This window comes from Canis aureus, chromosome 19 (genome assembly GCF_053574225.1).
Source record: "Canis aureus isolate CA01 chromosome 19, VMU_Caureus_v.1.0, whole genome shotgun sequence".
In the NCBI taxonomy this organism is placed as follows: Eukaryota; Metazoa; Chordata; class Mammalia; order Carnivora; family Canidae; genus Canis; species Canis aureus.
The window spans coordinates 43522676-43593891 of record NC_135629.1 but is presented as its reverse complement, the minus strand read 5'-3'; the positions used below and the strand labels follow the sequence as shown (position 1 = coordinate 43593891).

Sequence of the window (71216 nt, the reverse complement as noted above, 5' to 3'; positions counted from 1 at the left end):
ACCATCATATGGTCCAGCAATTCCACTTTTCAGAATATATCCAAAGGAAATGAAAAAACTAGCTTGAAAATATATCTGCATCCTCATGTTCATAGCAGCATTATTTATAATGGGCAAGGCTTGGAAACAACCTAAGTAAGTGTCCATCAGTGGATGAATAGATCAAGAATTGTGAGATATATAGATAGATAGATAGATAGATAGATAGATATAGATATATATAATTCAAAAACATTAAACCAACTTTCACATGAGAAATTATATTAAAATATTTTATATATATATATTACATATATATAATTCAACCATTAAAAACAAGGAAATCCAAAAAAAATAAAAATAAAAATAAAAACAAGGAAATCCCACCACGTGTGACAACATGGATAGACCTTGAAGGCACGACACTAAATGAAATAAGTCAGACAGAGAAAGACAAATATTGCATGATCTCACCTATATGTGGAATCTAAAAACAACAGCAACAACAAACTCATGGAAAAAGAGCTGAGACTTGTGGTCATTAGAGGCAGAGGGTGGAAGAGAAGGAATCAGAGGAAGGGGGTCAAAGGGTACAAACTTGCAGTTAAAGGATTAGTGAGTCCTAGGGATGTGATGTGTGACATAATGACCACAGATAACACTGCTATAGGATATACAGCAAAGGTGTTAAGAGAGTAGATCCCAAGAGTTCTCATCACAAGGAGAAGATTTTTTCCTCTTTTTGTCTCCTTTTAAAAAACTGTATCTGTATGAGAAGGTAAGTGTTGGCTAAACCTATTGTAGTCATCATGTCACAATATATGTAAATGAAACCATCATGCTATATGCTTTACACATGCATAGTGATTATATATCAATTATTTCTCAATAAAACTGGGAGAAAAAAAACCTTAGAATGGGGCTTCCACTTTGGGTTGTCCGCTTTCTTCAATCATCTGTTGATGGAGACCTCTGTTGTTTCCATGCCTTGACTATTGTGAATAATGCTGCAGCAAACAGGGGAATACAGATGCCTCTTTGAGATAAATATTTTGTTTCCTTTGGGTAAATACACAGAATTGGAATTGCTGGATCATATGATAGTTCTACTTTTAATTTCTTGAGGAACCCTCCATACTGTTTTATAGTGATTGTACCACCTGACATTCCCACCAACAGTGTACAGAGTTCCGTTTTTCCCCACATCCTCACCAATACTTGTTATCTCTTATCTTTTTGGTAATAGATATTCTAATGGGTGTGAGATGGTTTCAACTTGCATTTCCTTGGTGATGATGTTTCCTGAGTGATGTTGAGCACCTTTTCATGTATTTGTTGGTTATTTGTATGTCTTCTTTGAAAAAATGTCTATTGAATAGGTTCTTTGCTTATTTTTAAATTGGGTTATTTGGTTTTTTTTACTTTTGAGTTATATGAGTTCCTTGTATATGTTGCATATTAACTCCTTACTGATATGTGGTTTGCAAATATTTTCTTCTACTCCATAGGTGGCCTTTTTATTTTGTTGATGCTTACTTGTGCTGTGCAGAACCTAACACCATATATGCCAAAAAGTAAGAAAGCTCAAAAACTGATAGAAAAAATAGCAACAGCGTGTAGGATCCTACTCGAAGGGCTCCCATTAGATAAATCTGGGACAATTTGTACATCAAAACAATAAAAATAATATCATATTCTATCCCATTGATATAAAGGGAACCTGTGAGGTCATGATGTTATAAGCAAATAAATGAATAAACACATAAGTGGAGGAGAAAAGATGCTTTTACTATATGGTGAAATGCCCACTAATGGGCACTTATTAATTAATCAGTACAATATACTTGACAGTGGAGAAACCTAGTGGAGACTTTCTGAAGCAAGTGATAAAGTTCAACATCTTTAGTCAGGGGGCAGGTTGGCACCAAACGCCTCCAAATATGATGCACTGAGAACAACCCACTATCAACTTCTGTGATGCTCTAGTTGGTTCCTGCTCTAGTTGTATAACCGGAATCTAATCATCAGGAAACATCAGGAAACCCACAACAAGGAATCATCTGCCAGATGACTGTGGCGTTCAAGATGTTGAGGTCAGGAAGGACCAGAAAAGTCTGAAGAATTGCTCCTGATTGCAGGAAACTAGGAAGGCATCATGACTAAGTAAACGATGATTCTAGATCCTGGGACTACGAAGGACATTATTTGCAAAGTGGGCAAAATTGGAAAGAAGGCTACATATTCCATGATGATATTGTGTCAGTTAGTTTCTGCTTTGATTATGTGGGAGAGCATCCTTGTTGCTAGTAAAATCATTCTGAAGCACAAAAGGCTGACACGGCATCATCTTTGCACCCTGCTCTCAGATGGTCCTGGAGAAAAATAGTACACTTATATCTATCTATCTGCCTGCCTGTCTTTTGAGAGAGAGAGAGAGAGAGAGTGAGTGATGAATTAGAGCAAATGTGGTAAAATGCTGACAGCTGGGAAATCTGGATGAGAGTTACGGAAGTTCTTTGGGCTCCTCTGGCAACCTTTCTGAAGATGAAATGCTAGAAACAACCATAAATGCCCTGAGTGAATGAGGAGGGGCACTGGCAGGGAGAGTCAGATGTCTTATCTGACAGACTTGGAAGAAATATCACCCAAGAAACAGACTCAACTACAGAGAATACACTGCTGGTTACCAGAGGGGAGAGGGGTGGGGGAAACAGGTGATGGGGATGAGGGAGGGCACTTGTGATGCGGGGATGTATGGAAGTGCTGAATCACTCTGTTGTACCCTTGAAACCAATGTTATGCCATATGTTAACTGACCTGAATTAAAATAAAATCTTAAAAAAAAAAAAAGAGATCACCTACTTGCCTTGCTTGGCTTCATTTAATCCTCAGGTTAAATCTGCCCCACAGGGGTAGATATTAGTCTTAGCCTCACTTTATAAAGAAACTGGGGACTCAGAGATCGATCCATTCCACCAGCATTTAAAAGCGCTCACTATGGTCCAATGTGACCACGGCTACACACAAAAAAATGTAAAGTGTGATTGCAGATGTGTGTGTGTACATTTGGAAAGAAAGCAACCCAGGGGACACACCGTGACTTTAATGGGCTAAGAGAGACCGCCCTGTGTGGGTTGTGGGTAGTGACTACATGTGCTTCCGGTTTCTTCTTTGGCTTCTTTATCTGTTTCTGGTTTTCTACAATGAACATTGTCACCTTTATGACCAGTTAAAACATAAGCATTATTTCATAAATGGACCTGGAGGAGGTTATCACGACAACCTTTCTCATTAGGATAGTTTTGTGGGTCAAATGCTGTTTCATGATGCAGTCTTAATTTACCAAAATGGTAGACAAATGTTTCTTCATTCTGTCATGACTTCTTCTCTCCACCCTACAGAGACTGGCAGGTTTACAAGTAGAAAGCTGACTCCCCACCCCCCTTGACTCTCAAGGCATGGGCTTGTTCACATTTTGTATGTGGAAACATAAGCCCAGTGCAGTGTGACCACCTCCTCTCCAGACAAAAATTTCCCAAACCATCATGGTACCGGCCTCTTCATACAAAAAAAAAAAAAAAAAAAAGCCTGGGCACATAGTAGGTCTCTGACTGAAGGGGAGGGTGGCTTGATAAAAGCATAACTCTAAGACCCAAAAAAAGAGCAGCCAGCCCAATGATGTCACTGTGTTATAAGATGGGACAGCCACTCACTAAGGGTACTTCCTGACCGATGGATCCCTTCCTCCCCTTTGCTACCCAGCACCACAGGCTCCAGGGCAGCCCCACCCATCCTGCCTGGGGTCTCCCAACATCCCTATGCCTGTGTGCCTCTCAGGGCTCAAAGAACTCGCTTTGAAGGAAGCAGATCCTCAGTCAGTCAACACTGGTCACTTCCAGATGGAATCGATTTGTGCAAGCAATAGTGGGGAAATGGGTGGGATAAATTAGGATATAGCCCTGCTGTGGAATTCAGCGCAGCCTTCAGAAACAACGTTTTAACATGATTTATTCACCTAGGAAAGTGACCCCAACATACTTCTACTTAAAAACAACAAGAGTACAGTTGAAGTCCATCTTTGTCGCCATCGTAAATACACACAGGAAAGACACCAAGCTAAAAGAAAAAACATCCAAGAGTGCACAGTAGTTGTCTTTGGGTAGTGAGAATTGGGTGATTTTGGTGTTTTCTTTTTCCCTTTGTGTTTTTAAGCTGCTTTTGTTATTGGGAAAATTTTTTTTAAAGAAATACACATCCTAGGGAAAAGGGAAGAAATTTGTGATGACCAGAAGGTCCCTGGTGAGAGATCAAGTGTTAAGGACATTTAGGGGAAATATGTTCCTTTGAGTTTAGGATCCTCTCAACCTTCCACATCAACGTGAGTCCCCTCCTCACCCTCCTCCCTTTCAGCCTCAAACACTGTTAGCTGCACACCAGGTCATTTTATTGTGGATGTGTCCCAGGTGGCAGCTAGAACTCTGACCTGTAAAACCAGAAGGCTTGGGTGGGGAAGCAGAGCCTGATATTAATTTCTGCAATAAAGCCATCAGAATGTACTCCCACATCATCCAACTTACAAGGAAGGGAGATTCTGGAAAATATTCAGAAAGAAGAAACTGGAAATAATGAGTCCCTCCCCTCTGTGGCGATTTCAAGAAGTAAAACATAGTATGCATGTGATCCGTGACTAGTCCACTGCCTGAATTGTTTGATTTTTGCAAATGTAACAATTCTCGCCAAGGGCTTTCTCAGTTCCACTGCCAAGGACAGTTCCCCAATCCTATTTCCCACTGGGGCTTGAGTTATTTCTCAGGGTTTCCAAGGGTCTAAATCCTGCAGTGGGGGCGGAGTGGGGGTAGGTGAGGGTGGGGAGGAGGCTGCTGGTTCCTGTTTGGCTCCTTGCTCAGAGTAGAGTCAGTAGGAAATCACTGACTCCAAGTTCACTGATAGTAGGGACAGGGACGTGGGCAGGGATGCTCAGTGGCTTTGTTTACAAATGTTAATGATCACAAATCTGAAATCCTGTTGGGGCCCAAGCTTTTCCTCTGCACCCACCCTCCTAGTCTTCTGGAATGTTCCATTTTGCTCACTCCCCTCCTTCCTACCAGGGAGGAGTTCTTGGAGAGGATGCAAACTCCGGAGGTGATTTCGTCTAGACTGCCCTTAAACTCCCTCACCCCCACATGGCTGCAATTCCATGCTGTGCCAGGTGTCTGAACCTGGTGGGGAGACCCAACCTGCCTCGGCTTGGGTCAGAGTGACTGGCGGGTCACCTTTGTTGGGCCTGAGTCAGAACCCAGCAGAAAGCTCATGCTCCGCCGTGGAGGGAGACATGGAGCTGGCCCTCTCGAGTCTGTCCGTGGAGAGGAAGGGGAACCTTTTAGCCAGATGCCTGGCCACCAGCCTGTGGAACAGCTGGCGCAGGTACCTGCGGAACCTCTCCCCGACGAAGGCATAGATGACAGGGTTAACGCAGCAGTGCGTGTAGGCGATCACTTCGGTCACCTGCATCGCCAGGTCCAGCTGTTTGCTCTGCCTACACTCATCGGTGAACAGGCTGTCTTGGAAAGCAGAGACCAACACGGTCAGGTTGTAGGGAGTCCAAAAGAGAAAGAAGACGATCATGATGACAAAAATGAGCCGGACGGCTTTGGCCTTCTTCTCATTGGGTCGCTTGAGCAGAATCTGTATGATCGCTGTGTAGCAGACAATCATGACCGACAGAGGCAAAACCAGCCCCAGTAAGTTCAGTTTCAGAGCCTGGAACTGTTTCCAGGCTTTTAGGTCTTCATAAGGGAAGTGGAGGCTGCAGGTAGTGTGGGAGAGTTCTCGCTGGGTCTTGGAAAAGTAGAAGCCTGGGATGGAGGCCAAGAGGGCCAGGACCCAGGCACCAATGCTGCTGATAATACCAAAGATGACAGTCCGAACCCGCAGGGCAAACACAGCGTGGACGATGGCCAGGTACCTGTCGACGGTCAGCAGGATGATGAAAAGGATCTCGCTGTATAAGCCTGTGTAATAAAGCCCCGAGAGCAACTTACAGGTGCCATCACGGAAAATCCAGTCATCCTTTAGCTTGTAGTCGATCCAGAAGGGCAGCGTGAAGAGGAAGAGCAGGTCCGATATGGCCAGGTTGAGAAGGTAGATGCTGGTCATGCTCTTGAGCCTCCTGTATTGCATGAGGACCAGGAGCACCAGGATGTTGCCGACCAGGCCAATGATGAACACCAGGGAATACAAGGGGGGCAGCAGCTGAGCTCCAAAGGTCCGTACCTCTCCCTTCTGGCATGGGGTTATGCCCTCATAGTCATACATTGTCGACTGGTCATAGTCCCTGCTGGGCGCTGTGGTTTCCATCCTGGCTTCTTGCACGAGTCAAGGCAAACGGTGTCTGTTTACTCTGCTGGGAAAGGCAGTGGGCTGTGGACAACAATGTTACTGATTATAGGTCTTCGACCACCTGACAACTGATTACTGAGTACCTACTGTGTATCAGGCCCTAGAGCAAGGGGGATCCAAGTCCTCTCCGCCTTTCGGGGAACCTGGAATCTAACAGAGGGCATAGGCGGTAAACGGAGGAGCCCACCCATTGTTAATCCAATTACTTGGGCACTCAGGGTCGTGAAGGACAAGTCCATGGCTGGAGAGCACAGACAGAGGGAGATCTCACCACACTTCTCTGAAGCAGTGCTGCCCGAGGTCTTGGCATTGGACTTAGTGCAAGACAACTCTCCCCCACCCCCACAGAGGGGGTGCCACTGTTCCTCAGTTTTGAGGTGATGATGGAGGAGTTTGAAGTGGTAAGGTATCTATGAGAATGAGAGCTGGAGTTGCTTTCATGGAGCAATGGATTTGCATTGGGGGGTCCCCAGGAAGAAGCTCTCAAGCCCCAAACATACAAATGGGTCTTCATGGCTACGGAGACTAAAAAGATTCTCAGGCAGTAATGATGTAGCATGGTGGGGGCACAGGAAAATATGCGGGATTTGTTTGTTTGTTTTAGTTGCCACAGAGACTAGGGGATGCTACTGTCTGGTCATTGAGTAGGCAGGGCCAAGGATGTCCTGTAATACAAACATTATCCTACCCCAAAGACCCATAGTGCTGCCACAGTGAAATTCTAAAGGCCAGCCCCATTCCTTTTTTTTTTTTTTAATTTTTATTTATTTATGATAGTCACAGAGAGAGAGAGAGAGGCAGAGACACAGGCAGAGGGAGAAGCAGGCTCCATGCACCGGGAGCCTGACGTGGGATTCGATCCCGGGTCTCCAGGATCGCGCCCTGGGCCAAAGGCAGGCGCTAAACCACTGCGCCACCCAGGGATCCCCCCATTCCTTAGTAGATGAGGACCCTGAGGGCACCAGACTGGGTCAGCTTGGATATCTTAGATATTTTTACCCAAGGTTGTCTTGAAACAAAGAAAAACAAAAAAGAACCACTAGATATCTTGCCTTTGTAGGACTCCCCCAGCCCCCGATTTTCAGTGCTCCTTTCCACTTCTAAAGACACCTCCCCAAAGGGACCATGGGTTTTTGTGTAACCTACCAGCTGTGTGACTTTGAGTAAGTTAATCTACTTCTCTGAGCCTCATTTCCTCATCTGTCATGTAGGAAAGTAACATCTTGCATGGCTACTATCGTGTATGAGAAAAGCCACCCCCTTGTACTTAGCGGATCCTCAGTAAATATTAGGGCTCCTCCTTCCTTGCACTGACCCTTCCCTGAGGCCAGTCCCAGGCTCCAGTCCTATTCTGGTTGATGTACCCTTCTCCCCAAGTCCCCCACCATTTTTCTTCGTAGTTAATCTGGCAGATGAATTCTGCTTGACAGTGGGGGACGGTGACAGTCCCTTCCACGTGAAGCGCACTTTGAAATTTTCAGTAGCCACCAGTTTGAGTTGATTTTACATAAAGACCGATCAGTAAGGTAGCTGGTTCCTACATTATCATTCCCATCCAGAATCTGGAGTCTCTAGCACTCTTTCTTCTCAATTGCTTAATGAATGTTTCCTTCGTACACAATTCACATTTCTGCAGTGGCCATTAGAACATTAAGCACATTGGTGGTGGTGGGGGCTGGTCAGTGTCATACACCCTGCCTGGGGGACTGTTGTTTCCAGTCAAATCCATCCCTGTGTCTGATGCCTCCAGCTCTGAACTTGTCTGTTCCTCACCAGCCCTCCAGGGCTGACAGGTCAGTTTGGGAGACAGCCCTTTTGGGTGGGCTGGCAGGTCTACTGCAGAAGCTACAAGCAGCTTGGAAGCACAGAGAGCACCTGGTGCAAGACCCACGAGCTCATGAGCCCAGTTTCTGGGGAATTCTGGCAAAGGCGAAGGCAAACTGAGTCAGCATTGCTCATGCCATTTGAACAGAGGATCGCCTTCACCAGCCCCCTCCCCGCCCCCCACCTCCAACTCCATTTACTGTTTTCCCAACTTGCCAGGCACCCCACAACAGCTCTAGGAGAGGGATGACCTGGTGTGGGGCAGTGGAGGAAGACACAAGGACCCTCTTGCCATCTAGCCCCGCTGGAGTCTGCTGCAAAGTCTGCCCCAAGGCCTTTGGGAGCCTGGAGCCCGGAACCTTGCAGTGCCAGCATCCTCCAAACCGGGAGTTGGTGAAGTCTTTGAGCCAAGAAAGGGCAGTCTGATGATAAGACACCTACGCCTGGTGGTGTGCAGGGGCTGATTTATACTGGTTCATAAAAACCAATCGTGTGCATCTTTCCCCAACTCTGCATTCTGGGGGTCGGTAGCTTGAAATCAATCATAGTGGGGATGTTTACACCATAGAAATCCACAAACACTAGAAATCAGGTGTGTGTGTGTGTTTGTGTGTAGAGCCAGTTGTTAAACATTTACTGGCACTTCCCTCCCCACAGCTGAATAGCCCAGATTGTTCCGTTAGAGTGGAGACTCAAGGGTCAGTGAGTTGGTACACAGCCTGCTGACAAGCTACGCAAACTTCTGAGAGTTTCTAACTCTGAGAATCTGGGGCACTCCACATTTTATGGAGGAACAGTTGAAGTAGATACCTCCAAGTAGCCCCCACGCCCCTCCATCCTCAGAACAAATTCTGACCTGCCTCTTTGTTAGAACAGAATGGATGCATCCCAAGAAGACCTCGCCTGCCTTCAGGAGGGTAAAATCCTACCTTCTCCAAGGACAGATCAGCAGTCCTGATTGTGAGGCTCCTTGGCTCTAGCCTTCTCAAGAGATTGGTCCACCATCAAATCATCCTTGCATCTGCAATGTTTTTTTTTTTTTTTTTTTCCTAATTCATATTTCCCTTTTGCTACAATTTCTTCATACACCATGTTTGGTTTTTGTTTTTGTAGGGCAATTTGGCAAGTGATTTCCTCTTGAATCCTTTTTCACAGAGAGCCTCTTGTTTCTTAACTGACTTTAGAAAGGCTGATTTTTCTCAATCACTTGCCAACAACCAATCTTTCAGGAAAGCTTCCCTTTTTTTAGCAAAAAAAAAAACCACCCCACCCTATTTTACTATCTGAGCACCTAGTCTTATAAATTCACCCATTGTCAGCATTGCTATACAATTAATCGCCTTATAGATGCATCGATGGGCTACTTAGACATTTGCTTGGCCCTCAAAGAATTCTTCACCTTTGAGGAGACAAGTAAATAATGCCCTCAACATGAGGCCCACAGTTCCGCCTGGCGACACACATGTCTTCAAACGAGATTGCCCTCAGCTGTCACTGACAAGACAGGAAAGACAAGTGACACTTACTCTGATCTCTAAGGATTTTGTCCACGAAGTCTCTATTTCTGGAGCTTGTAGAATCTTCATGAAATCAAGTTTCAACGTCCTGATTGAGCAGGAAGTCCTCAGCTTCCTGTATGATGATTTAGGACTCCAGGGTTCACAGTCTCAGAATGACAAGAAAGGGACAAAGTTCTTCTTTTTCGTATGGTTGGGTGTCCGTGAATGGCCACGATACCCGCCAGCGGCAGTTCCTCGAGGCTGGGTTCGCTCTCAGCTGTGCTCCTCCCTGGGGAGCTCTGCCTTAAGGGGACTGGGGAGGGTGGGGTTGGGTGGAGTTGAGTGGGGGAGAGATGGTGTGAGGTGTTCCCAGAATTTGTGAAGCAATCAAAGGCTGAGCTTACGTGTGTTTTGGGGGTTGAGGGAGGGCAGGGCATAGAGGTCTTGTGGTCAGTGAGTGGCCCTTTTTTTTTTTCTTAAAGCTCGCAAATGGAAGGATTTAAACCAGAACCTGGATCCTGTTCCTCAAAATGAACTGGCAGAGAGCCCGAGAGAGGCAGCGGCTTCTCTCTGGTGCCCCCTATGTCCTTCACCTCTGACCACTTGCTGTCCCTCTCTGTTCCCCATTCTCTACCTCATCAGACCCCACTGAACAGTTTCACCTCAAGGAACCTCGGCCTGGAGTGAATCCAGGTCTCTGCGTTGGATTTTAGCCATTCCTTTCTGATCTCACGTTCCTGTTTTCTGCAAGAGTACAACTTGGCCATGGCCAAGTCTCAGCTCTCTCCTTGAGACAAGGGCAGACAACTGTGCCTTGAGAAGTCTTGGCTTCTCACTCCATCAGATGAGATGACTGAACACTCGCTCGGAGCAGGTGTACACGGTCAGCTCGTAGGTGAAGAGTGTCACGGAACACCAGGCCCAAGGGAAAGTGTCTGGTGAAGGATGCTTCCTGCAAGTCTCCCCACAGTCAACACCTACTCTGCTCCTGTGCTTTCATCCCCCTCAGGTTCTACTCCTTTTCCTTAACACAGGACCCCACTAGCCTTCCTCACAGATGGTACAAAGCACCATTTCAGAAAGGAATGCCAGGGTGCTTTGAAAATGTCACTTGCCCTTTCAAGGCTGTTTCCTCATCTGTATAGTGAAGACTTGAGGCAAGATCTTCAAAGGAACATTCCGTGAGTCTTCTGGGGTCGGGTCTCCCCTCTTTGGCAGCCTGTCCAGAGAGATGGGGGTGGAGGGATGCAAAAGGCGACAGACTGACGAAGAGGGATACAGGCCTAAGAACTTGCTGCCTTTGTGTGGAGAGCAGGGCATGCGGGAGCACTGTGATGGGCCTGGCAAATCAGACAGTCCTGTATCACATCCTGGGGTCTACCTCTTGGTAACTTCGGCTGCAATCTTTATGCTTTGATCGTCTCTTTCCTCTTCTGTAAAAACGAGGCTAATTAGGTTGACTTTATAAAGGATTGAATGAAGATATATACAGGCATCTGAATAAATGATTTGGTGGAGTGCTTGGGATTGCTTTGGATATTATTGATGCTCTGTTTTTTGTTTTTGTTTTTGTTTTTTTTAGATTTTTATTTATTTATTCATGAAAGACAGAGAGAGAGAGAGAGAGAGAAGCAGAGACACAGGCAGAGGGAGAAGCAGGCTCCATGCAGGGAGCCCGACATGGGACTCAATCCCGGGTCTCCAGGATCACACCCTGGACTGAAGGCAGTGCTAAACCACTGTACCCCATTGATGCTCTGTTTTAACTTAGGGTTCCCTTTTAGGTGCAAACCCTGGAACGGAATGCAGATACAAGTAGTGCATTTGCAGGGGAATCCCAGGAAGCCCTGCAGGGGTGGGGAAAATGGGCCAGGGAAAGGAACGTGACCATGAGGGGAGCATTATAGAAGGGCCTCCTGGGGAGCTCAGGGAGCCTCCCACTGGGGGGGCCAGGGGTGAGGAGACCTCGCGTGTATCTAGCAAATCGCTACCTGCCCAGCACTGAGTGAGGGCTGCTTCTCGATGGCTTGTGTCACTGACTATCCTCCCCAGGACTTTCTTCTCCACCAGTGCGCAGGGCTGGGCATTCCAGGCAGTGGCTATAGCCATAGACGTAGTGGAGATGGATGGAAGAATCAGCAAGGTGCACACCACAAGATTCTAACCTTGACTTTGCCCTGAGCTCTGATTCCTTCATTCGGCACCCCCTTAATTTGTGTCAACCCCTCACCTAGCCTGCCGAACCTCTTTCATCTTGCACACTTCCATTTTGTGTTTCACCCATGACATCTAATATTGACTCAGCCATTTCTGCTGCTCCTTTCCTGTCTCAACCTCAACATCCCAGAAATCTTATGCTCTGTTTGGCCAAGACAGGGCAAGGCCAGACTCCTTGACTGCGTGGAGCCTGGTTCTCACTGAGGCTCACCCTTCGGGTTCAAGTGCTATACTGTAAATACATTTCCAGGAGGATGGCAGTGCCATCACCAAGGAGCTCTCTCTGCTGCCCATTCCAGGCCACAATGTCTGGCTACTTGACAAAAGAGGTTGCTTCTGACCCTAGGCCACTTTCGGGACACCAAAGCTGGACTGATGAGTAGCCCACAGATGGACAAAAGGGTCTTTGGGAGACATGGGTGGCTCCTAGGCAGCAGCCTACCCTTGCCTCTTCCACACCACTGCATTTCATCCCCACCTGACCTTTCCACCTTGTCTCATTTCCTTTCCTAGCCTCTCTTTCTACCACCCTCCCCCGCCACATTTCTTCTTCCCAGGTGGTCAGTTCTCCTCCTTAGTCTCCATCTGTCTCTCACATTCCAGCATGCTACAAACCCAGCCTGGCAAACCAGAGGAAATAAGTCCAGCATCTTTTCTCCCCTCTGGTCTGCTTGGCTGCCCTATTGTGCTGGGTCATGTACTGGTGTCACTGAGGTGGTTGAGCACATCCATGACCCTTCTCAAACTGCCTAGACTATTCAAGAGGCCACTTCCTCCTTGAAGCCTTCTCTTTCTGCAGCAGGAAGTCATCTAAGAGGGGCAGATGCCGGAGCTCTGAGAGTTTTAAGTTTTTCCTGGGGGTGGGCAAGGGGGTGGAGGTCCCTTTATTTACACTTAATTGTGTATGTTGGATACTTTTGGCAATGAACAGCAAGGCAGTCCACTCAAAGTAGCTCAAAAAAAATTAAAAAGAATAGAAACTATTCTTTTCTCACAAACCTAGATCTTATCTCTGGTTTGTTATTAGTCTCTAATATTCTCTTGTAATCATTCTAAATGATTTCACAATCTACACGTCTCTGTCTACAGCCTGACACCCTCACACTTAGGGGCTAAATATCACAATGACATCATGGTATAACTCTGTGGGTTGCATGGGTGTCCCCATCTGGCAAAGGGGCTGGGGCTTGACTGGGGTGCCCCAGTATTCCACGTGGCCTCCTGTCCTCGAGCTGGCCCCACCAGCTTCATTGCCTTTGGGGTGGGGAGGGGTGGAGGGAGTCCTGGACATAAGCAGAGATCGCAGTGTCTTCAGGCATCGTGTCAGAGGTTGCCTAATGTCGCCTCAGCTGCATTCGGTCAGTGAAAGCAAGTCACAGAGCCCAGCTGCAACCAAGGAGTCAGGAGATGGGATGCATCATTTTAGCTAGAGCCGTCGGGTCACACTATAGGAGGCTGAGGGCTCCAGGACAGGAGGGCCTGGAAACCATATGTTATCCTCCACCAAAGTGCAGGTTTCCTGCAGCCCTCTGGCCATCCCCCACAGCTATGTCTTCCATGTCCCTCAGCTGCTCACCCCGGGATCCTAAATCCTGGATCTCACTATCACACAGTCCGCTGCCTTCATACCTCGGTTCCTGGCACCCCAGCTTCTGACACCACTTCCATCTTTCCTCCCTCCTGCCACTCAGCACCACTGGTTCCCCAGCCCCAGCGGGACTGTGGGTATGTGCTTTCCCCAGACCGTCAGCCTCCTCCTGCCCTTGCTGGCCATCATCTTAAATCCATGGGCCATTGTCATAGTCCCACACACACACCCACAAAGTTGAAGGCGGTAGGAGGGAACCATGCCAGCATCCAGCCTGGGACCCTCCTGCAGGAATGATGGCCCTGCGGGAGGGGCCACAGTAACCCGTGGCCAGTGTGGGGTGCTACGGTGCCACGCCACCCATCTTTCTGACATGCTCAGACCAGCCTCTGCTCCCCGCCCAGTGAGGGCTGCTGGTGTCACCTCCAGGCACTGTGACATCTAACAGAAGACAGGGCTGCTTCTTCTTTTTTGTCAGTTTATAGGAAGAAGGAAGCTCTGACGAGTACTTTGAAAAAAAAAAAAAAAGACCGTCCCCAGAGAAGTGGCTTCTCTCCAGTGAGACCAGGGCAACCCCTCCCTGGCCGTCTAGGGCAGTGCCTGGGTGACAGCCCCTTGAGGGAGAGCTCCTTCTTGCTCTTCTTCTGCCACAGGGCGATGCTTAGCAGGAAGCAGACGCTGGAGGGCAGGGTTTGAGAGCTTAGAACAAACCAGCAATGGGAGGTACATAAGCTGCTGAGCAGACCACAGCAGGTCGCAGAGCTAAGCACCCGCAAGAACTGAGCGGTACCTCACTGTCAGGAGGCAGGGAGGAATGAAGAAGGTGACAATACCCTCCATCCCTCAGATCTAAGCTGGAGGCAGTGAGGTGTGTGAACGTGTCCCCTCTTGCTGAACCCCGTGGTGGGCTCCGGCTGGCCCTGGATTCCCTCCCACCTCATTCATCACACACCCATTACAGTGCCCTCCGCCTCTCTCGGATCCTGGGCAGCTGTGGGCCCCAGGTGAGTTAGGCAGGGCCTGGGACTAGTGCTAACTTAGCATCGGCACCATGTGGGAGCTGGTTGAGAAGAAAGATTGTCAGGCCCCATCCCAGACCTGCTGAATCAGAGTTTTCAGGAGCCGGGTTTCGACCCAGGAAGTTGTAAGCCCTCTGGTGCGTCTCATTTATGCTGCAGTTTGAGACTCGTTGCTGTTTGAGACTCGACTAATCAGACACTCGCTGATTAGGGTGTGATGGCAAGACCTGAACACACATCCAGAAATGCAGACTAGAGGCCCACTGAAGGAGAAACTGCGTTTTCACCAGATCCCCCCCAGGGATTTGTTTGCATATTACGGTGTGAAGACACCCTGGTCTAGAATGTCACGGTCGAGCAGGATATCTGTGTAGGGTTCAAGAGATGCACAGGAAGGTGAGTGGAGTCCAAACATCCTGCAGAGACATTCACACCTCATCTGGGCTACAGAGATGAGCTGGAGTCTGTCAGGTGGCCAGGGGCAGGAGATGGGTGAAGGATGCCTCTCAGGGTGTAGACGCTCGGTCAACACTGGGTGACTGCTTGTCGCACAGGAGCTCACTAGCTGGGCTGCCAGATAGACTCGACTTCCGGGACCCAGCCTGAGGCTTAGTGGGGACGCCCTGGGTCCTGACCTCGCCTCTGGTCCTTACGCTGTGTTGGTGGGGTTGAGGAGGAAAGTCATGCCTATCATGCCTACCTATTGCTGGCGGGAGTAGAAATCGGGTCCTCCTCCATGGAGGGCTGTTTGGCCACGTCTATCAGAATTGGAGCGTGGGCATCTTTTGTTCTAATTCCACTTGTAGGAATTTATCTTCCAAAGATTTACACGTGTGGCAGGAGATAAGGTTACAAGAATGTCCCCTGTGTTGTGGGGACTAGTTAAGGCATATTGTGCAAATTTCTGTGTTGGTACAAAACACACCCCAGGCTGGAGGGACTGCCAGCGGGGAGGTGTGGATGCTGCAGGTGCCATGTCTCTGGAGGGAAGCACAGTGAACTGCTAATATTCCTGGTCTCTGGTGAGGGAAACAGGTGGCCAGGGGAGAGATGAGGCCTTAGTTTTCACTGTATGTTATTTTGTACCACGTGGCTTGTGTACCAAGTACAACTGCCATCTATCTGCCTGGCAGTCCTCAAAATGTGGCCCAAGGACCCCTAGGGATCTCCCAAACCCACCCGACCTGAGGCGTCCCTAATGTCTCCCCTTTTCAGGATATGTATCTGTGGGTGGCTGGGTTTCCCCCTTAAACTTCATTCAGCGACAGCAATCACAACCGACCCGGGCAGAAGCAGCTGTGGGGATCTGGCCACTCTTCCCAATGACATTTTTTTTCATCTGGGAAAATATAATTATTTTCCTAAAAGTATGGTTTATGTTGCTAGGTAACAGTTTCATCACTGCTACTTTAAGTGAATCACTGAAAATGTTTTTAAGTTCTCAGTTTTGATTTCTGCGACAGTAGGTAGTAATAATCCACGTACATGAAAGCTCTTTGGTGTGGCATCACACTGTGCGGCGCACGCATTCCTGAGGCCCAACCGCTGGTGCGGGGCACACCGACAGAGTGAAGTCCTTCCAAGTTCCTGGCTCCGCTCATTAGTGGTCAGTGAACCTGGGCAAGTTAACTATTTTTCTGAGCCGCACACGGGGCGTGTGAATAAAACGGTGCACATTCAGCATTGAGCACATGGCATATACTCAGTAAACACGGTCATGACGGGTCCCTGAAGCCCACAGCCGACTCTGGCTACCCTGCTGCACTTTCAGTGGCGTTCAGTTGGCAGCTTGAACTGGGCCACGGGGAGGGTCCTCACACCAGGGAACCTACATCGGTGGCTTTTCCATTGTTCCCTGCAGGAGAGCTGATGTGGAACGTTGGCCGGCTCCCCACCGCAGGGCAACGATGGCCCTGAATGTACCAGGGGAGGTGTTTGCCCCCCTTTAGTCTTCCATTTGTGAAGGCAGAGGGACCTGATAAGAAATTCTGCATCTGAGTGCATACAGACCTTCAGTCTGGGCAGAATTGAGCTTTTATTTGAACGTCTGCCCTTTGCACATGGAGCTGGGGCCCAGTTCCCTAATTGCAGGGGGGTTCCTTCACATTCCAGATGCACCCACCCACCACTCAGCAGCCCAGACCCATGTTGCTGAGCAGGCTCTCTGACCTTTAGGGGGGTGAGGAATGCCATGTCTGGCCCATGTCTCTCTCTGTCTCTCTGTCTCTCTGTCTCTGTCTCTCTCTCTCTCTCTCTCTCACACACACACACACACACACACACACACACACACACTCACACATGCTCAAGGAAGTTCTATGGCCCGGAGCTTGTGCCTTGGGGCCAGGCTTCTTGTACCCACTTCATACTTCCCTTTTCTGGACTTCTGGTCTCCCTCCCATCTTCCTTTCCAACTTCTGTGGGTTTTTGCAGGGGAGGGGATGGTGGTATTTTGTTCTGTTTTCTGGTCTTCATTTTTGGTGTTTGCTTCTCTCCCCGCAACCCCCCCCCCCCCACCGCCCAAGCACCAGCTGGCAGTTTCCCTGTCATTGAAGATCATGTTCAAGTTTTTTCTTTGAGAATCTTTGGTTCTTTCAGCCCTTGTGGACCAGGCCTCCTCAAGGTCACTGAGGGTGGCCAAGGGGAAGATCCATGAAGGGAAGCAACTTCCTGCCTCCTTTGTCCTGTAACAGCACTTCCTTCCCAAAGTGCCACCAGAGTGCCCCCCACCTCTTGATCAGGGGACTGCCCCTCACCCCGGCATGGCCTCCACATCCAGCTCTGGGGCCTCCCCTCCCATCTTCACTGCTGTCCAGACAGTGCTACTTTCTCATCTTTAATTCTCATTTTGAGCCTCTTGTCCTCTTTCTTTTTCTTTTTTTTTTTTTTTTAAGATTTTATTTATTTATTCATGAAAGACACACACAGAGAGAAAAGCATAGACACAGGCAGAGGAAGAAGCAGGCTCCATGCAGGGAGCCCAGTGTGGGACTCGATCCATGGATCCAGTCTCCAGGATCACGCCCTGGGCTGAAGGCGGCACTAAACCGCTGAGCCACTCGGTCTGCCCTCTTGTCCTCTTTCTGATGCTTCCAGGTGTGCCTGTTTCATGAGATCTCTGCAAAGAGGACTCAGAGCCCCTTCAAAGGCCTTTACAAAGATGGCTGTTGGGGACCCTTCCAGGTTGGATGAATTTGAGGCCAGTTACACCTCTCTACCCTGGGCTTCCATTTCTCATGAGTTTTAGTGACAGAGAGTACTGGGGAGGGACTGTCCTGGGAGAAGGGACAAAGACCTCTAATCCTCGAAGCTCAAGGAGGGACGTCTGTCAGTATGGCCTACTTGGGGGTCTAAAGAAATTACCAGGGGGAGACAGAGATAGAGCCAAGGGACTGCCCTCCCCAGAGTTATACAGGAGTAGAGAGGAGGGTGCCTGGGTGGCTCAGTGGTTGAGTGTCTGCCTTTGGCTCAGGTCATGATCCTGGGGTCCTGGGATTGAGTACCCCATTGGGCTCCCCACAGGGAGCCTGCTTCTCCCTCTGCCTGTGTCTCTGCTTCTTTCTATGTGTCTCTCATGAATAAATAAAATCTTAAAAAAAAAAAAAACTGAAATGTAGAGAGGACAATGGCTCTGGCTAGAAGGGCCTGCCATGACCCAGTCCTTTGGAGGGTAAGTCAGACCCTGGCACAGGCTTCCTCCAGGGCCTGACATTGAACATCTTCCTGAGGTCCAGGCAGTAGAATGCCTATTTCAGAAGGGTGAGGTCAGAAGAAGCAGGATCCCATGCCACACCACTACCATGGATCCCCATCAACGCGGCCACCCTGCTCCCTAGCCATGGCCCTAAAGTGTGGTCTCTGGAATTCCTGGGTGGGCAGGGTAGAGGAAAAGAAATGGAGGCGTTACAGGGACAGATGTATTTCCAGCCCAGTTGGGCACGTGAGGCAGCACTCCAGTCTGGGTTGTGACAGGGAAAGGGGCTGCCCACCTGGCTGTGTAGCTGTCTCTTATCTCATTTGTCTCTCTCTTGCTGCTGCCCAGCCACCCAGACAGCCTTAGGCTGTCTCCTTGAAGGGTGCCACCAGGCCGGCAGAGAGCCAGGGTGCCCCTTTGCTTTCTGGGGCTGCATCAGAGAACTGGCTCTGCAGGGCTTGGGTTCTACTTTCCTACTGTACACTGCCCCTGCCTTGCCTCACTGTCTAAGCATCTCCCAGCAAGCAATGAGCACCCCAGCATGCCAGCCTTTGGTTCGAATTATGGCTCTATCAGATGCCAGTCATATGATCTTGGGTGATATTCTTTACCACTTGTCTGAACCTCAGTCTCTCCATCTATAAAATGGGCATGTTGATATCTCTTCCTTCAGAATATTGCAAGAATTAAGTGTGATTTACTACATGCCTGGCACTTGGTTCAGCTGGTGGGAATTATGTGGCTCTCTATTTCTTCAACACAAGCTTTAATCAAAGCAGCAAACATGGGTGGAGTACCTCCTGAGTGTAAAAAAACTATCCAAGAACTCCCTTCCCCCCCACCTCCATGCCAAAAAGGGGAAGGAGAGAGTATCTCAAGGAAGTGCCCGAAAAACTTCCCCTCCAGCCTCAGCCCAAATTAGCACTTATGGTTGTGCACGCGTTGTTTTAAAACTTGGATTCTGAGCCTATTTATGTATTGACTAACACACACTATCTTATTATTTCATGGAGCCTGTGTTACATCTTTTTTTTACAACTAGATTGAAAGCTTCTCAGTACCTGGCCCCATGCCCTGTCCTTTTGCGTGGGTTTTCCATGGTGCCTAGCACTAAATTGCAGCACAAGAGGTGCCAAGATCCAGACCTGCACATTAAGGTTGAAGCTTTTATGTGTGCATGACCACAGGTGAGGGTGGAGTTTGACATCTTTGGTCCAGAGTAACATTGTCAGGCATCTGCTTAAATAAATTCCTTGTCCCATTTTATTTGGCCCCAGTTCTGGGAGTGAGAAATCTTCTTGCTCCTGAGGAAGAATTGAGGGGAGAAGCAACAAGTGGGAGAGACTTGTGTCCTGTGGCTGGTCCAGAATCTGGCCAGGCAGGGGCTGGCCCAAGGCTGAGACCCTGGTAGAAGTATGGGAGAATGGCTGGTGTCTCTAGCAGGGTCCAGAAGCTTCAACCTGGGCATTGTTGCAACTGGAATGAGCGTCAGGGGGTTGCCAGGAGCTGGGTAGAAAGGGCAGGAGTGCCCATAGCCAGAAACAGGCCGAGGTACCCCCCTTGGATGAGGGACTCATAGAATAGATTAAAAACTCCTAGCAGTCAATTTGGAAATGATAACTTAATTTTCTTTTAGATAGGCCAAAGACTTCACAAAAGAGGATATCCAGTTAACCAACACATATATGAAAGTGTACTTGATATCACTGCTCATTTGAGAAATGCGAATTAAAACCACAGTTTTAGATAAATAGATTAGAGATAGCAGCACATACCCACTAGGATGACTAAGGGAAGAAGAAAGGAAGGAGGGAAGGAGGGAAGAGAGAAGGAGAGAGAGAGAGGGAGGGAAGGAGGGAAGGATTCCTAGGAGCAGTCAGTACCAGGTGTTGGCGAGAATGTGGGGTCAACCGGAACTCTCACACACGTTGGCAAAAGTATAAATCGACACAACCACTGAGGAGACCATTTAGCAGTATGTGAAGTAAAACATATGGTTTCTTTATGACCCGAAAATGCTACTGCAAGCTATATACCCAAGAGAAAGAAGTACATATGAATCCAAAAGATAAGCACAAGACTGTTGCTAGTAGCTTTATTCAGAATAGTCCCAAACTGAAAATCCCAAATTCCTGTCAACAATAAAATGGGTAAATTTTTTTTTAAAGATTTTATTTATTTATTCATGAGAGGCACAGAGAGAGAAGCAGAGACACAGGTAGGGGGAGAAGCAGGCTCCATGCAGGAAGCCCGATGCGGGACTTGATCCTGGGACTCCAGGATCATGCCCTGGGCCAAAGGCAGGCACTAAACCACTGAGCCACCCAGGGATCCCCTAAAATGGGTAAATTGTGATATATTCATATGATGAAACGCTACACAACAATATAAAAGAATAATCTGCTGCTATTGTATATTACTCCATTTCTATTGAGTTCAAGAACAGTCAAAACTAATCCATGGAGATGGAAATAAAATAGTAACTACCTCCCTGGGTACTAACTGGAAATTACCCAGTCAGGGAATGTTCTGGCTTCTGGCAACGTCCTGATTGGTGTATACACACCTGAAAAATTCTAAGATTAGTGTGCTTCAGGCATTTTACTGGATGCATCCTGCATTTCAACTTAACAATCTTTTATTTTTTTAAAAAAAATTTGAGATAAGTTGCCCAGAACGTGACTTCTGGGTTATACTGTAAGCACGTGTTCTAGTTTTGTAAGAAACCGCCAAACTCCTTCCCAGAGTAGCTGTATTATTTTAGAATTACACCAGCAATGTGTGAGTGACCCAGCATTTGATTTTGTCACTTTTATTTCAGGCATTCTGACAGGTGTGTGGTAATATCTCGTGGTAGTTTTCATTTACATTTTTCTAATGTCCTATGATACTGAAGATGTGTTCATGTGCTTACTTGCCTTCTGTATGTCTTCCCAGGGAAGTGTCCATTTATGTCTTTACCCGTTTTCTAACTGGATTTTTTGCTTTTGAGTTTTAAGAGTGCTGTACCTTTGAGATACAAATATTTTGCTGGATATGTTGTTTACAAATATTTTCTCTGAGTCTGTAGCGTGTATTTCCATCTGCTGAATAGAGTCACAGAGGAAAGGTTTTCATTTGGATGAAAGCTAATTTATCCGTTTTTCTTTTTATGGATGGCACTTTGGGTGTCAAGTGTAGGAATGCTTGACCTTGGCCCAGATGCCAAAGATTGCTCCTTTGTCATCTTCTGGAGTCTTCCAGTTTTACATTTACAATTAAGGCTGTGATTGATTTGAGTTAATTTTTGTGTGAGATGTGAGATTGAGGCTGAGGCTTATATTTTCTTTGTGCCCATGGATATCTACTGGCTTTAGCACCATTTGCTGGAAGGGCTGTCATGGCGCCTTTGTCAAAAAGCAGTTGGACATCTTTGTGAGTCCAGTTCTACATTTTGTGTTTTGTTCCATCTGTCTGTCCTTCTGCCAAAACCACACTGCCTGGATTCTTGTAGCTCTGTATGTATGACATCTCAAATTCCAAATCCTGAAATTAGATAAAGTGACTCCTCTGGTTTGCCCTTGTTTTCAAAACTTGTTTTTAGAGATTTGAAGTCTTGTGACTTTCCATACAAATGTAAGAATAATCATCTTGTCTATGTCTTTTTCTTCAAAAAGACCTTGGCAGGATTTTAATCTAAATTGTTTTATGTATATAGATCAATTGGGGGGAAAACTGACCTCTTTACTATGTTGAGTTTCCCAACCCATGAACATAGTCTGTCTCTCTCCATTTATTTTGGTCTTTGGCTTATTTCGCCAGCATTTTGCAGTTTCCAGCATTGAGTTCTGCAAATGTATTGTTAGAATGATACTTAAGTATAATCTAAAAGCCTTTAGGAGCAATTGTAAGTGTAATTGTGTTTTCAATTTTGGTTTCCAAGTGTTCATTAATATATAAAAATGTGATTGATTTTTCTTCATTGGGTTTTTCTTTCCCTTGGCAACCTGGCTAAATTCAGTTATTAGTTCTGAGTTCTTTTGTAGATTCTTCAGGATTTTCTCCACAGATGACTGTGTCATCCTCCAACAGGGACTCAATTTTTATCTCCTCCTTTTCAATTGGCATGTCTCTCATTTCCTTTTCTTCCTTATCGCTGTCTAGGATCTATGGTTCGGGAGGAGTGGTGAGAATGGACATCTTGCCTCCTTCCTGATCCTAGAGGAAAGCACTCAATCTCTCACCCGCAAATTTGATGCAGTCACTGGCTCTCTGTAGTTGCCGTTTATCACGTCAAGGAAGTTAATATTCATAGTTCACTGAGATTGTTTACCATGAATAGTCAACTATCTTGTCAAATGCTTTCTCTGTGTTACTATTCTGCAAATAGGTTCATTTCTTGTAAGATTTTCCATTTATGAGCATGATGTTGTTCATGGTATTTTCTCATGACCCCTTTTTTGGCTGAAGAATCTGTAGTGATATTGCCTGCTTCAATCCTGACATGGATTAGTGATTGGTTGCTTTCTCTCTCTGTCTCTGTTTCTCTCTTTTATGTCTTGCTAGAGGTTCACCATTTTTAATGATTTTTTGGGGGGAAAACACATTTTTGTTGCATTGATTTTGTGTGTTGTTTCTGTTTTCAGTTTTATTGATTTGTTTTGTTCTTCTTCCTGCTTACTTGGGTTTATTTTGCCCTTTTTCTAGTTTCTTGAGAAGGAAATAGATTACTGATTTGACACTCTTCTAACATAAGCATTTCGTGTTGTCTGTTGGCTTCTCAGAGCCACCTTAGCTACCCCCCACTGATGTTGACTGGTTATATTTTTGTTTTCACCTAGTTCTATGTATTTTTTAAAAATTTCCTTTGAGACTTCCTTGTTGACTCATGTTTTTAAATTCAAGTATTTAGAAATGTTCATGTCATCTCTCTGTGATTCATTTTTAGCTGATTCCATTTTGGTCTGAGAATGGGAATTCTGTAGAATTCCCAGCTTTTGAAAAATATTTGAGGCCCTGGATGTGGTTTATATTGGGAAATGTTCAGTGGGCACTAAAAAATTTTTTCTGGTTGCGAAGGAGTTGAAATCCTATATTAATTCCCTTTCTGGCCAAAGTTACCTACAGAAGCCTTTTTTCATGGCCAAACTCTGACTGATAGAGGACGGTTATATCCCACACTGCTCAGCAATCCATCCCTTCTGTACTTTCTACCTTCTTTTCCCCAAACTCTTTCTCATTTGCTGTCCCATTGCTGAGTGTATTCCCTTTTGGCCCTGCACAGCCTGGTGACAGTCACATCTCTCTTCCCAGACCTCATGTCACACACCCTCCCCATGCCACTCAATCCTTCTCTTACCTACAGAAATTTCTCCTCTGTCAAATTAAAAAAATTTGTGCCCTCCTCACCCCCATCATCTCATTAAGAACTTTCTTTGTGATTCATTCTCCTTAGAATGCAGAGAGAATGCAGAGAAGACTATAAGGAGAGAATAACTCTTGCCACCTCTTGGGCTGAGTTGACCGCACCCTTGGATCGGTGGTGCATTCGCCTTTTTTTTTTTTTTTTTTTTGCATTCGTCTTCTTGACCATCTGCTCTGGGGTCTAAGTTGTGGGAAGCTTTTTCTAGAGTCTAGAATCCTTCTAGAATCTTTGAACAACAATGAAATCTTGGTAATCTTGATGGTTTGGGTTATTTTGAAATCTTCTGCTATTCCATAGCTCCCATGGGAGTGGGAAAATGCTGTCAATTTGTTCTTCTCCATGCTAACAGCAGAGCATTTAGGAGTCCAGAAGGATCGAGGCACGTTGGATGGCTGTGTGGCCACGATGGGTCATGTAATCTCACATTGCTTTCGTCATCACCTGTAATTTGGACACCTATAAATCGTGATGATAACCTGACAAGCCATGGTAAACCCTTGGCATGAGACTGTTCAAAAGATGATCATTGTTCTCATTGTGTGTTATTTTGTGGTTGTTGCTGTGACATCATATGGCAGTGTTTCTTGCTCCTTCCACTTCCTAGCTGTCTTTTCAGCTTCCAAGAGCTCTATGCATACCTGTGAATGTTAATAATTCCTGGGTACACCAAGAGACTACCTGTCGAGCCTCTCTTGCATTTTTGTGTGGTCATAATCAGAGTTCTAGCCTGTGGAATTGGTACAAATGTGATGTGAGCAATTTCTGGGCCTTCTCACAAACACTTTCATACTCTTTCCCCTACCTCTTGGGTGAGGCAGCTGTATACATTTTGATCTTTAGCGATATCAGACTCACCATACATAAGGTGCCTCACTCCCTGAAATAAGAATTGGAGGCAGACTGCCACCGATCAGTGATCTTGACTAGCTATACATGACCAAGAAATGCATGTTTAAGCTCATTATTCATTTTGTAGTTTGTGAGTAACTAGCATTTTCCTAACTGGTGTAGAAATGGGTACCTTGAAGTGGTGCTGTACAAAAACCTAAAATATGTAGTATTGGCTTAATGTTCAGGCAGTGGGCGGCAGAGAAACTGATCTCAAGAACTGGAAAGATGTGGTTGCCTGGAGTTGGGGGCAGAAGGAGGGATGGACAGCAAAGGAGCTCAAGGAATCTCTTGGTGGGGGGGGGGATGCAAATGTTCCATATCTTGACTGTGGCAGGTGTTTTCCAGATACATATGAGCATCGAAATTCATCAAATGGATGCAGTATATTGTCCAAAACACTTTCATACTCTTTCCCCTTAATAAGTTGATGCCAAAAAGCAACTGCCATCTATGGTAAACTTCCTATTTTCTCTCAGGTTTCCAGACCCTGAGGTGAGGATCCACATGGGAGTGATTTATTTTTATTGTTTTAATTTAAATTTTAGTTTGTGAACAGCCAGTGCAATACTGGTTTCAGGAGTAGAATTCAGGGATTCATTGCTTACATACAACACCCAGTGCTGATCCCAACAAGTGCCCTCCTCAATATGCATCCTCCATCTAGCCCCTTCCCCCCCCTCCCCCCACCTACGTCAACCCTCAGTTTGTTCTGAGTGCTCTCAGAAACCACCAGCAAGCAAGGGAATGAGAAAGCAGGACAGGCTGGGAGGTAACTGGCAGGAGTGACCTCAGGCAAAGTCACCCCTCCACCCGATGTGCAGAATGCTTGTTTTCTTCCAATTGTCTTTTTTTTTTTTTAAAGATTTTATTTATTTATTCATGAGAGACACAGAGAGAGAGAGAGAGGCAGAGACACAGGCAGAGGGAGAAGCAGGCTCCATGCAGAGAGCGCAATGTGGGACTCGATCCCAGGACCTTAGGTTTACAACCTTAGCCAAAGGCAGATGCTCAACCACTGAGCCACCCAGGTGTCCCCCATTGTCTTTTAAGAAATGGAGAATTAAAGCACAGATGTTCTGACATAAAAGTCAGCTGCTGGATCTTGCGCATGGGCTCCTGGAGCTGGATGGGGTCCAGGCCAGCTGCACCACGCCTCCCCCAGCCCCGCCCTCTGCTCTAGGGAGGCAGCAGGGCAGGGTGGTGGGGAGTGTGTGGGGGGGGGCTTGGCTGGGATCTGGTGGCCGGGGAATCCAGGCCCAGCCCTACTGTGTTCTGGCTGTGTGATCTTGGGCTCATTGCTTAACCAACTCACTTCAGTTCCTCCTCTGCAAATGGTAAAAACAGACACACAGGCTCACGGAGAGATGTTTACTCAAAATGAACCACGTAAAGCCCTTAGCAGAGGCCCTCGCATGACACAAGTGCTCAGAGAAAGCTGTTTTTATCATTCAACCACCGTTTCTCTGCCCTTCCCCCCCTCCTGCAACTTCCCCACTATGGACAACAGCCCCCACCCTCTGTCACTCCTGGTAGCTGTGAGTCCCCTATGTCCTCTTGTATTCAGAACACCCCTACACTGGCTCTTTTATACTCGCCTCCCCAAGAGACTTTGGCACATTTTTTAATTCGTTCAGTATTCACACTGTGCAAAACAGAAGCTTGGCACGATTAAAAGTATCCAGATTAACCTTGTTTTGTGAAAATGAACTATCAGTGGGTAGCTTTCCAGCCACTGGGGTTCATGGTAGCCTCCCATACTCCTCACCATACTCCTGAGTCGTGAACAAAGCCAGAAATGAAATTTTCTTGAATGGGAGAAACATTGCTGGCTGTTATTTGGAGAAAGAAAAATGAGCTTAAGGTTCTATTAGCTACCATCCCTTACAGATTGTTTCTCTTGTCTTTTTCTCCCCTCCCCCTCCCAGTTCCCCCTTCTCTCTCCTTTCTTGCATTTCTTGACCATCTCAGAGTGTAAGGTAACACAGAAGAAAGGACTTCATTTATTCTACTCCACTGACATTAGGTATGTTCGCTCCTGCTTATTTTCAAGTGTGTTGTATCCCATACCCAGGAGAGACAACTGTGTTTTGTGCATCATTTCTAAGTCCTTGCAAACCTTTTTCTTCACTATCCTATTAATTTGCTAATTTTTACACTAGATTTTTGGTGTTTATGCCAAAGAATAAAAAGGAACAAAATGAAACACATAAAATGGTGAGATGGACCATGGTGCCAGCCCAGAGCCTCATGGAAATGGCCTCGTAGGGCCTGGGGCCTGTTTTCAGGCTAATCTAAATACACAGGTAATGCTAGTCCAGATCCCTGAGAAGCAGACACTAAGAAGGTTTTATACTGGTCAGAGTTTGTTGGGGTAAGCACCATGAGGGGACATGGGTGAGGGCCAGGAGAGGTGGGGAGGGCTGTCAGGCCCCACGTAGAGTGGAACAGGATGGCAGAAGCGTGCTGGCCATCTCACAGACTGAGGGATGTTTGGCGTAGCACTGGGGAGTCCTAGCCCTAAAGTCAGCCAGCAGAGGAGGAAGGTGTCCCAGGAGTGGGCCTGCATCAGCATCCCCACTGTGCTGGGTCAGGGGCAGATGGGGACCATGGGACGTGTGGCCTTGGGACAAGCACAGCGCTGACTTCAGAGCCCGGCAGCGGGGCCTTGGTCAATTCCACACCACGCAGCTGGAGGTGTGCGAGGTACGTGCTCATGGCCACCACGAGGGAGGGTTTGCTCCATTTCTGGTTTAATTCTGGATTTGAGTTGGAGGCCAATGCTGAGGCTAGACTCCACTTTTCTGTTTTCTGCACATCTCGAGAAGTCCACTACCTCCCCAGCTAACAGCTTCCACGAGTTCACTCTGGCCCTTCTTGTGAGCCATCCAGGAGGGGGAAAGTCATGTTGGTAAAGGCTTGCTTCTGTAGATTTTTGAGCTTCCCAGGAGAGTAGTGTGCTGTGGACAGAGGGGATTCAGAGGTACAGTGGACCACCAGTAAGCCAGAGGCAGGCAGGGCTGGCCATCTGGGCCCTTCCACTAACCCGCTGGGAAAATGTTACGGAAAGGACCTGCATGGTCTGAGCTCAGTCTCCATGCCCCGGAGACCTTGTACCTGGGAGCTGGTGACCAGAAGATAGGTGCAATTCAAGGAAATGTGTGCTCTCTGCTGCTCTGCCAATCACTTCCTTTCACACGCTCAAGGCTGAGGTTGACCTGACCTCTCCTGCAAAAAAACTTCTTGGCCTCTCATAGCTTCGGATGGTGTTTTGTTTGTTTGCTTCTCTTGCCCATGCTCCTATATTCTTAAGCTGTCTTCTCTTTGGTTTGTTGTTGTTTTGGTTGTTTGGTTGTTTTTCCTCCAAAATGTTTCTGTTTTAGTTTCTGTGACATTGAGAATCTGGAAGATCACAGAGTATTCGTGTTTGAGGTCAGGTTTTCCTGTGAGCTGAGCACTTTGAGTGGCCTGAAAGAAGCTCCAGAAATCTCTTGCCCCTCTAGGGAGAGCCAAGACAGAGCAAGCCCCTGTGGACCTCTGGGAAACCTCCTCAGGTTCTGTCTGTACATTTGGACACCATGTCATCCTTGTGGTCAGTGGAAGCTCGGTGCACCTTTCCTTCAGATGGTAGGATAGTGGAGGAGAAGCAAGTACTCAGTGGATAGTCTACACTCTGGGGTGGAGCCCAGCTTTGCCCTTTACCCTCCCTGTGGCTTTTGCCAAGTCCCTTGACATCTCTGTTTTCTCATCTACAATGTGGGGGTAACAAGACCACCCCTGCCCACCTAGTGGGCTCCTATAAAGACCCCCTATCAATATGATAGAATGGGCCAGAAAGCAATTTGCAGCTGCGCTGTGTGCTGTGTCTATATGCTGAGCCATCACAGACCAGCATCTCCCAGAGCTCTAAGGAATCCCGGTCCTGAAGAATGTTAACAGGTGTTCTTTGAAAGAAAACAATTTTTGTTTCTACATTAAAAATAGGTTTGGGAAATGCTAGGTTAACAGAGTTTAAGTGGTTCTACACTGTGGGATTTCTCAGAGACTTCAATGTGCTGTGAATCTCCCTGAGTGTTTTCCAACAGTGCATGAGAGAATCTTCTTTACGTAGGAACCTGTGGTTCGCACACAACACCCTCTAGTAGAAATGCCGTCTGAGATAACACAGCCATCCTGGAGGACAGAAGGCATCAGTTTTGGTGCCAGCTTTTGTGGTAACGCTGGATCACAGGAGTCACCAAACACATTGGATGGATTAGTTAGTTTAATCAACACATGGGTAACGGGGAGCCATAACCTGCAGGACCTGAGGTTCTTGATACCAAAACCAGCCCAAGAGAATCCCTGACATGGGAAGAGTCTGACCAGGATCTCCCAGAGTCACCACATGCCCTTCCACAGCCCACATAGAGGCTTGTGAGTCCTGTTTCCACCAAAATCATATATAGTCATATGTATCCTTACATAAATTAACCCCCATCAGAACTTTCTTTAAATCTTAATCTCCCAGTTGATGACAAAATGGTCCACTGAGCAGAGCACCCAGTGGACAGGCTCCCGTGGTTGGTCACTTGCACATGGAGCACGCTGTGGGGTCCATTCCTAGAGGAGTGAAGCTGCTGCTGAACTCCACACTCCCCGGCCATATACCCCAAACTACTGTTTTCTGCCCGAGAACCATCATCTTCTTAGACCTCTTTCTGTTGACTTTCTTCTACCACCATTGCCAGCACTTGGCTTGTTCCACCCGGTAAGGAAGTTCTTGGGTTGCTTCAATCACTCCAGAAGAAATTCTAAGTCCACAGTGAGAGGTGGTCGGCCATGTACCAGATAGAGGGCCCACTCCCTACCCAGCCCTGTCCCTGCCACTCACCCACCTTCTCCTGAAGGTCACTTGGTATGAACACCCAGCTTCCATCCTCTCCCCACCACAGGAAACGTGGTGACATTTGAATTTGGAGGCAGGGAAGGCTTGGCTCAGCTCTATCTTCTTTCCCCAGGAAGGAGAGTTGCCTGTGGCTCTTGGTGTTGACTGCGCCTTGGTAGATGAAGCATCCAGCTCTGCTGTTTGGGGAACAGGCTACTTTTGGGTCCCTCAATATCTTCACTTGCTCAGAACCAGAGAGCAAAGGGGACAGGTGAGGAGGGCAGGGGTGCTTACTTCTCTTCAGATGATTCGGAGCTTCAGAAAACTGGGTGAGCCATGAATACCACAGAAGTTCTGCGGAGGTGGCAAGGACCAAGCACCTGTTGCGGTGACACCGTCGTCCTGGTCAGCACCAGTTGGACCGTTTCCACAAGCAGGTACTGGGTGCAAGGTGCTTTCAGGGCCACCTCACCTGACCCCCTGTCCATGTGTGATGTTTGCAGAAGAGGAAGCCAAGCTTAGTGCCAACGACCTGGACTCAGAGTTCAGTCCTTCGAAGCTGAAAGGGATATCTTCCCAGGGAGGCTGGGCCTTGACTGCAGATGGGGTGTAGACCAGCAGAGAGGGAAGAGGGTGGGACTGAGGCGGGCAGGTCTGAGCCCCACATGGGGCTTGAATGGGAGGTTTGGGGCAGAAAGAGAGGCCCAAGAAATGCAACTGGAAACCCTGGAGTTGGATGAGGCCTCTGGGATTTTCCAATCCAGCCTCCCACCTGCAGACAGAGTTCTCCTTATTCTCAAATAAAATTTATATTACTGTTCTCTATGGATGGCTATTTCTGTGATTTGTCTCGTGTAACCAACCACCTGGACTTGCATGCACACAAGCAGGCTAAGAAATGTTGTTTATGAGACTTGTGCCATGTAAATGACCTTGGGAACCTGGTTAAAATATATTATTTGGTTTCTAGGTCAGAACTGGCCGGGACACCAGTTCTGTTCTGGACACCAAGAGCTACGAATCTGGTCTCATATCCCCTCCTGATCCAGGCTGAGCTGCCTATCTCCCCACCTCCGTGAAAGGAAACTGGATGCGGGAAGGCAGACACACACAGCCCAGGCTCCTTGAAACTATAAAATTATGATTGCATAGAAATGCAACTCGCTCCAAACTGCATGTAGGCCAACAAGTGTTTAACTTCCAACCCTGTCATTTGCCCCATAATATGGCCCTCATGGGGATGGTCAGGTGGAAGTCTCTCACCTGAGGGGAGGATGCTCCACCCAGGCCTCTTGATCCATCAGGACTCCAGCTGCACTGACTCCACCAGGCTTCCCCAGCTGCTGAGGTCGGATGTTGTAAGTACTGCATTTGATGAAACTTTGCCTTATTCTCATGTATTACCTACTATTCCCTTCATCTACGTGTAGATTCCTTTCCTCTTCTATTAGGTTTCTGTGATAATGATATAATTTTTTTTCCTTTTTGAAATTGAAAACATAGCTGTTATGAGTCTTTTTCCCAGAACAATTACAAAAATGTGTCCTTCCTTTATTCTTTTACCTGTTTAATAGGTATTCACCTGGTGCCATCAGTATGCAGGCATGGGGTGGCAGGGCAAGCAGGGGAAGCAGGGCAGGCCTGGCCTCTGACCCCCGGGGAGCTGCCCTTGCAGAGGGCCCCAGGCTATGCATCCCCAGCTCCTTTATGGGGCCCCCAGGACACCCCCTCCCTGGTGGGACACCCTGCTGAGACTTCTAGTTCTCTGGGGCAGAAATCTGTCTCCTGGCAGCCTCTCCACCTTGGCCTTAGAGAGTCCAAGGGAAAGGCCAACTGCATTATAATGTAGAACAACATCCTATCTTCTTCAGAAGCTTCCAGTTCCTCTAACTCTTCTCAGGCAGGGCTTCTGCAGACCCACCTGACATTGAATCCTGGCTATCAAGCTCCCTCAAACTCCAGCCTCCAGGATGCCCATGAGCCCTCTTTGGCAGAGTCCTTTCTTTTTTCCCTATCTTTTCTTTGTCCTTTGAAGCATGTAACAGAGCTCTGCATCCATAGCAGATGTGTGATAAACACTTGGTGAACTTCATTGACATGTCCACTTAGCCAGTTTATCAGAGCTCTTCCCACAGATGCTGGGTGATGCGGGTTCTGTGCCCAGCACCACGATAGGTCCCCTGGACATGTCAGCAATAGAGCAAGCACATGTCTTGGTGGTATTCTACTCATTGCTTATGTTTGCTTAGCCCTCTGTATTTGACAGAGTTTTCCCCCAAATTTTAGTTGATTTCATGTCTACTCTATGGATTTACATGTCTACTCTACTCTATGGATTTACAGATGAGAAGACTGAGGTCCAGCAAGACCTAATGATGAACACAAGGTTATGCCACGGTGCGGGCCACAGCTGTAAGTCATTCTCAGGTCTTCTTGGGACATCTAACCCTGTGCTTCCATCATGACTTATCCAAGTCTCCTGTTGAGTTCTATAGAACAATTAGGTTATCCCGCAGTCCACATTTCATGGGAGAATTCTGATTTCATTTAAAAAATTCTTTTAGGGGCTCCTGGGTGGCACAGTCAGTTAAGCTTCTGCCTTCAATCCCAGGGACCCGGGATTGAGCCCCACATTGGGCTCCTTGCTCAGCAGGGAACCTACCTCTCCCTCTCCCTTTGCCTGCAGCTCTGCCTGCTTGTGCTCTCTCTTTCTCTCTCTCTCTGTCAAATAAATAAATAAACAAAATATTTTTAAAAATCCTTTTAGTATTGAAGAACAACTGGCAGATAATGCTACATTAGTTTCAGGTGCCTAACAGCGATTTAACAATTCCATACATTGTGTAATGCTCACTACCATCTGTCAGATGTAGTTACCATCCGTCACTCGATTTCACTTTTTACTCTGCCTCCCCCAGCTCAAGGCTATGCTTATTTGAGAACTTTCTCCCCCTTGCAAAAACAAAACAAGAGAGCAATGCCAAGAGAATGCAGAACCCCTGAAATAGCTGTTGAACATCAGCAGAGCTCATTTCGAAGATTACTCAACTGCGTTCTTTAGTATGTCATGTCAATCATAGAAAAGAAGAACTGTACCAAACTTGATATCTTCTGAAAACTTGCAAAACCTGAGCAGCTAGTCTGTTTAAAAGAGGAAGCTGTATTTTTTCCTACCTTACTGATGTCTCTGATCAGATGGTTTCTCCATTTCATGAGTGGTGAGACCTTAGCTGTCACTGGATGCATAACGGACTTTGCTAAAACAACAGGTACTGCTTATCTTCTTTCTGTTCTCATCTAGGCAAGAACTTATTAAATGCAATAGATGTGGTTTGTTTAGAAGTTATTTCCAGGTATATCGTTGGGTTTCTAGGAACAGGGAGATGGAAAAGGGGTCTAGGCAGGTGGAAGTAGTACCTCCCAGGAGTGCTCTTGAATTGAGGAGGCAGAGGAGAAGGGACTCTCTGCAATTTAGTAGGTAGTATGGGGCCAAAGTGGGAGAATTTGTTGTGACATATGTCTATTTTCTTCTTGCTTTCTCCCATTTTCCTTTTCCTTCTCCCATCTATTAGATATGATATGCTTGCTTCTCCTAGTCATCCAAACTTGGTCCCTTTTACCTCTTTAGTCAACATGCCCATGTCTGTGCCCACAGTGTGTTTCCCTGTGCTTTCATAAATTCTCAACTGCTGAGAATGTGACCACTCCAAAAGGATTACACTTAGTAGTTTTGTGTTTATGGATATTGACTTGTAAGAAACAGTGAAAATAGAATTTACATATATGTGTATATGTATATAAACATTTGTTTATATATTACATTTGTATATAATTTGTAATTTCATATTTATGGTATGTATGTAAAACATATTTATGTGATACATACATAGTATATACATATATAGTGTGTGTGTATATATATGTATATAGACATAGATAAAGTGTTCATTGAAAATCCACTCGAAGGCAATGAGATGAATCAGTTAATCAACTGATTTGGTCTTTGTGTCTGGATTTACAAGGTTGACTATTTTTCCTGGACCTGTACTAGAGGGTAAAGATAGAAATGCCTCCAATCTCAAAAACTTGGATTGATGGGGATGGAAGTTAACTGTTGACAAATGTCTCCAGGGAGGGTGATGGGACTATGATATCTTTAGTATATGGAAGAGATAGGGGTACTTGTCACTCTTTTTAGAAGATGGTGATGATGACATTGAACCATGCAGGCTGAGTTATTTCTCCTGGGGGAAGAATTGTATGACTCAATAAGAAAAAAGCTGATGTATCCAGTGGAATGAAATTGGTAAAGGGCACAAGCACAGAAAAGGAAAAATGAATGACTACCAATTCCAGTTAAAAACGATTCTCAGTAATTAAATACATATTAGTTACACAATAATGACATCTCTTTTGCCCATATAATTGGCCAATTTTTTTTTCTTTTCTGTCTTCTTAGTGTTGATGTATGCTTGTTGAGACTGGCACCGTCATCTATGAGTGCCAAGAATATATACATTGCTACACACTTTCAGGAAGCAATTTGGGAAAATGCATCAAGAAACTTAGAAATATGATCACAGGTAGAAATTGTGTTTCGGGAAATCTACTTTAAGGAAGTAATTTAAAAATACAAAGATGTTCATTGCAGCATCATTTATAAAAGTGTAAATCTGGAACAACATGGTCACACAATAAGACAGTGATTAAATAACCATGAATATTTATACAATAGTTGGGGATCTTTACGAATTATATTTTCTTTTAAAAAATATTTATTTATTTATTTATTTTATTATTATTTTTTCATTTACTTGAGAGAGAATGAGAGAGAGAGAGTACAAGCAGGGGAGAGGGAGAAGCAGGCTCCCAGCCAAGCAGAGGCTCCATCCCAGTATCCTGAGATCGTGACCTGGGCCAAAGGGAGATGCTTAACTGACTGAGTCCCCTAGGAGCCCTCCAAATTTATTTATTTTAAAGAGAGAGAAAGAGAGCATAAGTGGGAGGGGCAGAGGGAGAGGGAGAGAGAATCTCAAGTAGACTCCACAATGAACGTGGAGCCTAACGTGGGGCTTGACTTCACAACCCTGAGATCATGATCTGAGCTGAAACCAAGAGTCAAGAGTTGAGTGCTTAACTGACCATCCCCTACACATTATATTTTCAAACAATTATTAACTACATGGAGCAAAATACAGAATATAAAATTTAAAATATCAGAATAAAAAAATGATATAAAATTTTAACAAACGTGGGACCTAGAAAAGAGGCAGAGGCAGCAGTGCTTTGTCCATGGCACAGGTGTAGGTGGAAATAGCAGTGGCCAGGAAGCTGAGCCCTCAGGTCATGCTGAACACCCCCCAACCACGTTATTTTGACTACATAGTCATGCTTTCCCTATGAAAACATATTCTTCATAATCATCTCCTTCAACTAAATAACATACCACCAGCCTGTATACAATTAAAATTCTTTATTTTATTTTATTTTTTTTTGGGTTTTTAAAATTATTATTTTTTTTTTATTGGTGTTCAATTTACTAACATACAGAATAACACCCAGTGCCCGTCACCCATTCACTCCCACCCCCCGCCCTCCTCCCCTTCTACCACCCCTAGTTCGTTTCCCAGAGTTAATTCAACCTAATGTTGAAATATAAGGAGTAGATTTAGTCTTTTACAAGGAAATTGGTAAAAAATAACCAAAATCACCTGGCAGGTGAACAAAACCAAGTCACTTAATGAACTGACCATATTCCAAAAATGGGGTGTAGCCTTTGCTCTAGTAACTAATGACAATAATCATCAGGGAAGTCCATGTGCTGCCCCAGAATACAGTGCTGGTATGTGTCTGCAGCTAGTAAGAAGTTTGCATTTATTCATGATTGCATCCTTGAGAGGTTCTTGTGTGTTTCCAGGGAGGGAACTTCCTGGCTCACCAGGCAGCCTATTCTGTTCCCACAACCTGGTAATTCCTGGCAAGTCTTTCCCCCTGTGGGACTGAATGCAGTCTCTTCCAATGCTATCAGATTTCTCTGCTCTGGGGACTCTACTTCCTCTCCTATAGGAAAAGCTATCACATCAATCTATATCAAAAGGATTCTTCTATCTCAAAGGGACCTAAAACACTGCCTAATTCAAACCTTTAATTAAAAAGATTAGAAAACTTTGGTACAGATGCAAACACTGGCCAAAAAAAAAAAAAAAAAGGAGAAACTAATATTAATCTGAGCATTAGAAGACTTATATTTTTCATACAAAACATTCTAAGTTCTGTTAACTATGGCTGGTATTTCTGGACCTTTATCATTCTAGCCTGTCCTGTACTCCAGATGGTTACTAACCCTCTTAAAATAGGGCACCTGGGGCAGAACATAATATTTCAAATGTGTAGCCTGCACAGTGAAAAGCAGAGTGAAAATTATTCTGGTTCATCCTCCTGTCCATTTCAGAAGTGTTTATTAAGCAGCTATAAATTGTCAGGCATTAAATGGACATTAGTCACTAGTTTGGCACTGTCCAGTATGATGGTTACCCGCCACATATGGGTACTTAAATTTAAATTCACTGAATTTCAATAAAATGAAAAATTCAGTTTCTCAACAGCACTAGCCACATTTCAAGTGCATAACAGCCACTTGGCTAGTGGTGCCTTATAGGGCAACACAGATACAGAACATTTCTATTGCTGCTGAAAAATTCTCTTGGATAGTGCTGCAGCAGATAATTATTTTTTCTGACTACCGCAGATTCTCTGTAAAATAAAACAAAATAAAGGGAAAAGGAAAGGAGGCCTGGCTTAACTGTATAGGCGGGAAGCAATTTGAGTAGCTAGTTAGATAGGTAGTTGGATGGATAATGAAAGGGGAGCTTTTAGAATCACTGTGTTCTGGATCTCACCTCCAGAAATTCTGATTTAACTGTTGGGGGATGGGGCATAGCCTGGCATTGGGATTTCAAAAACTCCCCCGCAGTTCCCATCTGCAGCCAGGGCTGAGAACCGTCACTGGAATGAAACTTCTCATTGTGGAAATCTCCTTCTGCAAAGTTCCTGCCAGGCAGTCACCCAGGCTCTGCTTGGATACCTCCAGGCACTGTTTGCTTGGCGCCTCAGGAGGTACCCATTTCATTTTGGGTAATCCCACTCAAGCTCTTTCTTATGTAGTGTTTGAATTTGCCTCTTGGAATGACCTCCTGCGGGCTCTGGAGGGCACCTCTGTGAATCACATTCTGATTCTCACCTACAAACTAGTATCTTGCTCTCTTTCCTATTCCAAAGTGTCTTTTGTCCTGGGTGAGTGGATACATCTGGCTCTATTAACTCATCTTCCTTGGGTAGGGTTTCCTCTCCCCTACATTTCAGCTGGCAATGTTCACGTGCCTGGGACCTAGCAGGGTGCTCTGGATGTAGTCTCAGACCACCTGAAAATCCCATCACATGCTAACCTGTAATTCTAGTTGACCATAAAGTTAGCAAGTGATGGGGTTTTTAATTTTTATTTATTTACTTTTAAAGATTTATTTATTTGTTTATTTTGAAGAGAGAGAGAATGCACAAGTGGGAGGGGCAAAGGGAGAGGGAGAGAGCATTTCAAGAAGACTCTGAGCTGAGCGTGGAGCCCAATGCCAGGCTCAATCTCACAACCCTGGGATCATGACCTGAGCTGAAATCAAGAGTGAGATCCTTAACCCATGGCACCACTCACGTGCCTCTGGAATTTTTTTTAAACTTCCTGTGTCAGATAATCAATTGCAGCATTATTTGAAACAGCAAAAAGTATCTGTTTATAGGGGGACTGGCTAAATAAACTGGTATATCCTCACAATGGATTCTCAGCAGTAACAAAGAATAAGAAAAACTTATGTGGTGAAATGGAAAAAGCAAGGTGCGTGATGACGCATGTAGTATTCTGCTTTTATGCAACCAACAGGGTAAAGTTAGTAAATATATTTATATTTGCTTACAGTTGCATATGGAAATGTGTCCCTGCCAGGTAAAGAGTGGGTAGGTTTGTTGTCAGCCAGTGTAAAAGATTGGGGGTTCCTACACTCCGATTCCTCAGCTGTGAGGCAAGCCTACTGTGTGTGCAGCAGCCACCCGGGCCACTCCACATGTCCTCCAGGCAACTTGGCAGCATGGAGAACCAGTGGGAACATTCAGTCATATGCCTGCTGTGCCGTTATAAGTCCTTTGTCCATTATCTAATTGTCATGTACCTTCTGGTGGTAGCCATAAAAAAGTGTCAATCTTACTTGCTAGCTTACAGGTAGGGTACCCTAGATCCTCTACAGTTCTTGATGGGGAAGAGGTGTACAGAGATGGAGCAGGATGAAACTTCTTATTGTGTATCTTCTCATAATATTATGTTTTGAACCATATGATAGTGTGTATTACCTCTTCAATTGTAAATAGCATGTAATTTGAAATAAAAATGTTACTCTTGTAAAAATCAACTTCTTTCATGTAAATTTAGATTAAGGCAATGGAAGTATTATATGCAGATTAGGAGAAATGATAATTTCTTAGCATCCTAAAGTGGTCAGAATTAAGTGCCCAGTAGAATTCTCCTTGATTCCTGGTTGTCCTCAATGTCCTGGGAATTCATCTACCTACCTATCTATATAGCTATCTATCATCATCTATCTCTACCTGTCACCTACCTGTCACGTGCTGAGGTCAGGATAATCTGACCTCGGATATCTCTCCATTGGACATGTCAGTGAGTAAATGGACTAATATAATCCATGGTTCCCACTAGGTTATTTAATTTGGTTGAGATCCAAACTTGTTTGTAGAAATTCAAACACTTCATTTAGAATAGCTAAAGATTTTAATGAAGTCTGAAATGTCTGGTTAAAACAAATTATTGGATACTAATCATTGTAGGTTTTCTAGAACTCTGGGTAACAAACTACTGATTGGATATTTGTGGAAAGATAAGCATTTCTGTTTAGGTGGAAGAGATACTTGCTCCTCTGAAGTCATATTATACTACCTTGGACAAGATCTAAGAAATTTTGGAAAGCCCTGAGAACTTAAAAGTAAAGAAGGTCAATGGTTGGGGGATGGGAGAAGAACAACATACACTTAACTGGCTCTGTGTGTTCTAGATGCTCTTGCATGTGTTGGTTCATGTTATCCTCACACCACTCCTCCCTCCTTGACACCTTCCTCACTTGGCTTCTGGGACACCAGCTTTCCTGTGTTTTTTTCTCCTACTTCACTGTCCACTCCTTCTAAGTCTCTCTTGCTGAGTCCTCCTTGTTCCTATGACCTCTGATTTTTGATATACCTGAGAACACCACCCTTTACTATCTGTACTCACTTCTCTGGTGCTTTTACCCAGTGTCAGGACTTTAAACACCATCTATATGATGACAACTGTCAATTTTAGATCTTCAACAAGACCTCCCCTGGAGCCATATATCTAACTGCCTACCGGACATCTCCACTTAGATGGCACACAGGCATCTTGGACTGATATCCCCGCCTTCTTTATCCTGGCTGATGGCAACTTCTTCTTTCCAGTAGTGCAGGTCAAGACTCTTGGAACCTCTAAGTCTTGACCATTTCTCCGGATATTCATCCCTCACTCCTCCTCTGATCACACTGGGCTTCTTACTTTTCTAAGACCATATCCAGGCACTCTGTCATCTCAGGACACTTGTACTTGTCATTTCTCTGCCTGGAGCCCTCATCCTCCCTCTACCTATCTAACTCATCCCGTTGCTTCCTCCAAGTCTTTTCTCAAATGTCACCTCAGTAGGCTCCTTATTGGCCTCCCCTCCAATTTAAAAGTGTCCACCTCCAATCTCACCCGGTTCCTTTTCCCCATCTCCTATTTTATCTCTTTCCAGAGCACTCATGACCATCTGAGACCCTGTCACTTTTAGCTATTTATTCCCTGTGTCTCCCAACTAGAAAATAAGGTCCATGGAGTCAGGAAGTTTGATCTGTTCAGTTCCCTGATGTTGCCTGTGTTCCTGGACCAGTGCCTTGCCCATCATAGATGCTAATAAGTAATTGCTGAATGAATGGCTGAAGAGCCCCATGAGGCAGTAACTCTTCTCATCAGCATGTTGCACGTAAAAATCCTGAGGCATAGCGCAGTTAAGCTACTTGCTCTAGGTCGCACAGTCATTTCTTCAGACATGGTAATGAATCATTATCCTACACCAAGGAGTATACATAAGGAAGGATACATAAGAAAGAAAATCTTATAGCTATGGACTCCCTTGGCACCAGATATCAATGAAGTCAAAAGTATCTAAGGTCTTGGGACAGGACCTGATCATAATTCCAGGTGGTCCTGCAGGAATGATCACTGGAGTTATCTGTGGGCAGGGCTCTTCTAGATGGGCAGGTAGAGTCAGGGTGGCAGGCAGTGACTTCACACATATTCTCTTCTCTATATTCTTTGGATGATTTATCAAGTTCACCTGAGAGGCTGATCCCCTCAAAGAGACAAAGCACTTAAACACACACACACACACACACACACACACACACACACACACACACAGAGTCCAGATTAGTGACTTTACTAAACTGGGATATCATTCAGCATGTGGTCTTCTATCAGGCAGGCCTGGTTTTAACCAAACTCCCCCTACTGTCAAGGATCAGCACTCTCCATCATTAGCATAACAGATTTCCACTTTGGTGAAGTTTTGTTATAAAACAGATCTTAAATCCGTAGTATCTTTCTTCATGCATCTGACAAGACCTCGTTGACATTTACCTCTAAAAGCATTCAGACAAGCCCGAGAAATATTGCAAACGATTAGCTCAGAGTATCTCTGGCTTTGGCTGCCATAGACAGACCACAGGTTGTAGCATTGATGCTACTGGAGTGTGTGTGTTGGGGGGTAGGGTCATGACTTCCATTTACAGTAGATGTCCACAGCGAGGAAATGATGCTGCAACTGAGAAAGGTGATCATTATCACACCAAAGGTCTCCACTCATTGGGTGGATGCTGATGGGCAGATGTGGCTGTAGAGAGCCTAGGTTTCTTCAAGCCGGGAACACGTGGGCTCAAGTCCCAACTTTGCCATTTGTTCTCTGTGTGATCTTAAGTTATGGAATTGTTTTGAGCTCTTTTTTTTTTTTTTCCTGAACTCAATTTTTTTGAGCCATATGCTAAGAATAATAAAAAAAATCTACCAAAGCACAGACTAGAGGACAATGAAGGGCCTGTTAATTGGTCTGTGCTTTGGGGCCTTTGAAAGGCTGGGGAGGATCATGTCTCATTAAAATCAGGAACCATCGATACTTAACATCACTGTGGAAATTCCAACCAAAGCAACAGGATTAGAAAAACAAATGAGGAATATGAACAAGGAGGTTATAATGTCAGCCTTGTTTTGCTCCCGACATGAAGCCTGCTTCTCCCTCTGTCTGTGTCTGTGCCTCTCTCTCTCTATGTCTATCATGAGTAAATAAATAAAATCTTAAAAAAAAAAAAAAGGAATACTAAAGAATTTATAACAAAGGTGATGTTTTGAGACTGGTGGAAATGCACTTCATGCTATATATCAAACTCAATTAAAAATGGATTAGAGATTTATATGTATGAAATACTGAACCACAGGATACATAATATATATAAACATTCATGCAATCTTGGGGTGTGGAGGTCCTCACTCAGTGGAACCCCAAGGCAATGACAACATGGGCTTTAGGACAAAAGGACACACAGGATCAAGTCTCAGCTCTGCTGTGCACAGAATAGCCTCAGGCAAGTAAGTGAGCCTTGCCGAGCCTCTGTTTGCTTATTGGTAAAATGGGGATATAAAAATCTACCTTGTAAAGTTGTAAGATGGAGTAACCATGTAAAGTGGAAGGCTCACTTGTCATGGACTCTTATCTCACATTGGCTATGTGTAAAGAATGTAAACTTCCTGAATTCAGAGACCATTTTCTCTCTGGTATTTCGTTCCTTCCCAGGTGGTTGTTGACAATAAGGGGGGAAAACATGCATTAAAAATTTGACCATGTCATTCATTATTTGATCCATGCTGAAAAAATGAGTATTTCTTCCATTCAGAGGCATCGTGTGAGCTGGTGCTCAAGACTAAGGAGTTGGAGTCACAGCTCACTGGTTTCATTTGGGATGTCTTTGGACATCAGAGAGGACAAGCCTCTCTGAGTTGACACTTATTAGAAGCTCTGGCTTGCATCTGGGAAGTATTTGAGGGTGCAGGGAAATGGTCTCTACTTCAAAGGCAGGGAGGTGGGAATTACTGTAAACCCACGGAAGTGCCCTTCTGAGCTTTCCTCAGGGACATCTAAACCCAGAGTCCAAGCATACAGGTTGAAAGTCTGGGGCCCAGGGAGAGAAGAGCAGGGCCCCGCGGTTACTCAGTATTTGCCAAAAGCACTAAGAATCGCAGAGTAGGAAGGAGGAAAGAAAATATGAGTGTGACAGTATTACACACCAGATAATCTGAAAGCATTCGGGGATCCCAGGTCCACATGGCCCACATGTCCACATGCATGTGTGTGCCAGGTCATCTGAAGGGCATCTCTGTCTTCCATGGAGGCTGACCAGTTCATGTCTCAAGACCTAAAGAGAAATTTCTAAGAGGAACTGTCCCTCCCCCAGTCCTATGGTATATGTTAACTCCACCCAAGACCCAAGAGAGACAAACATTAAGATCTTTAAAACAAAATTTAAATACTCTACCTAGGGTGACTTCCACTTCAAGTTTCTTAGATCTCAGTTTGTGGTTTCAGATTCTGATGACTAAACCCTTCATCTTGTAATTTGCCCACGTTTTCAACCCAGTTACCTTTAGAAAATGTGGTTGCCAAATCTCCAGCAGAGCCTGCTGGAAGGCACTTGCTTTTCATTACAGTTTAATGCACAAGGGAATATAGAAAAATTCCACATCTTTCAACTTTAAAAATTGTCATCCATTTCCTTTCTACAACTATTTTTATTATTTGCCCATTCCCCCCCTTTTTTTTCTTTAGGAGAGGGAGAGAGAGGGGTAGAGGGAGAAGGAGAAAGAGATGCTTAAGCAGGTTCCAAGCCCAGCACAGAGCCCGACACCAGGCTCAATCTCATGATCCTAAAATCATGACCTTGAAATCATGACCTGAACTAAAATCAAGAGTCTGATGCTTAAGCTTAAGGGACTGAGCCACCCAGGCACCCCCCCAAAACTGTTTTAGTGACTACATAATAACCTATTGCAGTAAGTGGACTACAATTTATCCAAAGTCTCCTTCACTTGTCAAAGTGTCATTTAAACTGCTTCCACCTTTTTTTTTTGTTTTTTCCTATCAAGAAAATGAGGCCACAGTGAACATCCTGTTTTGGTTTGGTGGTGGACTTCTTCCCCATAGGGTAAATTCCTCAGAGTAGAACCAATGGACCAAAGTCATGTGTATCTTATTGGTTTTTGTTATGTACAAAATTTCCTAAACATATTGAACCAAGTCATGTTGCACCAGGGATGCATAATTGCTCCAGGCAGGGCCACTGCAACCTCACCAGCATGGGGTGGCATCATTTACTTTTTTTTTTTTTTTATGATTGAAATGGTGTTTCAAACCTCAATGTATTTTCTAAAGAACCCTCTCTAGGGAAGCCTGGGTGGCTCGGTCAGCTAAATATCTGCCTTCAGCTCAGGACATCATCTTGGGGGCCTGGGATTGAGTCCTGCGTCAGGTTCCCTGTTCAACAAGGAGTCTTCTCTCTCTCCCTCTGCCTTTCTTCCCTTTTCATTCTCTGTCCTAAATAAATAAATTAATTAAACAAAAACTTTTTTTTTAAAGAAGCATCTCTAATTCTAGATGTTTATGCTCAATTCAGCCTTGTGACATTCATTGAAATTTTAAGTTGATGAATGTAGAACTCTGCTTGTTCCCATGGAGAAGAATCCATTACATATTACACAGTAAAAACTGAGGTTGCACACACAGTATTGAGCCTGGCCAAGGCGAGATTGGAGGGCAGAGGGAAGGGGCAGGGGAGGAGGCTTCTCTCCTCTGACTCCAGGAATTGTGAGAAAAGGGTAAAAGGTCGCAGATGGAAGTAGTCACAACTCTGGGTTCCTATCTTCCCCATCCAAGCTTTGACCAGAGTTGGAGGATATGAAGGGCTGTTTGATAAATTGAGGGGGGGCCCTCCAAGAGGATGTCTCTCTGCAAGTCACTTCCTTACCCTCATGGGTGGTCATCACAGTTAAGCTGGTGGTCAGGCAGGAAAATAATTTAGTTTGTACCCTTGAGTGTTCCTTAGTTTGTAACTGGCATGGACATAGAGTCAAGAAGCAGTATGTCTGCCTAGGTGCCTGCCAGTTCAGGAGGAGGTGCCTAGCATGGGCCAGGAGCCTGATGACGTGGCAGGAGCAGAGAGGGTCCTCCATTCCAGTGAGGCCTAGAGGGGTCTCTATGCCCAGGGACAACTGAGAATGAGTGGACTGTGAGGCCATTAGCTACAAAGCAGCAGATGCTAGCAAAAAGTTCAGGGTTAAGATCGAGTCATCATCCTTCCTCAGCAGACACCAGTCACTAAAACAGGACCAGCAGGAGACCAATGCATCTTCTTTGCCCTCTGCCCATGCTGGCCCCTCCCTCATATCTCCACTGCCATCTTAGAAAGGACCAATGAGAGAAGACAAGAAACCAAAATTAATGAGCTGGTACCGTAAAGCGGATAAGCAAAACTAAAGTCCTCCTTCAAATGAATGGGTCAAGCTAAGTTTAAACCACTTCGGACTAAAATTTGTGAATCCTTTTTCCTGCTACCCAGTGGAAAGTTGGTAAGATCCAAATTGTTTTGGAGACTAAAGAAATTGCATTTGCATTGCACGGCTGAGTAGTACTATGAGCAATTTTAGTGAGCCAGCAAAGTAGTATAAACTCATTTTTTGATAAAACTTGTATCCGTGTATGCATATCTGTGTAGAGAAATGTTAATAGTGGTAAACTGCATGGGGGAATTTGGGGTGGTTCTTACTTTTATGTTTTTGCCTTTATTATCAGTGCTGTTTACTATTACTGTACCACATTTTTTAAATGCAAAAAAGACACTTTTAAAAGCCTAATTCAAACTTCTTGACTACTTCAGACTTAAATATTTATTTTGATTTGGACTGAAAACAATTTCAGTTTTCATATCTCTGACCCATGTAACTGAGAGTCGAGGACTTGGCTTCTCACCCCAAAGAACCAGCATATTTCCCTATGCATTGCAGTCTAGAGCCTCTCAAAAAGATCCTATAATTTTATCATAGTCATGTTGAAAGTAACTCATGAATTAAAGACATGATCATCAAGTTGAACAAAATCTTAGTCAATTTTTTTTAATTTGACTAATTTTTAGATCAATCTCAGAGGAAAGGAAAGATAATAGCAATAGTTAAATGGAGGCTTTTATAGTTTTGCTTCTCTAGATCAAGCAGCTCTGTTTTGAGGTCTTTTTTTGTTTTGTTTTGTGTTAGCCATTAAAGTTTGAGGGATGTTCTCTGTGATTGTGACTGTGCAACAGACAAAATAATGAATGGGTATTTTTTTCTCAGCAGCTGTAGATTATGGGATTAAGAATAAAAATGATGATAAGATCATACAAATCAGTTGTTTTCACTCTCATCTTCCACCTCAAAAGCCTGGATGTGTTACTGATCAATGAGATATAGTAGGACAGAGTCATGGAAACAGATCAAGTTCTATCCAAGAGACCCAATTTCCTTCATAATTTTATATGAAATGGTTTCTTATTGCTTTTCTTTCTTTCTTTTTTTTTAAGATTTTCTTTTTTACTTGAGAGAGCATGCGTGTGTATGTGTATGCTCTAGAGAAAGCACAAACAGACAGAGGGAGAGGTACAGACTCCCCACTGAGCAGGGAGCTCGATGTGGGGCTCAAACCCAGGACCCCGAGATCATGTCCTAGGCTAAAGGCAGATGCTCAACTGTCTGAGCCACCCAGGCACCCTCTTAGTGCTTTTCTTTCAGTTCCACTTCCTACCAATTTTATAGTTTTTTTTTTATCTTATTTGATCCTGCACATAACTTCAAGTGGTATCATGATCCTCATCATGGTATCATGATACCTCAAGTGGTATCATGAGTAAATGAGGCTCAAAGTTCAATTCTTGCCCAAGTCCTACAGCTGGTGAGAAGAATGGCTGGGAATGGCTGCTGCCCATGTCTATTCTCATTTTGACTACACAGGACCCTGACAGGTGCTGACCATTGGGGTCCCAGTAGTCTTGTCATTGGCTCTAATTATTGCATTTCTAAGACTTACTTTGAGAAATGCCCATTGATATATATTCATGTCCTCACACTTGTCCCTTCCTCAGAGAAAGGAGAAAGTCAGGAGGACTTCTTCCAAGGAAACAGTGCAGGGATCAACTGTCCTCCTTGGAACTCCTACCTTGTCTGTTTTTCCATCTTCTCCAGTGAAGTCTGTAATCTTAAGAAGTGCAGACATGGGCCCTAGGGATCCTAGTCTAGAAGATATCAAGTCTGCTGAGAAACTCCATTGGCCTCTCCCTCCCACTCAGTCCCTTTATGAAGGAGGAGCTCTGAGGGGTTTGCTGTTGGCACAGGGGTGGCTTATCTCAGCATTATCAGGAGCAGGTAAAGGACAGCAGCCTAGGTTACTGTTGTTTAGAATGTAATTGTCACACAAGTTAATATTAATTATAATGGTGCAGTCTTAAAAAGTTAAACTTAAAAATCACAGCATTAGAATATAGTAAGAAGAGAATTATTCATAGATACTGAAGACCTAGCCTGAACTTTTACTTGTAAGAGGACTTGGGATAAATTACTCCATTTCTCTAAGGTTCAATTTCCCCATCAGCTTTAATGAACAGTATCTTGTTAAGGGACCCCAGAGAGGGGAAGTTATTTGTAATAATAACAATCACTATTATTATCAGTAGTAGTATTTGGTTTTTATATAGGGAAGATGATTTTGAAAGTCATATATAAACTATAAAACCTAAAATTCAAAATTCCTGAAAAGATACAGCAATAATAATTAGCATAAAATTATTGTTCTCATTCCCCAGCCTGCTTTTCCCTGCTTTGTATTTCCTCCTTTAAATGCTTGCAGAAATCAACATCCCCATTCTTTACCAACATCCGCCACATTTCTGTTTCTTTTCCCATGGTGGATTGCGTTGACTTTCAAAACTTCACATCTTTCATCCCTGACACTTCCCCGCCTTCCAGCATCTCTGACACAACTTTGAAAAACATGCTGAAGAAACTTTAAATGTCTAGGCTGTTTAATCACATGTGGTTTTGTGGGTAAATGGATAAATCAATGGGTGTGGCCCATCAAGGGTGATTATGCCTAATTGTGCGGTTATTTTTGTTGTCACTTTTCTAACACAGGGACAAAATGATGGAGGCCACTACAGCCGAGATTAAGACCATGGATGAGTCTATCCAGACCACAGTGTTTGACTATGAGAATTCACTGCCATGTGAAAAAGTCAACATTAAGCACCTGGGAGCCCAGTTCTTGCCTCCACTGTATTCCCTGGTGTTCGTGATTGGTCTGCTGGGCAATGTGGTGGTGGTGGTGATCCTCACAAAATACAAGAGACTCTGGATTATGACTAACATCTTCCTGCTCAATTTGGCCATTTCTGACTTGCTCTTTCTATTCACTCTGGTATTCTGGATTCATTATACTGGATGGAATGATTGGGTTTTTGGCCATTCCATGTGTAAGCTCATCTCTGGGCTTTATTACTTGGGCTTATACGGTGAGATCTTTTTCATCATCCTGCTGACCATAGACCGGTACCTGGCCATCGTCCATGCTGTGTTTGCCCTTCGAGCCCGGACTGTCACTTTTGGTATCATCACGAGTGTTCTCACCTGGGGCCTGGCAGGGCTAGCAGCCCTCCCTGAATTTATCTTCCACGAGTCCCAAAAGGAGTCTGAACAGTTTGTCTGCACGCCTCTCTACCCAAAAGACCAAGAAGACAACTGGAAGCGTTTCCATGCTCTGAGAATGAATATCCTGGGTCTTGCTCTGCCTCTGCTCATCATGGTTGTCTGCTACTCTGGAATTATTAAAACGTTGCTGAGATGCCCCAGTAAGAAAAAGTACAAGGCCATCCGGCTCATTTTTGTCATCATGGTAGTCTTTTTCATTTTCTGGACACCCTACAACCTGGTCCTCCTACTTTCTGCTTTTCAAACAATCTTTTTTGAGACCACTTGTGAGCAGAGCAAACAGCTGGACGTGGCCATGCAGATCACGGAGGTGATTGCCTATACACACTGCTGTATCAACCCCATTATCTACGCCTTTGTCGGGGAGAGGTTCCGGAAGCACCTCTGCCACTTCTTCCGCAGGAATGTGGCCACCTACCTGGGCAAATACATCCCGTTCCTTCCCAGCGAGAAATTAGAGAGAAGCAGCTCTGTATCCCCATCAACAGGAGAGCAGGAATTCTCATTTGTATTTTAAGAGAGATGTGGAAAATCACCTAAAGCAGATGCACAGAACCCATGAAGCAAACATTTCAAGTTAATCATGTTGACCTCAACGCCAACCCTTTAAACTTCCAGCTCAATGCTGTAACCCTTAAAGACATTAAAATATATACACAATCGTATCAGTATATGTGTGTTGGCCCAGACATGACCAGGGGTCACTAGCTAGTCAGTTCACTCAACTGCTAACCTCAAAAAGCAGAGCTTCGCTAGGTTCTCCAAAGAGTTACATACATAGTAATGCCATTAAATGTTAGGTAGTTACAAACAGATAAATCATTTTAAATTTAAACCTTAATTTTAGCCAGCTATTGCTAAACATGAATGGACGGTGTGGGGGATGGTGAGCAGGTTGGGATGGGCCATAGATTTCAGGCAAGGCATTTTGGGTTTTGCTGGGAAGGCAAAGAAAGCTACTGAAGGAGAAGAGTAGAGGAGAAGGATAATCACCATGGTTCATTAGGAAGAGAAATCTGGTAACACAGGGTGGAGTAGAGACCCCAGAACTATGTAGGAGGTTGGTTAGAAGTGTATGTGTGAGGCAAGGAGAGATCAATGACTAATAAGAGAGGGGCCAGAAGAACTCAGAGAGGAATTTGGCCACAAGACAATGGTGAAGGGAGAGTCAAAGCACTGGGAGCAATATAGGATTGACTGGGGGAAAAGAGCAAAGACAAAGGAGAATGTATCCTATGTTAAAAAATGAAATAAAAAAGAGATACAAACAGATTATTTGCTGTGCTTGAGTGCATTGCCCATCCCTTAAAGGACAGGAAAGAAAATAGTAGTCTTTGGTTTTCTTTTGGGAGGGTTATGGGTGGAGAATAGGAGCAGTATAACTTTTCTCTGAATGCCCTGTGCCTTTTGGCTTTTGAACCAAGGGAATGTGTTACCAATGAAAAATACAAACAAAACTTTAGAATCATATATTTAAAAAAAAAAAAAAAAAAAAGCTAATCTGCTCTTTAGACGTGGTATCCGTTCTACCAGCCATAAGAGCATTGGAAACTCTGAAGCACCTTTTGTCTTTTTTGTGGTTCAGTCAGAATGTAAATAAAGCAATTATCTGAAGACTTAACTATACATCATTGGTTTTCTCTTGTCTTGTGAAGTAATGTCTGTCCTTAGGTAAGTAAAAGTGTAGGATACAGGTACTTGGTCATAAACCCAGATCCCTAAAAGCTTTAGGAGTATTGTGACCCACACAGAATGGCACATAACCAAACCGTGTGATATCCAGGTTATGTGAGATCCTCAAACTAAATCAGGAAAAATTTTGTCTTATCTGAAGACTGAGAGGCTTTCCTCGGTTCCAAAAGTCTAGATTGCATGTCCAGTAGAACTGACTATAGTGATAGAAATGTTCTATACCGGTGTTGTCCAATAGGATCACCGCTAGCCACATGCAGCCCTGGAAATGTGGCTATTGGGACTGAGAAACTGAATTTTTAATTTTTATTCAATTTTAACTGAAATAGCCACAAGTGGCTAGTAGCAGCAACATATGCTCAGCTGCACAGCACTGCCCCCACCACCTTGCATTTCTGCCTCTCTTCTATCTATCTATCAAGCTTCTGGAAGCCAGCAAACACACAGCTTGAACACTGTATGACAGACTAGGGAAAATACCAGTGATGCAAAGATGAGTAAGACCCACTTCTAGAAAACTCACTCACAGTTCGGTGGAAGAGATTCATCCGAATCCAAGAACTATAATGAAACACAATAGGTGCTTTCTCCTGCAGGTGGAAGTAAAAGGGAGAATTGAAGAAAAATACCCAGAAAAAGTCACATTCTGCTTAGGTTGGCTTCTCCCAAGAGCACTTCCTGAGCAAGGATTGGAGAGCAAAGAATTTATTTGGAAAGTGCAGAGAACTCCAGTAGGAAAGGGGGAAGTAAGACAGGACTAGGAAGATGTCAACAAAGGGTTCATTATGAAGTACCTTCCACTGGGGGTGCCTGAAGCTCAAAACCACTAGAAAATGCCTGGCAACAGGGTAACTCCCACTCAGCTATCCCACTGGAGGGGGAAGGAGGTTGGGGTGTTTACATTCCATTCCTGTGAGTCATTGGCTGATAGTGGCTCCTGGGGTATGTTAATTCCTGACTGGCTCTGGCAGAGAGACCCTTCCAGCTTTGGGGAAAGCTCCCAGGCAAAATGATGGTGTAGATACTGGGCATCGGAAGCCAGCCAGGCACACTCCATGAAGCCTTGAGGGATAACACAATTTGCTGCCTACTTGAACAGGTTTGTGAACAACTTTTCCATGAAGCAAAGAGTGGATGTGAGAGTGGTGTCCAGGCAAGTAGGTCAATTTGTGGGAACACACAAAAATGCACTGCAGAGAGAGCCCGCTGTGACGAGCCTGGAATGACCGACCTTGAAAGTGGCAGGTGGTCTTGAACAAGCCCTGCTGCTGCTCCTCCTTCATGTTGAGCATCACACTCTGCTAGTTCTTTTTTTTTTTTTTTAAGATTTTATTTATTCATTCATGAGAGACACACACAGAGAGAGAGGCAGAGATATAGGCAGAGGGAGAAGCAGGTTCCCTGCAAGGAGCCTGATATAGGACTTGATCCCAGGACCCCAGGATCAGACCCTGAGCCAAAGGCAGATGCTCAACTACTGAGCCACCCAGGTGCCCATCACATTCTGCTACTTTAAAAAAAAAGATGATCCTTTTCCAGCTTGAGTTTCTGAGATTTCCTTCAAATTCCAGAGCTAAAATTCTCAAGTCTGGTTCTTAACAAAGCAGCTTCCTGTCCTTCATAGCTGTGGGTTTTCAATAACTTCACTGGGATTCTCTTCCATTTCTACCCAGATAAGTCCCCAGTATAGTTAGGGTTGTCTTTCTCCATCCACTGATCTCTCCCAGGGGTCTGTGAATTATGCCTCCAGGAGCCAAAATGGCCCAAGGCCCTCTCTGTAAATAAAGTCTCACTGGCACACAGCCATGCTCTTATGTTTATAAATTGTCTGTGGTTGCTTTTGCGCTACCACAACAGAGTTGAATAATTGTGGCAGAGACCATACCGCCCACAGATCCTAAAATAATTTACCTCCTTATCCGTTACAGAATAAGTTTCCTGACCCCTGACCAACCATGCCCCCATACAGGATCCAGGGCCCTGGTATGCATAGCCATGGCAAGGGAGACCAGAATGCAGGGGAGAACTTGGGATGTGAGGTCTGTAGACAAGCTGCTTCAATGCCCAGGCTGGTCCTACCTTGACCCTGGAAGCAGTGCAAAATACACAAAACAGGGTTGGGTGGTGTAGCAGCCAAATGCTGGTCTCTCATGCAAAACGCTAACAGTATGTACCGAGACAGTACACTGGAAGCTTTATTGAGGCAGCAGAACTCCATAGATGCGTATTCCAAAGTAGACTATAAGTAGACCTGACACAGGACCTGTAAAAACAGGTTTTATGACTCTTTAGACCCCCTCAACTCTACTGGGAACAAAGAGATTGCATTGATGAAAATAGGGAGATAGTTGAAAAGGGGTTCTTTGTAGAAGGCGGCTAGCGCCCCCCTCCCCTGGAGAGGAGAGAGGCAGGTGGGTGCTTGTGGCTTACCTCAAGCCTGCAAGAATGACGCCAATGGCACCGCCCTGCGGCTTGATATGAATCATCCTGATTAAAGAGGCCCGGCGCACGGGATCTGGCCAGCTAAGGGAGAGCTAGTCCACTGGCCACTGCCCCAGGTCATCAGAAGAACGGCTGCCTCTTGCAATCTAGACTTTTGGAACCGAGGAGAGCCTCTCAGTTTTCAGGTAGGACAAAATTTTTCCTGGTTTAGTTTGAGGTCCCGGTGCACCAACCCCAGTAAACTGAAGCTCAGGCTTTGCTTGCTAACAGCAGCTTTGGTGACAGTTGCAGTGGGAAATGTGAACACTAGGCGGCCTCCGCCCATGCGAGAGGCGCAGAGAGCCCTGTGCTGGTTCAGTAAGCCGAGAATACACCCGCGTGCAAGGAGGGAGGTGGGGTTTTGATATTACAGCAAGAAACTTAGTAATGCCTATACCTGATGTTCCACTCTGTTGCAGGAAACTTTAGGGGATACCATTTATATCTCTAAGAATTGTGCGGTGCAATGACCCAGAAGGAGCCACAGAAGAAGGGAAACACAGCTCCAATTTATTATTATTTGGGCTAATTTCTAGTTCCTTGATGTAGGATTTTGGCAAAGTGGTTATAAATCGACGCTTATGAAATTCCACTATCTCTTCCAAAACCAAAATTCAAACCTTATTCCAAAGGGTCGTGGCCAAGCCCAAAGCAATGGAAACGCTGAACATGCGTGTGAATAAAAGAGGACAGAGAAAAACAAGATAGTGCCCCTGTGAGAAACACCCTGACTCAACACAATCGCTGTTTGCAGGTGAAAATAGAGTTTCTAGTCCCTGCGTGGGACCTTTTAATACCCAGAGGCCCTGGCTGCTAGTGTGGGTGGCCCCAGCCATGTTCAGAAATCTGACAATGAGAATGGCAACTTCTCTGGCCCAGGACAAGGGGGAATGGAGGAGCCCAGCCTCTGTTGTTCAGTCAAGAGGCTGCTCATCTGTCAAATCCCAGTTGGTCACATGTATAGACAGCTACATTGTCCTAGTCTTTATGGGGGTGGGGGTTGGGGTGGAGGGGGCAGTGGAGGGAAAGATAAAACGTTGGTTGCTGGCCACAAGAGGACACTTTACCTAATCAAAGAGTGTATCGGACATCCTGGCCAATGCGCTTAGATGCACTCTGTGTGCTTCTCTACCCTGCCCTGTGCCCGAGAAGCTGCCCTGCACGGATGCTGCCAGCATTCTCTCTTGCTCTCTAGATGGAGCCCATAGGGAGCACCTGCAGGAGGTTGGAAGAAAGGGAAAGAGTAAGGTCTGAGTGTTTATTTCCCCAGTTCCTCCTGAGGCAGCGCTAGGCCAGGTGCACCCCAACTGACCGCGGTGGACCTCTCCACACTGTTTCCCTCACCCTTCACCCCATCAGGGCTGCTAATGAGCCCCGCTGCTACTAGTTTCATGCAGGGGGCTAACGTCTCCCTTCACTCTGCTATCACTATTGTAAATGTCCCCCTTTATTAAACTCTTCTCAAATTGCCCAATTTGAGTGCTTCACCTGTTTCCCATAGAGACCCTGAGCAATGAGGAGACAATATATAGCACAACAGAAGAAGTTGGCAAAAAAAAGGAAAAATAGGGTGTCAGGTAAGAGTTCTAGGAAGACTTCCTGGAGAAGGAGGCAGGAGGCTGGATCTTAAAGGCAGGAAGCTACACCCCTGAGGAGAGCTGGGGCTAAGCAAGGCAGCCTTGGCATGAGGGGGAATGTTCCAGAAGCAGAGACAAACAGTGGGTGTGGAATGGAGAAATAGGGAAGATTAGGAGTAGGAGTTCTGAAGCAAGGGCACTGTGAGGTCTGAATTAAGAACCTTCAAGTGACAGATTTGAATGTGGAGTGAGTGATGGGGAGTAAGTGACATTGATCCAGGCACAACCTGAAGGGTTTGCCTAGCTTGTAATGATTCCCACAGTGACCATCACTAGGTCCCTCCCAGGTCCCCTCGACTTGTTTGATCCAAGAGCTTTTGATCCTAACCTACATAAGCTAGGCCACTTGGAATTCAGAGACTCCAATGAAGATACAAGGAGATGGGCAGAAGGCATGGATCCTATCATGGCCATGGCTTAGGGAGAGGCTGCATGATCTCCTGAGGCTAGGTGGCGCTTCCTTCTTCCATTCTGGGAGCTGTCCAGACCACGCCCATGAAGTCATTCTTAGCTGAAGCTGGGGTTGTTTGTAAATCAAGAAAACTAACTGAGGTGGAAGTGAATGCTAGGGAGCAGATTGCAGACACAGACTTCCGTGGAGGTGAGGCTCACATCCATGTTCCGGAGTAGATAGATGGCAGCCCCTGTGATCTGGTAATGAACCAATTAGTTGTCCAGTGATGACAGAGCCAGGCCAGCAGTGGATGATGGGTGGCAGGAAGATGCCGTTATTCGCCAGTCTAAAGAGGATGAGTTCCGGCAGAGCCCGAAGGTAGGATGGATGCTCCTGAAGGCACCAAGCAACTTAAATAAGGGGGGGGAACCCAAATACTGAAATTTTTATCTTCAAGTTAGAGTAAAACTTAGAGCCTTTCTGTGACCGTGTTGGAAAGAAACAAGTACTTGCAGCTGCCAGGTTAAGAATATTGGAAACCAATTCACTCTGAATTGTCAGATGTCTTAATTATAATATGAGTTGAATGCACATATTTGCCAAATAGCATGTGTGAGTATTAGAGCATGAAGTGAGACAGACGGAGAACCTGTGGGAATGAGGGTATTTGGAAGGATGCAGAGGACTTGGGAAACTCTGATCTTCCATTGCCCTCTGGCATACTGCCTCCTACACCATTCTCTCCTCAGGAAACCATTTTTCCTTAACGTGATAAAGTTAACAGTTCAACCCACGGCCCACTCCTCACGGTTGTTTCTCCTAATAAGTAGGGTTTCAATTTCACATGGGCCAGAAGATAAAATGCAGAATTAGAGTAGGGAAGAAAACTCCAGAAGAAATGACAGAAATTGTTTGAGTTAATTGTTTAATTATCAAAAGTTTGGGTTTGGATTTTGAAAGTGCTTAGTAAAAGTGGGCAGAGCAGAATTTTGGATTGGGCTGGATTTATGGGTATGTGCACTCATCAGAAATATTGAACTCCATGTCTAGGGTTCTAAGAGTTTGCTGATTGGACTAACACAGACTTGAACCAAATGCTGGTACATGTTAGGTGAGTGTGAAAGGTCAGGGATCCCTTGGAATAACCTAGAGGAAGACTAGAACATTATATTATGTCCACCATGTGGGTTCTGACCAATCTACCTCACTCTTGTTCTCTCTAGAGCCCAGAATACAAGATTAGACAGGAAATGTCATCTAGAATGGTAGTGGGAGGGACTATAATTGAAATATAGTCTTTGACCTTGAGATAGAAAGCTTACAAAGCCTGCATGTTTTACCTGTCAGAAACAGCAGGTGTGACCAATACAAAAGCTGTCTGGAAAAAGATGGTAATCAGACCTAAAGGAGTGATCTGACATCCAGAAACCTCTGACTGTGTTCATTTATCATGGGAACTCCAGAAATTAAATCCTGTCTGATTCAAGAAATTTTCAGGTCTGGAAAAAAAAACAAAAACAAACCAACAATACAAAACACCCACTAGGGAATATGGCCTCTCCAAATTCTCAAAAGTGAGTCATTTCATAAGCCAGGACCTCTTGAAACCACACATCTTTGAGGAAGAGCATTACTGTATTGCCACTCAGCCCCAGCCTTTCCCAAATGGGCCTTATGCCAAATGTTGAGCCTGCCAGCCCCCTTCTTAAGCCCCACCTTCAAAAACTCTGCAGTCAAGCAGAAGCCCCTCAACAAAGAGATTAGAGGAGTCTTCTCTGTGGAAACAAATGGCCCCAGAGGAAGACACCAATAGGTACTGATGTTCAAAGGGTCCCCCAACATAAAGACCAGCTCCCCATCACTCATGTAAAGCCCAGCAGGGGAGGAGTCCCACCCACTCATTTCTTCCAGTCAGCAGTGGTGCCTTATCTTAAATATAAATAGAATGTTAGGCATTGCCTAACATTTGAGGAGAACCACCTACATGGAAGATAGCAACTGGAATAACATCTGGGGGAAAAGGAACTCAGAGGAGAGAGAAATATGAGGGCATAAAAACAAAAACAAAACCATTATACATTCTCAGAAAAACAAAAGAAAAGTGTGGATCTCTAAAGCAAAGAGAAATGGGGGTAAGAGAGAGATAAATAGGTAAGCAGGTAGGTAGAAATTGGAAAACATGGGGTGCATGGGTGACTCAGTTAAGCAGCTGACTCTTGGTTTTGGCTCAGGTCATGATTGCAGGGTCATGAGATTGAGTCCCTCATTGGGTTCTGCACTCAGCGTGGAGTCTGCTTGAGATTATCTCAGTCTTCCTCTGTTCCTTCTCCCTCTGCACATGTGCATTCTCTCTCTCCCTCAAATAAATAAATAAATCTTTAAGAAAAAAAGCAATAGGAAAACATTCTTGGAAATTAAAACAATAATATCAGAAATTGTATAATAAAAGTTAACTAAAGGCTTGGAAGATAAAGCTGAGTAGAAAAATAAACTGTGAATAGACAATAGTAATAATCAGAATAAAGGCCTGGCTTTAGAGACCACATGCTTAGCCACTGTGCAATGTGAGAGAAAAGGGAAAAATCAGGGGCTAGTCATAGGAAAGAAGGGGGGTGGCATATAGGATGGTGTCCAAAATTTGACCCAAAGATTTTGGAATAGGAGGGGAAAATGGTGGAAAGCATATTATCATGTCATCAGGGCACTAGTGAGCCAGAAGAAGTTCCCAGAATGGAAGCACAGTGCTCTCTTGAATAAAGGGGACTCCAGGTGCCCAGCTCAATAAATGGATGTGGACTCTCTGCAAATCACACCCTTAGGAACTTCTAGAACAGCAGGGTAGACAAGTCTATTGAGAAGTTTCAAGGAGAAAAAAAAGGGAGGCAATAAAAGGAATTGAAATGGACCTAGTGTCAGGCACTCGACAACGCTGACCAATGAAAGATGGTGGGGCAGCAACTGTGCAGTTTCCAGTTCAACCTGGGAATCTATTTGGGGCCAAAGTAAAGATCAAGTATGAAGGGAGAGAACAGATACTTTGAGACATGCAAGGACTTTAACATTTGCTTCCAGTTTACCCCTTCTCAAGAAGAGACAGCATAAATGCTTTGGCAAAATGAAGGAGTAGGTAAGAAAGAGGGGATCCCCAGATCCTGGAAACAAGATTCGACATAGGAGAGCAGCAAAGAGAACTTCAGGACCCCCAGAGCAATCAGTCTGGATCGGCCTTGAGAAAGAATGTAGAATTTGTGGGGTTTGAGCATTCTGAAAAATTATTGTTAGGCAATAATCAACAGATCAAATTGGAGCATTGTGGAAAATTGGTGACAGGTACAAAAAAAAAAAAAAAAAAAAAAAAAAAAAAAAAAAACCCAAGCAGCTCAAGGAGGAGTAGGAAAGAATCTGCTATCAATTCCAGGAATACAACACATTGGCTCCATAGTGAATAATATTAATGTAGTCATAATAACTTGAACATTAAGTATCGACTCAACCAGAAACTGGAAAATAACCCTACTGAGAAGACACAGGGAGGGAAAGGAAGTGCAAGGGAGCGAAACTCACCTACAAGAACAGGAAATTGATAAAAAATGTCTAAAATTGATAGAGCATGATACATGACATAAGTAAGCTCCAGGAGAAATGGCCAGTAGGAATGTCAGTGGTCACCTCGGAGACATGTGCAGGGGTAGATAGAGGTTATTTCTGTAACTATTTGTTCCAACTTTCAAGAAAAGTATCTTTAAAATATTTCATGTTATTAGATGAGGAAATAAGAGCAAAAAGAAAATAAAAGCAGGAGAGGGAGATTAAACCATAACAAAATTCCTTATTGCGTACTGTAAGGCCCTGACAACTGACAGATATGAACACAAACTTGACCACATGCTTCTCAGTAACCCAAATACCAAACAAACTGTCCAATGTTAGCTAAGACTCCAAGTGTTAGCCACATCCAAGGCCCAAATAGATGGGCACCACTGAAGGAAAAAAGTTGCTGAGATTGAAGAACTAATTGAAACATGTAATTATAACTGCAGTTGTATTCTTCAAAGTGAGTGCTCTAATTCTTAAAGTTTGACATCATGGTTCAGAGATAATCTCTCCTCTGCACCATCAGTGTTCCATGGCCCCTGTGGTCAATATGTGGCACATGTACTACACAGTTACTGCCTCCAACTGAGGTTTGTAGAGGAGCAAGATTTTGTGTTTGCTGTTCCATTTGGGGGAAGTGCCCATGGAAGTGCCGTCATCACCAAATTACTAAGCTTTCCTTTCTTTATCTCTCGTGGTTATCAAACCAAGGTTTATCTCTTCTTCAATTCCTGGAATTAAAGATACCATCACTGGTGATAATGTAATTTCATCAAGCACTGTTTGAAGAAGATGCCTTTGGAACAGTATTCTCAGAAGCCGACTACCTGAATACCTTGTAAGAACCAATTCCAATCTTCTCAGCTTTTTCTGCTGGGGGCTCCAGTCTACCTCACAACAGGTGCAGCCTGGTGGCACCTGGTCCAGGCCAACGCCATGCCTCTCCCCACCTATCCCAGGACATGTCCATCACACAAGGCACCCACACACGTGCAAGCTGGAAGTGCAGGGGACTTGGGGTCCAGCAGGAAGAGCTTTGAACAATGGGAGAAAGAATTTGGTAGAGAAATGTGTCTGCTTCTATCCCCCAGATGGACAATCCTGAGAAGCACCTTGAATTCCAGCACCCATGGCAGTGGCCACGGTGCATCCTTGTACTAATTGCTCCCTCCCTGCTTTACCTCTGTCCCTCACCTCTGTCACCTGAGATCATGTACTCTGATGAAGTTCTGGCTCAAAAGCCTGGACCTCGGGCTCTGCCTTCTGGCGAACCCAAGTGAAGACACAGGATTGTGATTACCTTCACTTTCATTTTTAAGTTTCTAATATTTTCCCATGCACTTGGAGTTACATATGAGCACTTGAGAAGACTTTGTTCTTAAATCTTGAATCTAATAATGTGCCCTGAAACGATGCAACCACTATTCAATATTTTAAAAAATTGTCTCAGATTCTATTTGCATCTCAGCTCTCATTTGCAAACACAGCTCTGGAGTGGAAGGATAGGACTTTACAACATGTTGAGTCCAAAATACTCGTGCTTTCAAGATGACTTCTTCAGTGGCTTCCAGTAAATCAGTTATTTTTCCACAAGCAACTGATTGTTAGCAAGTTCTACTATGTCGGTACTGTTATCTGTCAAGTATATGATTACACTTTTTTTTCTTTTTTTGAGAGAGAGAATCCTAAGCAGACTCCATGCCCATCAAGGAGCCCAGTGTGGGCCTCAATCTCACAGTCCCAAGATCACGACCTGGGCCAAAATCAAGAATCAAACACTTAATGGACTGAGCCATCCAGACACCCCCTGATTACACGTCTTTTGATCAAGCAGCCTTTCTAACACGTTATGGATGCTATGCTATTTGTTTGAGCATTTGGGATAAATGTGTATCAAAGCAATTTCACTGTTTTGGAGATGCCATATAATTTACTTTTGGCTAAAAACTGAATAATATGGGATGCCTGGGTGGCTCAGTAGTTGAGTATCTGCCTTTGACTTAGGTCATGATCCTGGGGTCCTGGGATTGAGTTCTGCATCAGGTTCCCCACAGGGAGCCTGCTTCTCCCTTTGCCTATGTCTCTGCCTCTATGTGTCTTTCATGAATGAATAAATAAAATCTTTTTTAAAAAACTGAATAATACAAGCAGTCTTCTATCATTTTGTTTATGCCCAGGATTCTGCTGCATTATGCTGCGTTGTGGTTACTCGGTGAAAGGTGTGAACAAAACATGATATGCTTGTGATCCCTAAACCACTCATAGCACTACCTCATGTTTTGTTACCACTGACAGTTACTTAACACTTGGCATCAATAAAAGTTTTCCATTAAATATGTATTTTTTCCTTCAGATTCACTTTTTTATTATCTGTACAAGACCCGGAAATCTCTTGACAAGCAAACAAAATAAAAGCATAAGAGACTTCAGCGTGATTCCACTGAATCTCCATGACTTCCATTCTTTCTCATCTGCCTTTTAATGTTATTTGTATGCTAATAAACATCTCTCTGCCTAAAGCTGACAGTGTGCTTACTATATTGTCCAAAGGACATATACTCATTACTTGTTTTAACTGCATTTTATTTTGCCTATTTGGGTTTTTTTTTTTTTTTTTACTCTAGAACCCAGGTGTTTATTTATTTATTTTTGTATTTTTTTTATTGAAGTTCGATTTGCCAACATATAGCATAACACCCAGTGCTCATCCCGTCAAGTGCCCCCCCCCCAGTGCCCATTTGTTTAACCATTTGAAACATCTTAATTTTTTACTTAAAATTGACAGCTGGTATTATCATTAGTTTTTGCCACATTTTACTCTTGCAATAGTCAACATACGTCCATATTTCAATTGGTTAATAGGACTTCAACACATAAAGCAGATAAGGAGATTTTTCACTGTCAGTGACACCCAAATGCTCCCTTATATTGGAAGTGAATGTCCTATTATTTACAATGAACTTGTGTTTCTACTGCATTTATTGCTCCAATGGGAACTGGCATGATCACATGGCCACTAAGCAGCCATAAGTTCAGAAATCCCCAAAATGACACTGAGGCAGGCATCCAGATTTTTGCCCTTCCGGTAACTAAGGTCAAAGTTGAAGTCAAAATTAGGTTCTTTTAACCAGGCTTTTTACCCACCCTGTAGTACCTCAACTACATTTTTGAATGGCATTGAATTCTCACCTAAACCATATCCATCCTGGGTACTCGTCAAAAATCTCTATGTGCTGTTTTGTTTCTTGTGACTCAGAAGGAGTTAAAATAGAAAAAAGGAGAGTACCATCTGTGTGGTTATTTCAAGAACTAAAGATGTATCAGGAAGTCCTAAAAGATGCATTGGTAGAATGCCTTTCTTTTCCTCACTATGCCTGAAAAATCACTAGATTTTTAAAACTTGGATAAACATTCAACTGAGTTCGCAGCTGAGACAATATCTTGATGATTGAGATAGTCTAACCTCAGAACCAAAGCCAGAAGGCAGAGGTCCAGGAACCACAAGGTGGAGATGGGTGGAGAGAGGTGGGAGATGGTGACACATCTCATGTTTTCACCTAATGATCCACTCATAAATGTGACTTCCTGTCCTCACACCTCCAGGCCCTGCTGGTCTCAAGGTGTTAGTGCCCAAATGACCCAAAAAAGTTCCCCTTCATTGGAAACTGAGAATGCCACCTGACCTTGTCATCATTTCCTTGCACAATTAGAAAAATGCCCCACCCCCTAAAAAGATATGCATTCTGGAAGATTATATATGCGAAATCTGGGGGAACATTTTATGTATCTTGCATTATTATATCCTCCAAAAAGAGTTAACCAAAACTACTATAGTTCTATACACAGTCTAGGGATGTCTCAGATCCTCCCTGGCTGAGGAATGGCACATTAGGCCACTCCAAAGGAAGAGGTGGTGGCCAAAGGAAAGGGGAACATGAAACATTTGTGGAGGAGGGTCTTAAATACCGGCTTCAAAAATAAGTCTTGTTTCTGCCTATGCTCCTCTTCTTTCTTTACTACTCACTGTATTGTATATCAGTTATGTTGGTTATGGTTAACACCTGGTTTCCAGGCTGCAGATTATCAACAGGATCACAGTGAAACTCCAGTAGAAACTGGCATCACTGGGACAGCACGGACAGTGAACTCAAGAACGTATTTCTAAGTACAGTAGTGGGTGGCAACTTTGGGCAGTACCCTGCCACCACCATGGAGGAGCTGAGTGCTTTTGAGGTTGACCTATCACCCAGGGTCACCTCTGGATAATCAGGAAGAAAGGCCAAGTGTGTGTCTGCATGTAGCCAATGAGTGGACTATAAAGACCTCCCAGAGAGGGGTCAGTCAGCTCACAAAAAATTCCCACAGTGACTGTGGGCATGCCAGCCAACTCTACTTGCTGGCCATGGAACTGACCCATGCTGCATGACCAGATTTGAGAATTTCAAACAAAATTGTTTTAAACCTTCAAATGAAACCATTCTGGTTTACCATAAGCGGGTAGAAGTGAGTGATCTCAAGGCTCTGGAGAGCATGTCCATGAACTCCAGCTACTGAGGACTCCAGAGTTTTCCCAGTTGCTGTTCTTCCCAACACCAGGCTGCTCAGCTCATGCTTCCATGCTGTAAACTTCCTGTGCATTCTTCCAACAAATCCATTTGGAGGAGAAATGTCAGTATCAGTAGGTTTCTGAAGACACTTAACTGATGCGAGTTATTTCAGGAAGTTTGAGCTGATAACAGAGGATACCAGATTGGACTGGAGGTAGTAGATTCAGAGAAACTGTAGAGTTTTTGTAGGATAAGAAACAAGGACGTGGTTAAGCATGGTGCTCAGACTAGAGTGATTTCAGGACATGTAACTTCTGAGGAACAAGTGTTGAGTGGGGTGTGTGTGTGTGTGTGTCTGTCTGTGATGTGTTTCAGGGCTCCACAACAAAACTCCAAACCTGAGTGGATTTTTTTTCCTGAGTGGATTAAGACAACAAACACTGTCGTATCTCACAATTTTGTGGGTCAGGAATTTGGTAAAGTCTTGGCTGAGCAATTCTTCCCCATGTGGCACTGACTGGGATTACCTGGTGATGTTCAGCTGGTGGTGAGGCTGGTCTGGAGGACCCAGGATAGTTTCACTCCTAGCCTGGCCTCTTAGTAGGGATGGCCAAGAGGCCAGGTTCAGCTGGGCTTTCTCTTCCCAGGCAGTTTCCTGGGCTTCTGTGCATGGCATCTCCAGCGGGGCAGCCAGACTTCTTATATAACTTCCCACAGCTCTGAGAGCAAATGTTCCAAGAGATAAGCCTCCAGTTCCTGAGGCCGAGGCCCAGGAACTGGCACGGCATTACTTCTGCCATAGAATAATGGTCAAGGCAATGACCATTCAGACTCGGGGGGGGGGGGACATAGAACTCACGTCTCAGTGGGAAAAATGCCAAAAAATCTGCAGCTACCTTACCTGCCATGGTGTGTTTGTGTGTGTCTCTGTGTGTTTGTGCATGTTTCCCAGTATGTGTGCATGTGGTATGTTTGTAAGTGTGTTTGTATGTTTATGCATGTTTGTATATTTGGGTGTATTTATGTGTATGTTTGCATGTTTGTTCATGAGTGTTTGCATGTTTGTATGTTTGTGTGTGCTTATGTTTGTGTGTGTGTGTGTGTGTGTGTGTAAAGACTAAATACTGACTTCTGGGGCAGCCCCGATGGCGTAGCGGTTTAGCGCCGCCTGCAGCCAAGGGCATGATCCTGGAGACCCGGGATCGAGTCCCACATCAGGCTCCCTGCATGGTGCCTGCTTCTCCCTCTGCCTGTGTCTCTGCCTCTCTCTCTAGCTGTGTCTCTATGAATAAATAAATTAAAAAGAAACAAATACTGATTTCTGCCACAGCAAGATGACCTAACCAGTAGAGTCCTTAAAATTACTATTGCAATCAAATAGTAGAGGAGAGGGCATTTCTCTTTCTATTTATTAGTCCAGCTAATAGATAAAGAAGAAACAATAGGATGATAATCTCACCACTTTGTAACCCATAATGAATCAGTACATGCAGGCAATAATCATCAGTGGCTGCTAACATCACAAGAAGAGGGACAACCTACTCCTATCAAAAAGTATCCAACAGTCTTTTATAATAAAGGACCAGAAGCGTATATTTTAAAATATTAATAATTACAGATTAATTTTTCTTTCTCTTTTTGTGCTTTTCTTTTCCATTTTTTTTCTTTTTTTTTCTTTCTTTTCCATTTTTGATGGTTTACAGATCACAAAAATAATACATACATGCTGTAGCAAGTGAAATCTTAATATATAATGATGTATAAGGACAATAATAGCAAAGGTGATCATCTCTCCTTCTGCCCTCCCCTTACTCATACAAAAAAAGGCACAACCATATGCACACATACAGCATTCTCTTTGCCTGCTTTCACGGATATACCATTGTATGGTACTTATTTTGCTTCAACTTTCTAATTTTTCACTTTATTGTAAATTACGGGGATCTCTCCATTCAACAGATAGATATTTAACTCTCCATCTTTCTCCTAGTTTCTTTGTAAAAAAAAAATACACGTTTGCACATGTAATTTTACATTTATGGTTTCACATTATACATGCAGAGTGAGGGTGTGTTTTCCTTTTAAGCATAGTTTTTGCTTCTCTCTTTTTCCTACCAGTTTCTCCATCCCCTATCTTTGCACCTAGAGTTCTCACGTCTCACGGAGGACCACGTTCTCTGTCTCAATGCCCCACTTCCATACACAGGGTTGTTTGTTTTGTTTTGTTGCCATTGTTTAAAACCATAATACATAGTTATTTGCAACTAACTTCTTCATCCAATAATACCTTGCAGAAAATTTTTCCAAATCATCTGGTTTAGCTTGAATTCCTTCTTTTTAATGGCATAATAATACTTCTGGGGTGGACGGGCCATAATTTATTAAACCTTTCTAGAATTTAGAATTAATCACTTTCCAGGCTTTTTTTTTTTCCCTACTTAACTAACCTTACACAAATTACTGGTACTTTTATTTCTGTGGCATCAATTCCAGGAGTGGGATTGGGGGTGGGGAAAGGACACAGGATATGTGTTCTAAATTTGAAAGACCCTGCCCCATTATTTTCTGAAACCTTTGCAATAATTTACTTTTTCTACCGATGGTGTATGAGGAAAGCTCCCACTTCTGACTCCCTTTCATGCTCTCCTTACCCCAGACATTTCTACCCCTTCCAGTGTGTTTAGGCTGATAGGTATAAAATGGTGTTTTGCTTTTAATGTAACGTTTTGTGTGTTTGCACATGTTTCAGTATTTATTTTTAGCCATTTGAATTTGCCATTCTGTGCTAAGAAAAGAGACACACCCACAATTGGGAAGGGGATTGCACAGTTACAGGTGAATTCTATATACAGCACCATGGTAACACATTTGAAAATCTTGAGGATGTAGAAAAACTACCTAGAAAGTTTTAAATTATCAAAATTCAGCCAAGAAGAGGGAAATATGAATAGATCAATTAATGATAGAAAATTTGGAAGGTAAAGTAATATCTACTTTAAAAAAACCTACAAGAACCAGATGGTTTCACAGCCAAGTTCAACCTAACCTTTAAAAAATAGATTTTTTATGATATTTCAATATTTGCAGCCATAGAAAAAGATAGAAGACTTCCTACTTAGTTTTGTGAGGTCAGTCTGTTGTTTGTTTGTTTGTTCTTAAGATTTTATTTATTTATTCATGACAGACACAGAGAGAAAGAGAGAGAGAGAGACAGAGACACAGGCAGAGGGAGAAGCAGGCTCCATGCAGGGAGCCCGACGTGGGACTCAGTCCTGGGACCCCAGGATCACACCCTGGGGTTAAGGCGGCGCTAAACCAGTGAGCCACCCGGGCTGCCCTGGGTAAATCTGTTGTACAGATAAAATCAACTATATATCGATGTTACTTTTAAGTTTGTAGAAATCCAAACATGATTGAATAAAATTCAGCAGTTCGTCAAAAGAATAATAATCTATGGTCAATGGAGCTCCTGAGTGGCTCACCAGTTGAGCATCTATCTGCCTTCAGCTCACGGCATGATCCTGTTCCGGGATGGAGTCCCACATCAGGTTCCCTGCGAGGAGCCTGCTTCTCCCTCTGCCTGTGTCTCTGCCTCTCTCTCTGTGTCTCTCAAGAATAAACAAATAAAATCTTTAAATACTAAAAATAAAATAAAATAATAAAATAAAATCTTTAAATAATAATAATCTAGATCAAGTAATATTACGTAAACATGGAAAAGTGGTACAAATTAGGAGCTCCATTTTCTTAATACCTTTGGCAAGGTATTAAGGTATTTGACAAATTAAAGAATCAAAACAAGGGGTGCCTGGCTGGCTCAGTCGGGAGAGCATGTTACCCTTGACCTTGAGGTTGTGAGTTCAAGCCCCACATTGGATGTAGAGATTGCATTAAGGAATAAATAAGTAAAAACTTAAAAACAATTAAAGAGCAAGACCCAAATGATTGTAATAATTGAGAAATTATTTGATAAAAGTGTAGCAACTAGTTCCAAAATAGGGGAAATCATGAAACTATTTGTGATGAAATCTGTTACCAAAAATCCTCAAAAATATCCCTCCAAATGGTAAAATATTAAAACTAAGCCAATTAGGTTCAGAAACCACATATAGATGCCTGCCACCATCATTATAATTAATATTATCTTAGAGAGTAACAAATATTATGAGTACAACAAGAAAAAACATTGATAAAACTTTGCATGTCGAGATACCTAGAAAATCCAAGAGAAAGCAATTTCTGGAACACATAAAAATCAATAGCTTTTCCTTAGACTACCCATAGTGGCCCAGGAATTCAGAAGCTATAGAAGAAAGATAAACATATCTGATGGTATAAGTTTTTCAAATTTTTACAGAACACCATAGGCCATAGCAAACTCAGTGTAAAAATAATTGGAAAAAAACATGCATTAACATGGCCAATAAAGTGTTGAAATCTACAATGTAGAGTGGTCTAAAAAATTTGCAAGAAAAGCATAAACACCCCAACAGAAACATGTGCTGAAAGTCACACCTTGATGAGATAAGGAGCTTGTCTTTCCACCACAGACAGCAGGTTCCCCCCAGATGGTGGCTTCTCGCAAAGCAAACTGTGCTAGATCATCAGTCAGATTACAACTCTGCTTTTAACACACTTAAAAAATAATAATATAAGAAAAAAATAATAATATCATAAATAGTAAATAAATAATACTGGAAATAATAACATAAAGGGGAAAGCATATGTACCTCCTTTCAAATTCAACCAACACCACCTGAAATAGTGTGCCCTCAAATGCTAGTCGCATATCCTGCACCAGGCTGTCTTCACTGCAGAGAAAAGAGAAACACTGGTCTCTACCCCTTAAGTCTCTGGAGCAGTGTTTTCTGGCTCTGGCTTGAGAGTACACCTTGTAAATTCTAGTTCATCTATGTAGTTCATCTATGTGAAATCCTGCTGAGCTATGGAGGTGTTTTCCCCTTGCCCTGGATGCCCCAGCCTTCTTCACGCTCCTGATCCACAGTGTGGCCCTAAAGGACAGATCCTCTGGGTTTGGGATACATATTTAGGTGGTGTCTGTGACTTTAGCCACCAGGTACCAACCATTGCACTGCGCTGTTTGGGTGGAATCCAGAACCAAGGTCAGGACATTCTCATGGACATTGGGTAGGATACTTCAAATGACCTTTCTCCAGGTGCAGTTGGGCAGCACAGCCACTTCCTAGACCCCTGCTCCGGGCCAGTCCCCACTTCCTCCCATTATGGGCTGATCCACAGATGCCAGTTAGGATGACCTGGACATTGCCCGGTGACATGAGGTGAGGTGAATAGCAACAAAATGGTAAGAATCCATGGGTTTCTAAGCTGCATTCTGGTCCCAGCCCGTGTGGGGACCCTCTGTCCCCTTTCTCCTGAGGTTGTGTGGGTCTTCTGCAGAAAGCACAGCAAGTGACAGAAAAGTGACAGCTGAGGCCAGGCATGGAAACAGCCCAGAGTGGGGTTTAACAAGGGGTGAGTGTGGGAAGCAACAGCAGCCTCTGTGTTCTGGAGAAGAGGTTGCCATGACAAAGCAAGGTGACACAACCTGGGATTGAGTGGGCGTGGGCATGGGCAGGGGACAGGGAGAGGTAGACTTTCAAAAAGCAGAGGGAGAGAGATGAATCGCATAGATAATTCAAAACCTGCAAGAAGGAAATGAAGCAGTGAAAATTGAAGATTGTTAGTTTCAATCCTTCTATAGAAGTTAAGACAGGAAGGCCAAGAATACGTGACTGGGGCGTGGGATTTAGAGACAGGAATCAAAATTGAGGCAGCCTAGGGCTGAGATAGGAGCAAAGAAGCTTTCGTCTAATTCCCCTCTGCCCTGACTCTGGGCCATTGAACCCTGAAGATCAACTGAGGCGGGTTTATGATTTTCTGATAGCTTCCCAGGTTCCCATCAACTCGAGGAAGATGTCCAAGGAGGCAGTACCGAGCTAAGCATATGGGATGTGCCGGGGGGGTGGGGGGGCACGGGAAGAGGGGGTAATGGAAGACCTACTCTCACAGGGCACAACCAGAAGGCAATAAACAACAGTGCTACCTGGCCAGGGTCTCCCTCTTGAGCGTGAGGTCTTGAGGTCAGTGGACCCACATCATCCACATCGCCTGGGAGCTAATCAGAAAGGCTGATTGTCAAACCCCACCCCACACCGACTGAATTAGAATCTGCATTCTAGCAAGATCCCCAGATGGCAGGAAGTCGCGATCAAGTTTGACACACTGCTAGGCAGTAAGGCGGAAGGGAGAGGGTGCCTGGGGTCCAGGTCCTACTGAAAGGTCTGTGGACACGTTGGGTCTGGGCAGACCTCAGATGCAGATGGTCGAATAAACTGAGAAGGGCTGGGATGGAAGAGTGGAGGTAGCGCTGCACACGTAAGAGCTCAGGAGGACACCTGCCCTCGCCCCACCCAGCAAACTTCCCTGGGATGTTTTCAGCCAGGAAATGACTCTGGTTATCATATGTGAGGCAATAATGGGGATCCATCTTCACAGCAGAGATGAGGGGCTGGATAGCTATGAGGCCCCAGCCCTGCCCAGTCAGCAAGAACCTCCTGGGACTTGCAAAAATACAGATACCCAGGATCTTCCCTCTGAAAATTCAGATTCAGAGAGGTTTGACGTGAAGCCTGGACATCTGACTTTTTGTCAACCGCTGAGTTTCATACTTTTGGGCACCACTGTTTTAAACCTTTGGTTCATTCCTTGGATGAGACAGGGCATCTAGTGCCTCACCAAGCGCCCGCCTTCCCCCAGGAGATGCCTGCCAGGCTTCTCTCCTACCTGAGGGCCACATGACTTGCACTCCATCCTCACCCTCTGGGGATTGAAGGGAAGAAGAGCCTTAGTTAGCCCCAGCCCGGTAAGACAATAGGCTTGAGAGACAGCCTCTTGCATCTGTGGAAGCTCCCAAACTGATCCACCCAAAGAAACCAGCCTGGGCTGCCAAGGTTAAGGCTTCAGACTGCCATTCCACACTAGCCACACTCCTGAAGTGTGCCCAGGGTCCCTGCAGGAGGCCCCAGCCATGAGCCCGCCACACCAGGCCTCTTTCTCCTAATTGAGTGATCTTCCTGTAGGGTAAAACCATATGTAGTTGTAAGTGGTACACTTCCTCTTCATTAAGGAGTCCCAGACTGTTACTTTTGCTTTGAGAAAACCTATAAAAGACAAATTTCAACTCACGTAATACAGAAAGAGAGGAATAGCTCATACACTAAGAATGGCCCTAATCCCTTAGCAGGAGCCTGTCCTCTGGGCCCAGAAAGAGGAGATTAATCTGCATACATATAACGAGTCAGATGTGAGGCAGGTGCTGCCCTTCATCCCTATCTCCCCGACTTGGAACATCTAGTCCTAAATCGTGCTGCTGCGTGTGATCATCGCTGACCTACACTGGGGAGCATCTCATTTTAAAATAGCTCCTTCCAGAAATGTGTGGGAAATATCAGAAAGGGAGACAGAACGTAAAGACTGCTAACTCTGGGAAACGAACTAGGGGTGGTAGAAGGGGAGGAGGGCGGGGGGTGGGAGTGAATGGGTGACGGGCACTGGGTGTTATTCTGTATGTTAGTAAATTGAACACCAATAAAAAATAAATTAAAAAAAAATAAAATAAAATAGCTCCTTCCAGTACGTTGCCATATGTACTCAGTAGGTTTTGTTAAGGATGTTGATTACATTGCCCCAGTCATTGCTGTGGTGTGCGCTATGATGCCCCAGTTAGCAGGTGCTGCAGAAAAACAAGAACAGGACAAAGAAGACAAAGGCACCCTCCTGTGCTGTAGAAGCTCTGGAAGCTAGTTTGTTTGCTGTGAGATTTACAGGGCCTTTAATACATTGATGTGGGACTCTCCAAAGAGGAGGGCTGATAGATGGGGCTTTCCAAACTTACTTGGCCACTTTTTTAAAGATGCTCTTGTGTAAAATACTTCAGAACAGGCTTCCCCAGTGCCCACATCTTCTCAAAGAAGCCCCATGGAGACATTTCCCTCCTTGAATCCAGTATCACCTTGATCGATTTTGTGAGTCCTGAGAATCTGCAACTACATGCATTTGGCTCTTTTAATTGGCTGCTGGACTGAGACCCAGCTTGCCGGCCCTCTAGCAAGCATGTGGTGCATCGGAGTACACCCTCTGTGGCCTGACTCACTGATATCTACTTGTTCCCCTCCATTTCCTTGTTCATTTACTTGAGGTATTTTTCTGGGCTTTACTTCTGTCTGCAAATCACCTTAAATCTTTTTTCCAAGCAAAGACTTGGAGAGACCATGTGACTTGTCCAAGGTCACACAGCTCACCAGTGAGGAATCCAAGATTCAGACTCAGCTCTGCCCATCTGTGAGGCCCACACTCTCCCATGCCTCCTCCCTAGTCCTGTCTGGAGCCCTTGGAAACAACCATGATTGAACCACAATGACTGAACTTAATCGTTCCCTCTCCCTAGCTCCTTTCACACTGCCTAGCCCTCTCCACAGCCACCCTGTAGAACCCCTTCCCTATCTTCCAAAACTTTTCATCAGCTCCCCAAGTCCAAGACCCATAATCTGTGACCCCACAGATCCAGCCCTTGTGTTTCTGGATAACCGGATGTACCAATGTGTTGAGCATTCAGCACAGACACAGGTCATAACAAGGAAGAACATTCCAGTGTATTCCAATGAGTCTCTCCCAATTGCACACAACAGAATCCCAGCCACACAGGTAGCTTGGCTGGTTATGGTCTTGTCTTACTCATTCAGGCCCCCTAGCTGCTGCAGCCAGCTCTCCTCTCTGCACCGCTGGAGTGTTTTCATGCCCTGGCTGCCACATGGGCTGCAGATGGCCGGTCCACTGGCAGCCTCATATTTGCATTCTGAGCAGGAGGGAAGAAGAAGAAATCAGCTACAAGAGAAGGACTGGGCAGTGACAACATGAGGACAGATGAGTTTCCCAGGAGGGGGTCCCCAGAAGACTCCACTTTGGCCTCATGGGCCAGGAATCTGCCCGGAGCCACCTCTAGCTGCAAGGGAGGCTGTCCTGAACATAATCACAGTTCGCAAGGAAGAAGGAGAGGTGGGTTGGGGCAGTCAGGTGGGGTGCTCTGCACACTTGAGATCACCCCCCAATTGAGACCACTTCAAATGCCTGTGATGAGTCCAAGACACAGAAAGCAGGTGGCAGGGACTGGAAGGAGAGCACCAGGGTCCAGAAGGTGGCAGAGTCACCTACGGGGATGCTGCTTCCCGAGCTCCCTGCAGAGCTGAAAGACTCGTGCCCCCTGTTGTGGGGAGTTCTACCAATGCAGGCTCAGCTGTCAGACTTCTTGGCACATCCTTGGCTGAAAGGAGTCCCACCCTCTTCCCAGGACAACACTCCTCCACTGCCTTGGAGCTTCATGGTTTTGCCAGGCCTGCCAGCTCCAGCTGAGTCTCTGCGGTTTGCCAAGACTCCCAGATTCTGTGGCCGCTCCCTCTTCCCAGTCCTGCCTCCGGCCCTTCCTCCACCCCCAGGGTCATCCCCAGGCTTTCCTGATAAACACCTGCAGGGGCACAGCCC

General features: G+C 44.8%; 2 protein-coding genes and 1 long non-coding RNA gene across 6 annotated transcripts; 2 read left to right on the top strand and 1 right to left on the bottom strand.

Annotated features, from left to right (window-relative positions):
• Positions 1-3970: 3970 nt before the first annotated feature.
• On the bottom strand, positions 3971-10034 carry LOC144290191 (C-C chemokine receptor type 1-like). Of its 2 annotated transcripts, none has more exons than XM_077859174.1 (2): positions 9729-10034; positions 3971-6399 (listed from the first exon to the last, which is right to left on the bottom strand). In XM_077859174.1, the coding sequence occupies exon 2, from the start codon at positions 6334-6336 to the stop codon at positions 5269-5271; it is 1068 nt and encodes a 355-aa protein (XP_077715300.1). In that variant the 5' UTR covers positions 6337-6399; positions 9729-10034; the 3' UTR covers positions 3971-5268. The 2 variants fall into 2 exon arrangements, with proteins under 2 accessions (XP_077715300.1, XP_077715301.1); XM_077859175.1 differs by lacking the exon at positions 9729-10034 and adding an exon at positions 9132-9685.
• A 4086-nt stretch (positions 10035-14120) lies between these two features.
• On the top strand, positions 14121-48583 carry LOC144290190 (C-C chemokine receptor type 3). 3 transcript variants are annotated; one of them, XM_077859171.1, is made up of 5 exons: positions 14121-14921; positions 29512-29815; positions 30349-30736; positions 31722-31790; positions 46741-48583. In XM_077859171.1, the coding sequence occupies exons 4-5, from the start codon at positions 31768-31770 to the stop codon at positions 47828-47830; spliced, it is 1113 nt and encodes a 370-aa protein (XP_077715297.1). In that variant the 5' UTR covers positions 14121-14921; positions 29512-29815; positions 30349-30736; positions 31722-31767; the 3' UTR covers positions 47831-48583. The 3 variants fall into 3 exon arrangements, with proteins under 3 accessions (XP_077715297.1, XP_077715298.1, XP_077715299.1); XM_077859172.1 differs by lacking the exons at positions 14121-14921; positions 29512-29815; positions 30349-30736; positions 31722-31790 and adding an exon at positions 32275-32647; XM_077859173.1 differs by lacking the exons at positions 14121-14921; positions 29512-29815; positions 30349-30736; positions 31722-31790 and adding an exon at positions 43659-44151.
• A 3957-nt stretch (positions 48584-52540) lies between these two features.
• LOC144290189 (uncharacterized) lies at positions 52541-59258 on the top strand. Its single transcript, XR_013357987.1, has 2 exons — positions 52541-53895; positions 57823-59258. It is a non-coding gene; the product is annotated as an uncharacterized LOC144290189 (long non-coding RNA).
• Positions 59259-71216: the final 11958 nt, after the last annotated feature.

Bases quoted from the DNA above. Each gene is read 5' to 3' on its own strand.
- LOC144290190 (XM_077859171.1), top strand. From the start codon at position 31,768: ATGCCACGGTGCGGGCCACAGCT. The intron at 31,791-46,740 runs GTAAGTCATTCT...TTTCTAACACAG, and splicing joins CCACGGTGCGGGCCACAGCT to GGACAAAATGATGGAGGCCA.
- LOC144290191 (XM_077859174.1), bottom strand. From the start codon at position 6,336: ATGGAAACCACAGCGCCCAGCAGGGACTATGACCAGTCGACAATGTAT.